At 30.0% G+C, this 72089-nt stretch overlaps 2 protein-coding genes, 1 long non-coding RNA gene and 1 pseudogene across 4 annotated transcripts; 2 read left to right on the top strand and 2 right to left on the bottom strand.

Annotated features, from left to right (window-relative positions):
• Window positions 1-5455: 5455 nt before the first annotated feature.
• Window positions 5456-7213, bottom strand: LOC112792439 (isoflavone 2'-hydroxylase-like). The gene is made up of 2 exons (XM_025835682.3): window positions 6272-7213; window positions 5456-6183 (listed from the first exon to the last, which is right to left on the bottom strand). The coding sequence occupies exons 1-2, from the start codon at window positions 7160-7162 to the stop codon at window positions 5575-5577; spliced, it is 1500 nt and encodes a 499-aa protein (XP_025691467.1). The 5' UTR covers window positions 7163-7213; the 3' UTR covers window positions 5456-5574.
• A 13118-nt stretch (window positions 7214-20331) lies between these two features.
• Window positions 20332-22273, top strand: LOC112792438 (F-box protein At5g49610). 2 transcript variants are annotated; one of them, XM_025835681.3, is made up of 2 exons: window positions 20332-20454; window positions 21053-22273. In XM_025835681.3, the coding sequence occupies exon 2, from the start codon at window positions 21080-21082 to the stop codon at window positions 22184-22186; it is 1107 nt and encodes a 368-aa protein (XP_025691466.1). In that variant the 5' UTR covers window positions 20332-20454; window positions 21053-21079; the 3' UTR covers window positions 22187-22273. The 2 variants fall into 2 exon arrangements, with proteins under 2 accessions (XP_025691466.1, XP_072069539.1); XM_072213438.1 differs by lacking the exon at window positions 20332-20454 and adding an exon at window positions 20465-20805.
• Window positions 22274-62153: 39880 nt separating this feature from the next.
• Window positions 62154-64003, top strand: LOC112792437 (isoflavone 3'-hydroxylase-like; annotated as a pseudogene).
• Window positions 64004-66679: 2676 nt separating this feature from the next.
• Window positions 66680-68971, bottom strand: LOC112771711 (uncharacterized). Its single transcript, XR_003187177.3, has 4 exons — window positions 68801-68971; window positions 68655-68709; window positions 68437-68566; window positions 66680-66961 (listed from the first exon to the last, which is right to left on the bottom strand). It is a non-coding gene; the product is annotated as an uncharacterized lncRNA (long non-coding RNA).
• Between the last annotated feature and the right edge of the window lie 3118 nt (window positions 68972-72089).

Genomic DNA, 72089 nt, shown 5'->3' with positions numbered 1-72089 from the left:
TAGTGGAAAGTAATTAGTTGAAGTTGCTTGTTTTTTGTTAAAAAGTGGTAGTTAGTTACTATAATCATCTAACTATATCAGCTTATAATTTTTGAGAACTAAAATATCTATATAAAGATATTGATGCTTTATTTGATAACGTATTGATTTTCGTTTATTTATATAAAGACTTGTTTGAGAAGTGCATGGAAATTACTTAAAAATATTTTGATGATGTACATAATGTTATCCTTGATAGTGATTCAAATGATTGTTATTAAGAAAGTTTAGGAAATTTTCTTTTTGGCATGCATCAACTTCAGCTTGCTCTTTATGTTTGTTATGCCTCTGTTTTGTTAATAGTTTAAGGATCAAGAAAGACATGACAGTAATTAATGAATGTGAGTGGTGCTACATTTTACCAAAATTTCTCTCATTTTAAATTTTTGTATCTCAAAGATGTCAATATAAATAAGTATTACCAATATAATACATACATAATATTGTGCTCAGGTATAAGAAAAGTAGAAAATGTCAACAAAACATAATTGGATTGGGATTTAGGAACTTTGTTTGTTTTTCATTTAATTTTTTAGTTCTTAAAGCTTTGCAAGTTAAATTTTTTAATTGCTACCTACAACCTAAATGCTTACATAGTTAATTATATATTTGCTCATTAGTTTATTTATTTTAGTGTAGTGAATTTGATATAGACTGCACAATTTTCTTTTAAAAATAATATGAATTTGTTTCTACTGTGTTCTCATTTTAGATTCCATAGTTCAAAAATTAATTATGTACTTCTATTTGTTTAGATTTGATATAGTTTCAAATGCGGATAATGGTAAAAATAATATTGGAGTTGAAACTGATTGTGGTTGTGCGTCCAAGAATATCGCTAAAAATACTGAAGGAAATAAGAGTGACAAATCTTGGAAGCATGAAATTTCGGTTGATGGAGATGCTAAAAAAAATAAAATGCAAGTATTGCGATAAGGTGGTGATAGGAGGAGTGTAAGGTGGAAAAAACATTGAAAATATTATTTTGGATAAAACATTTTAGGGAAACATTATCCATTACTTGAGAGGTGCTTATCTTCTTCTTCATGTGCTCCGTATAGTGGATTTAGAGGAAAAGACAGCTATGGGATATATGTATTCTGAAATTGATCGTGCTAAAGAAAAAATTATTAAAGATGCTTTTTAAAGTGTTGAAGTAAGGTAATAAAATTAGTAATCAATAAACATTTTCTTTCAATTTTATCATTTAATTATTTACTAATTAGCTAATTGCTGTCTAATTCACTATTTTTATGTTTTTTTTAGTTATAAACCTTTGTAGAATATTATTGATGCAAGATGGGACAAACAACTCTTTAGACTTTTGCATGCTGCAGGCTATTATTTGAATCCACAAATTCATTATAGTCCTAATTTTAAGGTTGATCTGAGTATGATATTAAGAAAGGACTTTATGATTATTTGGATATACTTGTGGGAGATCCTGCACTCGTTACAATTATTGATAGTCAACTTGAAGATTTTAAGAGTAAAGCTAAATTTTTTGGTAGAGATGTAGCAAAAAATGCTCTCAAAACTTAAACACCCTCACAATGGTGGGATTGTTACGGGGATAAACATCCAAAACTTCAAAAGTTTGCTATCTATGTCTTGAGTTTGACTTTAGTTCATCAGGATGTAAGCGTAATTAGAGTGCTTTTGAGATGGTAAACTTTTAATTTGATATTAGTTTAGAAATTTATTTTCTAAATTATAGAATTAGTTAATTATTCAATTCTATTAATTTTTAATTAGCATATGTTAATATATTAAATAAATACTTGTAAAATTTGATATTATTAGGTTCACATAAAAATTAAAGGAGAAATCGTTTGAAGACAAGCACAATGAATGACGTTGTTTTTGTGATGATCAATTTAAGATTGGCAAGGAAGAAGCCATCAAGAAATACTATAGCCTTGAAGACTTGGATTCGGATGAAGAATGAATTGTGGAAGATGAAAATATGATGAAAAGTTTGGAAGAATTTGACACACAAAATGATGTAAATTTAACCCCTCAAGAAAATAGAAGTAAAGATGGGTCCTTTGATTGATTTGGAAGCTCCTCTTCTTGATGATGGTGCTTTCAATGAATTTCTCAACTTTCCTCCTAATGAAAATCAAAATGTTAGAGAACATGATGATTATGACGTTAATAAATTGCTTTAGTCTTTATATTTTTTAGTATGATGTTATGTTATCTATTTTATATTTGTGATGTTACACATTGTTATTTTGAGTTTTAGACTTGTGGTTAGTTTATATTTTTATCTTTGAACTTTACAAATGTTACATTATATTATATCTTTATGCTATTTTATCTTTATTCTATCATTATGTTATTATTTATGATACTTCTGTCAAATTTAATTTTATCATATTATATTACTCTTATAATTGATATTGATAAATTTATATAATTAGTAGAATCTTATATTCCATTTTACGATTTTATGTTTTACGATTTTTAATTATTTTTTCGATTTTACGTAAAATTTCGATTTTTGCTACCTTGGTAGTAATATTTTGTAAGGAGAAGAGTTATTTGCTATTTAGGAAGGATATCTTCTAGTCTAAGACTTAGAAAAAAAGATGTTATTTGAAAAACAGAGTGTGGATACTTTACTTTACTCTTGTCAATTTTAATTTTTAAGATAACTCTGATTTTGTTAATCTTTTGGTGCTAAAAATTTAGAATATTATGTTTTAAAAATTACGTGTTGACCTCTAATTGATCTTTAAAGATGTAAACAAAGTGGTATATATCATGATAAAGACGACGATGAGAATTCATATTCATCAAGTGAAGTTTTCGCTATTTTAAAAGGAATTTAAAAGTAACATTTAATAAAACTGTCTAATTTTTTAAGTAGTTATTTATTTTTTGTTTTCTCTTTTTTCTTTGTATTGTTGTTATTTTTCAGTTATCCAACCAAAATATATATATATATATATATATATATATATATATATATATATATATATATATATATATATATATAGAATTAACGTAATAAGTAATAACCAAGAGTAAATTTGATATTTGAATGTTATTAACTTATTATCGTGAATCTACAATCAAGAGTGTCTATTTTCATATGTCAATAATACAATTTAAGCATATCAACAAAATCAACTTAATATCAAACTAATAAATGGTGCTTATGTTATAACTGTTATTATAGTAATAATTATGGTATCTTAAAGTGTTATTGAAATTAAAATAATATTTTTTTATTATTTAACAATATTTTAAAATAAAAAAGTGTTAATATAATATAAAAAAATAAAATTTTAATTTTAACAATATTTATATAATTATTAATTATAACATAATCATAAGTATTATAGACTCTACCAACTAATAAATGTAAAATAAATAGATATTATATATTAATTAATATCCCAAATATATTATAAATAAAGTGGCAGACTTAGACTTTTTGTTAGATTATTGATTATTCTCCTTCGTTTATCTTTTTTGTTATTTTTTTTTAGGTACATATAATCATGAATGGGACACATTTCTCAACTGTAGATATTCAATTCGTACCCTTTTTCAGACCTTTTGAAAAACAGGAATAGCAAAATTAAGCTGAATTTGATGGAAAACAAAATGCCAATGACGAAAACGAAGTGAGAATTTATAATGAAAACTTAGAGAATAACTATTTTTATTATCTTAGAAAATAATAATTTACTTTGTTTTATTCGGTAGTGCAGTGCATGTTGCCTTTGACATAATCCATCCGGACCAGTTTTGTGGGAAACTAGCTAGTGGGTCAGAATACGTTACTGATAAAATATTATAAGAGCAAGACAATAAGTGAATAATGAATAATAATATTATATTTGTAATTAGTCAATGAAGGGAATTGGCTATTTAAAAACGTATTGGATATGATTCTCTTTGAGAAATATTTAAAAAAACTAGCAGAATTTATTATTTATTATTATTATTTTTAGTTATTAATTTAATTTTTTTAGTTTAATAATTTAATAATATGTTTTTATTTAATATTTTTAAATGTTAATAATTATTTATTGATTAAAAATAATAAAATTTATTGACCCACTAACATTTTTTATTTTTTTCATTGAATTGCATTCATCAATTAATATATAATCAGGCATATTATCGGATTATTAAAAAGTGTGACTTATTAACCGGAGAGCAATTATTTATTCTGTAATTTTTTGAGTAATATGAGAAAATTCATTTTTTTTAGTCAATATTAAAAGTGACAAAGTATGTAACTTGTTCAGTCCCGCTTTATATAATCGGTTGGTGGGTCAGTGGATTAGTTTTCTTAATTTTTTTATATTAATAAAATTTATTAAAATCAATTAAAAAATATAATTAAAATTAAATTATATACAGATAATAAATAATAAAATTATGATACGATTTTTTTACTATCTTATAAATTTTTAATTATAATAAAATTATTCACAAAAATATTTATCAATAAAATTATCTTTATCTTAAAAAATAAGTCATATAATTAAACACATAATAAAATATAAAATAAAATAATGAAATTAATAAAAAAATAAAAAATATATTTAAAAATTATATAATTATTAATTTTTATAATATTAATTATAATCAATGTTTTATTAATTAAAAAAATTCGACGCCGTGCCGCCAAAATCCAAAGATTTGGGATGAGGGCTTAGCAGTTATTTTTTATTTGACGGGTTTTAAATTCTAATTCTTTTTTTTTTTCGGCGGATTCAGTAGATTAATCCAGCATAATCATTCCGTTTTGCTATTCTTAATCAATATTATTTAATTATTTTAAAATTATATTATTTATCTTAAATTTTAAATTATAAATTATAAATTATTTAATTTTAAATTTTAAATTATAAATTTAAATCTTAAAATTAGCTAATATTAGCTACTTAAAAGTTAGTTCACGGTATTTTTTCTTAAATTAACTATAAGAAAAACTTAATTCATAATTAGAGTATTCATAGTCAATCCATTTATATTAGAAAGATAATAATTTAAAATTATTTTATTTAATTTAATATTTATAATTTTATATATATAATATTTATAATTATATATTTATTATATTTAATATTATTTAATTATTTTAATAATAAGATAACTTTAATATTTTATTGTCCAAAAGTTTTTAAATAAAAATATTATTTATATACTAAAATTAATCACTCAAAATAATTTATATATATTTATATATAAATATATATATATTATTTAATTTATATTAATATATATTTTATATTAATTATTAATATACACATAATATAATTAAATTAAACAAATATTATTTATATAATAAAATTAATAATAATATATTTATATAATTTAATTTATTTTTAATATATATTTTATATTATATTTTATTTTAATTGTTAATTTGAATGTATATCTAATAATATGGTTGTAAAGACCACGACCCTTTATACATTCACTTATTTGAGATATGAGAACAAATAGGTAGCTGGTACGAGGTCGTATACAGGGGCATAGAAAAAGAAAACTTTCTATGCATAAAATTTAGGGCTTAATAAGCTGGTTGATAACTGGTCGTGTTTTACACAAAGCCACCAATGGAACCTTCTTAGTTAAAGTGAAGCCATCGGTCTCAGTCATATCAATTTTTTCATCACCAACGCACTTCCAATCAAAACACTGAACCAAAAGAGCAATGGTCAAGCTTATTGCCCTAAGAGCCAACCCTTCACCGGGGCACGCCCTTCTCCCCAACCCAAACGCAATCAACTTTTCCAACTCCCCTTTTCTTTCGAACCTTTCCGGCTTGAAGCTCGTTGCTTCATCCCAGTTCTTGGGGTCCCGGTGAATGGCCCAACCGTTGATGAGGACTATGGTGTCTTTTGGGATCTTGTAGCCTCCTATAGTACACTTTTCGGCAGAGGAGTGGGGTAGCAGCAAGGGTGCTGGTGTGTATAAACGAAGCGTCTCGTTGATAACATTTCTAAGGTAAGTGAATTTTGGAATGTCGGATTCGTCTACTATGCGATCTTGACCAACGTGAGTGTCCAATTCTTCTCTTACTCTGTTCAACGCCTCCGGATGGTTTAACAAGTTGCACATACTCCATTCCAGAGTCACAGCAGAGGAGTCCGTTCCAGCCAGAAGCATGGCCTGATTAGTTCAGTCAAATATATTAAATTATTTAACCGTTTTACTATAATTAAATTTTCGTATCAGCTAATTATTATTACGTACGTACCAAGCCAAGGCCCTTGATGATTTGATCGGTATAGTAGTCAGGCTGGGAGTCTTGGAGGCTAAGAAGATGGTCAATCATGGTGTTTTGGTGCTGATTCTTGGTGCGATGCTCCTGAAGAAGACCGTTCAAGAACTTATCAGTCCTACCACTAATGGTCACCAGCCTCTTCTTCAAGTTGTCAACGTCAAGCATCCCAAGCAGCGGAATGAAATCGGTTTTGTTGTTAGCCCCGGACAGTTGCAGAACCTCCGAAATCATCTGCCTGAAATGCTTCGCCTCCTCCACGTCCGCCATATCACAGTCCTCGCCATAGTACCTCTTCCCAGAGATCATCCTCATGATGTTGTTAAACGTCATGTCGTAGAACTTGGACGACAGTTCCACTTTGGCGAAGTTCTCGGTAGAGTCCTCAGAGAGTTTCCGGATGAGTCTGGTGGTTTCGTCCCTTCGGATCGGGGAGAACGAGTTGAGGCGGTGGTTGGAGAGGACGTCGAGGGAGGTGATGCGGCGGAGGTTGCGCCAGTGCTCTCCGTATTCGCTGGATCCAACGGTGGTGTAATTGTAGAAGATGTATTTTCCGGAGAGGAAGCGAGGGCGGTTTGCTAAAACGACGTCGTTTTTGGTGAAGCACTCTTGGACGACGGTTGGGGAGGAAACGACGACAACGAGACGGGATCCAAACCAGAGGGAGAAGACGTCACCGTATTTCTCAGAGAGGCCTCGGAAGTGGCGGTGGAGGGGTTTCTTGAGGTGGTGGAGGTTTCCTATTATGGGAAGAGAGGGTGGACCCGGTGGGAGGTTCTTGAAGCTTCTAGATTGAATGAGAAGGGTGAATATGAAGAATATGGCTACGGACAGAACTGAGTAACCAAGCATGGCAATAATCTCCATGGTTCGCTCTTCTTGATTCTTATGAATGAATGATATGAGAGCTTAGTTTGCTATGCATTTGAGTATGGTGTATTTATAGAGTGAGTGGACTAGTGGAGACTGTAGTGTGAGGCTGTTTTTCAAGTGCCACATGCATCAGCTTAGAAAAATCAACGCACGAGTTATACCACCATGTGACTGGTCCAAAAATCTTACGTCTACATCTGCGTGCATTTGGGTTTGCATGTATCTATCTATGTTCATATCTGTGATCTATCCCACTCTAAGCTTTTCAAATTTTGCCAATATTTTATTATATCTTCCTAGGAAACTATACTATTATAATGGTATTTATGACAACCAGCTTATTTGATATATTGTGATCATCGTTGATTAGCAAGGAGAGCATACCAATTACCAGCTACTCTTGTTAGAGAATCTATTTTTTTTTGTGAATTCCCAAGATTTGTTTGGTCGATAAAAGTTGTGATCCTAATCTTAAGGATGTCAGGATATATTATTTTTAACAAATAAATTTTATTAATTTATGTGTATAAATTTTAAAAAATATAAATATAAATTATATTAATTTATTTGTATAAAATCTAATAAATATAAATTATATATTTATTATGTATAAAATTTTTATACATATAAATATAAATTATTATATGTGAGATATTTGTCAAAAATAATAAAATAATATTAGATAGTTAAAATATTATAAATAATAAATAAAAATACACCATCAATAATATTTGTATTTATAAGAGAGTGTAAATTTATCTCTAAATTTAAGTGCCTTTTTTTGGATAAGGGTTTAAGTTACCTTATGCGTGTATGCTTTTCTGTTTGATCTTTTCTCTGAAAACCTTTTCTTTGGCTTGTCTTGCTTTTTCGAGCCTTTTAGCTTGAGGGCTTTTATGCAGCCTTCAACCCTAGGTTTTTCAATCTCTTTTTGTTACCCTTTTATACTCAACTTTGCTTTAGTGAGTTTTTATGACTTAGGTTATTTTTGCGATGCGTTTTTCTTCTACTCGGAGCACTACCGAGTTCGTTTTACTCGGATTCTCATTTTGACTTAAGAGTCGGATTGTTCCCGAGTTTTTACGATCAACTCATATAACCTCTTTCGCCGACTTGTACCTCGTCGTTTTATCCTGACGACCATCTAGGTCGGTTCATGGGATTTTCACGTTTTGTCGAGCTTAAGTCGGCGCGTTTCGTAGAAAGACTTAGAAAAATAAAGAAGGATATTATAAGAGATATTGTAAAGTAAAAAGATCTTTATTAATTGCGGAGGTACCTTCTTGCTACTAAGGGTCTTGATAGCCTTTTTCCCTTAGCCTCTACTATGATGCCTCGTTAAAAACCCTTCTCCAGAAAAAACCCTTTTGGGAAAAAATAATGAAGTTGGGAAAAGAGTACATCAGGGAGTAGAGTTCGCTTTTAACTGTAGTACCTTTTCATATTACAAGCATGCCACGACCTTGGTAGCTCAGAGCCGTTCAGGTCGGTTATTTTATAATAACCTTTCCCTAATACTTCTTTGATTTTGTATGGTCCCTTCCAATTTGCCGCGAGCTTTCCTTTTCCTGATTTGTTGACTCCAATGTCGTTTCTGATTAGGATCAAGTCATCCGGGGCAAATGTTCTTCGAATGACTTTCTTGTTGTACCTGGTAGTCATCCTTTGTTTCAATGCTGCTTCTCTTATCTGAGCGTCTTCTCGGATTTCGGGGAGCAAGTCGAGCTCCTCTTTGTGTCCCCGTACATTTCCGACCTCGTCGTGGAGAATTACCCTTGGGCTTTGCTCATTGATTTCTATTGGAATCATGGCTTCTACGCCATAGACTAGTCGGAAGGGTGTTTCTCCTGTGGCGGATTGGGGGGTTGTCCTATAAGCCCATAGCACCTGAGGGAGCTCTTCAGCCCAAGCTCCCTTTGCTTCCTGCAGTCTCTTTTTTAGTCTTGCCAGTATGACTTTGTTGGCTGCCTCGGCTTGCCCATTATTAACTCGTTATATTAAAATCAATAAATAAACATACATATAAATATTAAATAAAAAATATTAAAATAATTAAAATTATATCCCATTAATGTACATATGAGATAATAATTTAAAAAATACAATAAGGTATATAGTTTGAACTTTAGTAATATTAATTGTAAAACTTTATTAATTATGAATATCATATGTATAAAATTATGAACTCATCAGTATAAAATTGTGAATGTTATATTAATATAAAAGTATGGATGTTATGTGTATAAACTTATAGATGTTATGAATAAATTTGTTAATTGAATAAATTAATTTAAATATTTGATATTTTTTTAAAATTAACTATGATAAAATTTTAAAACATTTTTGTTAAAAAATCAGAATAAATTATTATTTCACTTTGAAAAACATAAAACAAATATCACGTAAGTGAAACAATAAATTAGTGATTACAAAAAAATAATTAAAAAAATTAATGACAATTAAAATTTAGTTACTCCAACCTCTACAATATTATATAGGTGTGAAATAATAATAAAAAATAATTAATATTAATGAAATTTAAAGTATATTATTATGATTAGTCTTTAATGCAATAGTATATATGAAAATCATTTTATAAAAAATTTCATTAATATATGATATGTTAGATTTTAATAGTTACGGATATAATATGATAAATGAGTGATAAGAGAGTGAGATAAAAAATCAAAATATAAAAAAAAATTATATAAATAAGTCAAATTAAAAAAATTTTGACTAATTATAACTGAATTATTTTAATTTTTAATTTTTTTAAAATAATAATATTTGGTAACCATATAAGATGGCTCATATTTCAATTCTAATTTGATAATGCAAAACTTGTTAGGATGCTCGTATCCTGTCTAAATTAGATCGAGTTGATCATATTACTGACAAATGTAGACAACTAGTATTTCTAAATTGGGGAGTGCTAGGAGAACAATGAAAATTTTGAACAACATAAACAACTACCAATCAAATAAAAATACACTATATCTTAATTTAATGCTATTAATTAAATTTATTCTTTTAACCCTATTAATTCATATTGTTTACACATTGTTCAAAAATTTTGTTGGTCACCTATATTTTTCCTTCTAAATTTTCAAGTTCATTCACTATCAAACAATTACCATTCCAGGAGGGCCCTTGAAATGGTAAATTAAATGAAAGAATTATCGTGGATCTGGTAGTTAACAGTCGTAATGAAATTAAAGAATTTCATTCATGGCTATCTTTTTATTATAATGATATCGTTGTTGTTTGTAACATTCTATTTTTTGTTGGATTCCAATTTTCTACGTTGTCATGATGCAAATCCCATAATAATCAGCCATCAGCTACCAACACACACATAATGCCCCTGTAATAAAGTTGGATTTGATGGGGGTATAGTTTTTACAGTAATTAAGAGTAGTTTTTCTGATTTCCAGCGATTTCATTTTAAAGAATCTCTCTTCTCTATGCTTTGCTTTCTTTTTAATATTATAAATAAAAACAAGTTGTTATAGAAAATACAACAGTCACAATATATACATGGTGTATATATAATGTGCTACTTGTTGAAATTTCTGATACAACGTAATAATTGGAATTTTTTAAATAAATAAATTAAATATTTTATGTATAGATATAGATAATTTGTAGTCTATTTACAAATTTGTGTTTTTTTTAATTTATCTTGTTTATTGTGTAAACAAAATAAAATTATGTATATTTTGATTACAGTATTTACATAAATGTATTTTTATTAGATTATCTTAATTATAATTTTAATCATACGCTAAAATATTAGATTATTTTAATCGTAATTTTTTTAAAATAATACATATATCTTGTTTACAGTGTAAAGGAGATATTTGTATTTTTCAAATTCTATATATCTCGTTTGCAAATGTGATATGTGCTCAAATTATATCTTATTTTGTTTACCGTGTAGACAAGATATACACAACTTTATTTCGTTTATACTTAAATGAGATAAATAAATAAATACAAATTCGTAAATATAGGTTACAAATTATTTATATCCGTAAATAAAATATTTAATTTATTTATTAAAAGATTTCCGTAATAATTTGGCTAATAAAAGAAAAAGTTTGAGACTAACAGTTTTATTAAAATATGACCAGCACTTAATTAGTAAAAAGAAAATAAATAATTTTATACCATTAAACATAATCTCGTACCATTAAAAACACTAATAATAATTAATTAATAATTTATAAATTATAAAACTTACTTGGACAAGCACTCGTCACTAATAAAATATGTTTGCTGAAACGTCGTCATTCTCGTCCTGTCATCCATGTATACTTATCAAATTAGTACAACACACATGCATGGACTCTTGGACTCTTCACGATCCCGCACGAGTAAAATAAAGAATAAAGATAAGTCTTTGAATTAATAAATGTAGTGGTAAAAAGGTTGAAAAAAATGAATAATAGTCCAGATTATTGACTGGCTCTTATTTTAAATATGGCTAATTATATAATGTCTTTTGTTTAGTGTGTAATTTTTTTAAATTATTTTTTATAATAATTTAAAATATTTAAAATTTTTTAATTTTTATATTTTTAAATTTAAAATTAATTATTTTACTTATTTTAGCAATTAGCAATTAGATAATATCTTTTAAACTCTATAACAAACACCTTTAAATAATTCCCTTACAATATAAGTCTTTTATTGTTAAAATCATGGAGTCATAACAATAATATAAATACAGGAAAACTGTATTGATAGTTGCTTCTTCTCTTCAGCTAACAAAGAGGAGTTAGGGGAATTGATTCCCAGCTACCCACGCTGTTCTTTTCTCTACTGCAAAGATCGATGAAGAAACTGAAAAAAAAAAAAGGTATGCATTTGTGATCATTTGAAATAATAATATGGGAAATTCTATCCAATATTTTTTAAAATAAAAAATAAAAAATCTTTTTTGATATGTCTAATAATTATTAGATAAAATAGATTAAATTATTACCGTTAATATTAACTCTTAATTTAACGTAAGTTATTATAATAATCTAATTAGCTAATAAAAAATCAGTTAAAATAATTTAAATTTATTTTATTTAATATTTATTAATTATTATTATAATTAATAAATATTAAATAAGATAAATTTAAACTATTTTTTATCTTTTTAATATTAGCGTAAAATTATATTCATTATTCTTAGATTAAATAAGATGTCTTTTGAAGATGTTTTCAGCGGCACTATATTTTATCCTTGCATTAGTCAATTAAGGTTCATTTATTTTAAATAAAATAATTGTAATTGATATTAGGAACTAAAATATATAAATGCTTACTTTGATACGATAATAAATTATTAAAAAATTAATACGTACTGATACGATAAAAAAATTAAACGGATAAAAAAATTTCACATAAATTATATAATCTCGATCACATTTGTTTTTAATTTTTTAAATTATATCATTATTAGATATGCTAAAATATTGTTCTAAATAATTACAAAAAAATAAGTTGATTGTTTTTATTGAAAGACTACATAATTCTTTTTTACTATTATAACAAAAATATTTTTATATAATAAAAAAATTAAAATAAAATAATCAACCAACACAAGTTGGCACAAATGAATGAGGATCTGTGTCCTTTAGTCATTGAGTTTTCAGCCTAATGAATACTCTGATACAAAAAAAGAAAATAATCTTAATATAATCTAAAAAAATCAAAACTAAATAAGCAGAAAAGAAATCCTAACTGTTCATTTGAGAAAACAAATTTTCAATTGTTCATTTAAATTTATCTTCCCGTTTTCATCCTTATTCTGTAGACGATTATTTGTTTGTTGTTAGTTTAGTCAATAGTCAAGCTAAGCAAGCTTTTTCCTTTTAGCTTCCCCCTTAAAACAAAACAAACTCCTTCATACGCAATAAGTTGAACATATAGTGATGATATATAGTCATACAAACACAAATTTTTAGAATTGTTTAAGATTAGTTGATTAAAGAAGCCAGTATATATGTATAAGAAACGGTGAAAGAAGTATATATTAAGATAAATGAAGGAGACACAAGTATTGTTTGTATATCACCATTCACCAGCAATAAAGTCGTCTTGACTCTTGACATGCTTGTTAGCACTTAGCAGCCCATAGCTTATGTTTGTGTCACCCACATGAAATGAACACAAAAAGACAAATTATGAAGCTCTTTTCTTTCGATTGTTCCATTTTTTGTTATCTTAGGGGCAGAGAAACTACACCAATTCAGCTCGAATTTAGTGGGTAAATTCTATTATGATGACGATATTATAGAAGAGGTCTTAGCAGTGACGGACCCAGAAAAATTTAAGAATGAGGGCAAAAATATATCTTAAAATAAATTTCATTGAACATTGTTAATTATATTAAAAATATAATAGAGATATAAAATTTAAAAAAAGTTAGTGAACACTTTTATTTTTAAAATACTATTTATTATATATAATTTATAAAAAAATATGTTTTTGTTCCTAAAATTTAAAATTAAAACATTTTAATTAAATTATAAATAATTTTTCATCATACCTAATTTTATTTCTATGTATTTTTATATACATTTAATAATAAAAGACTGAATCAATTGGCATGTTAGCGTCTATTAATACACTAGCATTTATAATTTGAAACTATAATTGTATATAAATACCATAAAAAAAATAAACCTATATATGAAAAATATGTTTATATCAAATAATAAAAACTTAATTTACAATTATTTTTCTTTATTTCTTTTTGAAATAATTAATTTTTTATATATTTTTTAATTTAATTTTAATATACTGTTAGATTAAAACATTTATAAATCTATTTAATTATGTATTGTAATTTAAATATATTTTTTATATTTATCATGTAAATAATTATTTAAAAAATAAATATAATCAAATAACTATATAAAAAAAGATACATATTTTAATATATCAAAATTAACTTTCATACTGTTAAACAATTGTTCTACTACTTATTATAATTTTCAAATATTAATGACCTCTCATTGAATTAGAAAATTTATTTTTTATAATATTTATGACATAAGATACTTTTTAATCTAAAATAGTTATTATAAGCAAGATTATTTAAAAGATAAAATTAAAAAATATTATATCATTTTAAAATAAAGGATATTAACTAATAGATAAATACTATTTTTTTTATCTCAACTAATTTTTTAAGACAAAAAAATACTGATAATTTTACTTATATTAAAAAAACAAAGATTTAATTTGATAATTAACGAGTTGATTGAATTTAAAAAATTATATTATTACTGTTTATTAATTTTTTTATTGATTTAATTCATTTACTTATTTTTAATTTTGATATTAAATCAAATTTAATAAAATAAATATTATTAGATTATTGTACGTTAAATTTAATAAAAAAATTATTTTTAACATGAATCTCAAAATAAAATTTTATAATTTTTTGTGGAACAAAAATAAATTACATTAAAACAAATATATTAATTTTTATATATATATTTTTTTCTAAAACCTAGTGGGGGCAAGTGCCCCTCCTCTAATGCCTGGGTCCGTCCCTGGGTCTAGAAAGAATAGTTCGGGTTAAGGAGATGCTTTCATAAAGATGCGTAAAATATTTTTTTGTAAATGGCATTATATTATTGACGGGAAGTCTTCTAGGCTAACAATTTTTTAAAAAGTTAATCAGTATTTAATCATAAAAAAAATTGAATGATTCGACACCATTAGATTTAATTTTACACAATTAAAAATACTATTCATAGCTAATTGATTATTACAAAACACAAAAGTTGCTGACTCCCTAATACTCCTCTTATTATTGGACATATTAATGAATTGGTTATTTTTTAATTTGTTAACAAACTAAAATAAAATCGATTTTTTTATAATAATAACAATAAACCCAATTGTTATCAAATCCGGTCGAACCGACCAATTTACATAACTTATTGAATTATAATTTTTTTTTAAAACAAAAATAAAAAATATATTTATCTTTTTATCAAAAAATTTAAACATGATTTAGTTTAGATTGTGTAAATCGATCGAATCAAATCGAGTCTAATAATTATAGTAAGGACAATTGGATTTATTATTATTACTATAATAAACCAATTTTATTCTGATTTATTAAAAAATAAATTATTAACCGATTTAATAAAAATATCTAATAATATTATGTCACATATAGAGGTCTTAAAAAAAAAGATATTTTCAATATTTTTATCGAAGTCTCCTCCGCTTAAAGATGATAAAAACCTTACTATTAAGAATGGCAATTAATATTTATGGGGTGAGATTTTTTTTGGTTCTCGTCCCCATTTAAAAAATTATCTCCCGTCTTTGTTTCATTTTTGTTATAGGTTTTCATTTATTTTTTTCAGAAGAGGCGGGTATCCGGGGATATTATACTTAAAAAAAATCCTTAGCCATGATAAAATTTCATACTATTTAATTTAAATGTATTAAATTAAATCCAATTCAAATATAGTTAATATTACTAAATTCAATTTAACGTTATTCAACTAAATTTTCAATATACAAACTAAAATAGAATAAAATAAATTTTTTTATCATAACAACATAACAAATTTTGGTCGACGATTATAATTCGGTGATAGTACTTTTTTTTTGCAATAATACCAATTTAAATAATTAGTTAGCACAAATTTAAATATTATACACATTATTATTTTGTCTCTGAATAAAATTAAAAAAATTAAACATATACTTACATCATATATAAAGAATATTTAAATAATTTCACGGTCTATGTCCCGTTAAAATTTAATGGGTCTCCATTTTTTTATCCGTCGTAGGTAATTTCTGTAGATTCGGATTTTTTTTGTCATTCCTATTTAGGATTGGCAATGGGTAGGGTAGGGTAGGATTTGGGCTCTACCCTAACCCTACCCACGGATTAAAATTTTTTTTAAAATTCTATCCTACCCTATTCGCAGGTTAAAAATTTCTTAATTCTAATTCTACCCCGCATCTTAAGGTTCTAAACCTTATCTACAGAAAATCAAATTTTTTTAAGCAAATATAAAAGTCCACTATTTCAAATTTTATATATATTAATAAAAAACTGAGTGAATCTAATTTTAAAAACAATGTTAAGATTTCTGAATTCACTTGGTGTAATATGTGATATTTTAATCTGAAATTTATTTCTAAATTTCATTTTTATTTTAGGCTAATTTTATAAAAAAAAAACAAATGTACTAAATTAGTAAATTAAACCGCTAGCTTAATTATTATTACAAATTTTTATAAGGGAGAGGTTGTGTGTTCAACACCCACTTTTTTCGCTACATACATAAATTCGCACCGCTTTCAGATAGGGTATCCTATCCGCAGCAAGTCGGATATGCTACCCTATCTGGTATCTGTAAATAAGGTATATTTTACCAGCCGTATTCCTACTTAAGACCTCTTTGATTTCTTTTTTTTTAATATAAAAAATAATAAAAATTTAAAATAAAAAATGTGATCTTATTGAAAAATTAAATTTCAATTATAAAATCTCTTTTGTGTTTGGATGGAATTAAATTGAATTTTAAAAAAATTGAGTTGTAATTTAATTCTTACACTAATTTTTAAATTTGAAATAAAAAAATTGAATTAAAAGTGAGTGTTGAGAGTAAATTTTTAAATATTCGTTTTTCTTATGTTTCTCTCCCTCTATGGTTATGAACATAGCTGACATTGACAAGCATCGAAATGAATATATATTCAGAAGAAATATAATATAAAAAGAAAGCCAAGCACATACACATGACTACACAAATCAGATGCAATATACACAACAAATGATGTGAATTACAAAAAACTGAACATTGAAACATTAACACTATGTTTGTTTGAGAAGAAAATAGAAGGAAAGAAAAAAAAGAAAAAAATAAAAGAAAAATGATTATTTTTTTTTGTTTGATTGAGAAGAAAAATTAGAAAAAAAAATAGATGGACCCATCAATTTTTTTTTTCAATATTAAAAAGAAAATGAAAAAAAATTAATGTTTATCTCTCTACTTTTAATACTATCCATTCACTTTTTTAATATATTTTATAATATAAGAATAAAATTATCTTTTTATAATGTTTTTTTTCTTCTTATTTTTTTTCTGTCTAAATACATCTCAAAAAAATAAAAATCTACTCAATTTCTTTTTTTTTTCTTTCTTTTCTTTCTATTTCCTTCCTTTCTATTTTTTTCCTTTCAACCAAATATAGCCTAAAAGTCAATGCCTTGTACTGAACATTAACCACAGTTTCACAAGTATTACATCTTCTCTTGACTCCTCTAGGTGATTTCCATACATCATAATCATAAATTACAACACATTTGTAATTTCAGAAGATCAAGAAGAAAATAAACCACCAACAAAGAAAAACATTAGACTCAGAATTAAAATATGTATAATTAGTTAATTACCTGCCAGAGACAGTATATAATTCAATTCCTCAAACGAATAACCATATAAAAAAAGGAAGCTATATAACAATAACCAAAATGGAGAAAGGAGGTAGAAAAATGAGTATATTTAAAATATCAAATTATGACCGGAATAATTTGAATATTTTAATTTTAAATATAAATTTTATGAGATTGGATTTATAAATCAAATCTATTTTAATTGGATTTATTCTTTGCTTGAAAATGAGAATTGAAATTCTAAAAAATAATAATAATTAAAATTTGTATATTTTTTATGTTCTAAAATAAAAAATATAATTCTAAATTATTTTTATTCTAAATTTTCTAAACACACTTTATAGTCTTTTTTTTTCTTTTTTTAGATGAATTGGAGTCCTTAATTTTAAACATCACAAACTTACACACATTTCACACTCACACATATATTTAAAAATTTTATCAACATTACTTGACTATTACCAAAATTCAAACGGAGGTACAGCATATTAAACCTTATCATGTCCATCCAATCAAAGTCTATAGTCTGTACCTTGTGAGTTGTGATTTGTGAATCAACAAGATGGAAAGAGACAAAGAGTTATTTCTTTCGCTTCTGTTTTTCAGGTATAGATTTATTGTTACTTTAACTTGCAAGAAGACCCGATTTAGTGAAACTTGGCCTGTCTTTAGTTTTGCAGGATTTTGGGCTCTGGGCTTTGTTTGTTCTAGCCCTGTGGGCTTCTTGTCTCCTAGAAAAATAATAAAGCCAACAGTATTATGTCTAAATGAATATTTGTAACTTATTATATATGACCAGTTATTAATTAAACTTGTTTATTTTACTCATTTAGCAAATTGAAGATTAATAAAATAAAAAGATAAACTATTATTTTGGTCCATAATATTTGAATTAAATCTTAATTAAATTTTAGTATTTCAAACGTCTTATTTTATTCTTACAAAATTTTAAATATCTTATTTTAATTCTAAAAAGTTCAAAAGGGTTTAATGTATATTGTCCCATATGTTAAATTTAAATGAATAATTAGCATTTTGAAGAGTCAATAACATTCAATTTCTATATGTAAGTAAAATTGACTTACTAAAGATCACTAATATAAATTTTTTCTTTAATTCTAGAGCATTGATAATAATTATTGATTGGTAAGATTTGAAATTTTGTATAAGAAGGAGATCGAAAAGAATAAGTGTTATAATAAATTTTTGGTTATATTTTTTAACACATAGAAAAAGATATGCCTTAACTGATAAAGTTGTTAATAGTTACATCACACATTAGTGTATTAATTATTCGTGTCAAATTTACCGTAGCACAATATTAATCCTATTTAAATTTTTTTATGACAGAAATAATAAAGCGTTTGAAATATTAAAGACCAAATTAAAATTTGATCTAAATATTGGAGATCAAAATAATATTTTAGTCTAAAAAAATAAGAGAGATATATGAAAATGCCTATAATTTTTAAATTAAGAGAAGAGCCAATCACCCATAAATGGCAATTTTACATCTCTATGTATTAAAACTCAAAATAAATACGTATATTATCAACGTAACTAATTAAAGTAGGGTTTAATTTAGATAATTTAATTTGTTCTCTAAAGCAAGTATTAAGATTATAAATTAAATTATTTTTAATGTATTTATTTTTTATTAATAATAGTCTTATTACGTATTTTTACGGTATATATTAGCAACACCTTTAATAGTATTAGTCAATTGTCAGCAGCTAGCTTGTTATGACAGTTAGTTACTAGATTGTTAACCAATACGTTTTATTCTCAGGGGAAAAAAAAATTATTAAGAGCGTTAGGTGCAGATTATAATTTTTATACTGATGTATTAATTAAATAATAAATTATTGATAAATTTTTATAACAAAATTACTTTAACATATGTGATATAAATTAATTAAAAAATAAATTCTTTTATTTTATTTTCAAAACACCTAATAATAACCGGTAAAGTAGAGTATTTCTCTTTACCATGTCGAATAATATATAATTCCACTTATGCATGTGGATAAAAATTAATGCAATTAGAATAATTTATAATTCCACTTATGCATGTGATCACTTTCGGCTATCACATGCCTCGCTCATATATACAACTTGGCTCTTCTTTTTCTTTTTTAACAACACTCTAAAAATTAAAGTATTTCTCTTTACCCTTCATCTCTCATCTTTTGTTATATAAATTAGGAACATTTTCTTTCTTCATGTATTGTTTTAAGTTTCGTACGTATAGAATCTTAGTTTTTCATTTTTTATTTTTTCCTAATTTTTCAGAAATTTCCGTGTTACTTCGTAAAAGGCAGTGCTAATTAATAACTAACAAGTAATAACAATATTGGAAAAGTATAGAAGTGGAGCACACAAATCTTTGTAGTCGTTTCACTTTCCAATTAAGTCATTAAGTGCATGTAACTGCATTTCTTTAATATATATTTTGCTGAAATGTGAATTGTTAGATGTTGCCTTTTACACCCCCACTATCATTACTTGATGATGAAGGTTCAAGGTTATTGAAGGCTTGATGCTCTTGTATTATATGATTATGCTAATTCTTTACCTTTTAATATATATAGCTGCCAAATTTTGCCCTCATCAGAATCTCACTAACCTCCTTTTTTCCTTAAAGTACATCTTAAAGCACCAACATGTGAAGCAAAGCAACATTCTAATTGCATTTGTTTTCTTTATAAATCTTGAATTGCTTCCAAAACAAAAATTAACATTCTTAAGCAGGTCCTAATTCTGAGCTTTAGTTACTGTCCAAAAATTTATGCCTCAATAGCAGAATGTAACTATTTATATGTAATACATCATCTATTTGTATATGCATTTGGTAAGTAGAAGTGTAAGAACTCTCAATAGATAATTATTACAACAGTAATATTGATTATCTCGCTTATCATTAAATAAAAGTATGTTTTAGATTCAATTGATGATTTGACTTTAGGTGGCTGCAGAATATATTCTGTATTCATCAATAGTAATACGCTTGATTTCATACTCAATATATATTCCAATGCAACTAGGAACGTGCTAGAAGGGCAAAGAAATTATTATTACTTGACTTGGAGGAAAATACATTAACATGTTCAACGTTTGATTATATTTAGAAGCATACTTTGAACATGTACCCTCATTCTTAGCTTGTGTCAGATTCTCACTGCTTTAAGAGTGAGTAAAGAAGGTAAAGGAACAAAAGTAGGAAAGTCAAAAGGATTCTCCGAGTTACTTGTAGCCATGGTTTTTGTTGTATGTTCTGTGCATTGTAGCAAATCACACACACACACACACACATATATATAGTTAGAACTCTTGCCAGAAAATCAAGAAAACTTGAACTAGTTGATGCTATATCTTAATTCTTGAGTTTATTTTCAGGGTGAGAATTAATAATTAAGTGTATTCATTATTAATTGTTAATATTTTTGAAGGCTTCAAGCATATTTGTTTGAGAGGACATGGCTCAAAGTAGAATCTCAGCAATAGTTTCTTCTTGTTCTGAAAATGGAGAGGATTCATCATCTCTTGATTCTCTTCCCAACGACGTAGTGGCCGGCATTCTTCTGCGGCTGCCGGCGCAGTTTCTGCACAATTCTGCAAGCAATGTTAGCAGAAAATGGGGTGAAATATCAGAATCACAATGTTTCATCAACTCACACCTACTCACTCATCTCTCTGAGTGTGAATTCCTCATCCAAGACACTAACAAGGTGCAATCCATTAATGCAAGGGACTTGAAACTTGAAGAAACAGATTTAGGTACCAAATTTCATGGAAGGATAAGTGGCAGTTCAGATGGTGTGTTATTGTTCAACAAATCATCAGGTTCTGTTATGGATTTTTATGTTGCAAACCCTGTAACAATGCAGATATTGAAACTCCCAAGTCTCAAATCAACATGCATGATTAGTAGCCATTGCAGCAACATTGCAAGAGTTTCATCCACTGGCGAGATCAAAGTTATTAGACTTGGAAGAGACTCATTAATTGGAATGTATAAATGGTATGTTCTAACATTAGGCAAGGAAATGCATTGGAGGAAAATCAGTAACAATGCACCCAAAGAATGTGACCCTGCATCATATTTATCATTTGTACAATCTTTATCTGTTAATGGTGTTGTTTACTGGACTAACTCGTCTTGGATTACGGACCCTTCCGTTTTCGCCATGGATCTCTGTCATGAAACTGCTTATCATTTAAAGGTTCCTGGAGAATGTCATGGCCAGTATTGGACACTTGTGCAGATGGGGAAGGAAATTTGTTGTATGAATTGTGGTAAGGATGTGGAAATGAAGGTTTGGAAGCTCAATGATTTGCATATAAATGAATGGATTTTGATCAAGAGTATAAGGTTTTCTAGTGAAATTTCATTATTAAGGGGAAATTTTTGTGTTCCTCTAACTTGGTTGGATTTAGAAGTTTTGGTGCTAAGTGTGTATGTTGGTGCTAGGAATGTGGTTGTGGCTTACAATGTGAACAAAGGAGAGTGCAGAATGTTAAAGATAGATGATGTTGCTCGTCATACAATTTTCTTGCACACAAATAGTCTCATCCGGTTTTAGTTAATTATTTTCCTTTTGCATTGCTAGTTTGATTCTATTTGGTGTTACCAAACAAATTTTAGTTAATGTATTATTGTTTAAGGATTAGCTTTTGGTATGTTATAAATACAAAATGTTATTTAATTTAAATATAATATCAAAATGACAATAAAATAAAATTATTTAATTTAATTTAATATTAATATTAATAATTATATATATATATAATATAATATTTATAGTTACATATTTATTATTTTTAATATTATTCAATTATTCCCATACTAATTAAGTAAAATTTACGAAGCATGGATATTGACGAATAAGAAATATAAAATAAGACACACAAACAATCTAATTTCAATTTTTTTAAGACAAGAAGACATACATGATATATATATATTAAATATAAAGTTTTTTGTAAAAAATTATTGATACGACCGTTACAAATCCGATGTCATAATTCGGCATTATATACAATAACTCGACGTTATGCACCATAACTCGTCACTTTACGTTATAACTCGGCACTTTACGTTACAATCAGACATTATCACTTGTTAAAACCTATTAATTGCTCTTCAATTCAGATGATCAATAGAAACGTAACCGACCTATTTTATCTTACATATAAAGGTATGATATTTTATCTTCAAAGGAGACATTGAATTCTCAATACTGACTTAATCTTCGGAGTGCCTTTGCAGGTACACTCCTCCCTTGTTCCTTACTCACGCTCTGCGCAATTGGACATCTCCTTGGAGAAAAGCTCGGACTTCCACAAAAGCTCAAAGGTCGGCACCGAAGATAACAACTCGGCGTCGACTCCCAGGGACCGAGCTCTCCCTTCAAGTATCCATACAAGAACATTTGGCGCCCACCGTGGGACCTCGAAATAAACACCATTCTTTCTATAGGCCCCATTTCCTTCCAATGGCTTCAAACTTACCTGCACCTTTGTAAACAAAGGTCATATAGTAAATCATTAAGGTCCGAAAAAGGCCAATCTATATCTGTTTTTCCGATCATTATCTGTCATCTCTCTATTTTTCAATTCATCTCTCGTATATCTATTTGCCTATCTATATCTGTTTTTCCGATCTATATCTATTTTTTCGATCATTATCTGTCATCACTAATTTCAATTCATCTCTGGTTTATCTATTTGTCGATCTATATCTGTTTTGCCGATCTATATCTATTTTTCTTATCTATATCTGCTTTTTCGATCAATATCTGTCATCTTTATTTTTTGATTCATCTATAGTATATCTATTTGCCGATCTTTATCTGTTTTTTTTGATCTATATTATATTTATTATTTAATTTATATTTATTGTAAATCTTATAGCAAAATGTTAAAATAAAAAAATTTCAGAATAAATAAATATAATTCACTACAAGCATTTTGCTAAAAAAATATTTAAATATTTATTTAACAAAGAAGTGAAATAATCACTGAACTTAAGCATAATCAAACTTTGCAGTAAAATATAGAACTAAATTTCAAATTAATCAAACAACGGATTTATCTATAATCAAACTGTTTTATATTTTCATTTTTTTATTTAATTTATATTTATTTAAAGTCTTACATAAAAATATTAAAATAAAAAAACTTCAGAATAAAGAAATATAATTCACTACAAGCATTTTGCTAAAAAAATATTTAAATAGTTATTTAACAAAGAAGTGAAATAATCACTGAACTTAAGCATAATCAAACATAGCAGTTAAATATAGAACTGAATCTAAAAATAATCAAACACGTGATGCATTTATAATCAAACTGTTTTATATTATCATATTTATTATTTAATTTATATTTATTGTAAATCTTATATTTATTATTTAATTTATATTTATTGTAAATCTTATAGCAAAATGTTATAATAAAAAATTTCAGAATAAATAAATATAATTCACTACAAGCATTTTGCTAAAAAAATATTTAAATATTTATTTAACAAAGAAGTGAAATAATCACTGAACTTAAGCATAATCAAACTTAGCGTTAAATATAGAACTGAATCTAAAAATAATCAAACACGGGATGCATTTATAATCAAACTGTTTTATATTATCATATTTATTATTTAATTTATATTTATTGTAAATCTTATAGAAAAATGTTAAAATAAAAAAATTTCAGAATAAATGAATATAATTCACTACAAGCATTTTTGCTAAAAAAATATTTAAATATTTATTTAACAAAGAAGTGAAATAATCACTGAACTTAAGCATAATCAAACATAGCAGTTAAATATAGAACTGAATCTAAAAATAATCAAACACGGGATACATTTATAATCAAACTGTTTTATATTATCATATTTATTATTTAATTTATATTTATTGTAAATCTTATATTTATTATTTAATTTATATTTATTGTAAATCTTATAGCAAAATGTTAAAATAAAAAAATTTCAGAATAAATGAATATAATTCACTACAAGCATTTTGCTAAAAAAAATTTAAATATTTATTTAACAAAGAAGTGAAATAATCACTGAACTTAAGCATAATCAAAGTTAGCAGTTAAATATAGAACTAAATTTCAAATTAATCAAACAACAGATTTATTTATAATCAAACTGTTTTATATTTTTATTTTTATTATTTAATTTATATTTATTTAAAGTTTTATATAAAAATATTAAAATAAAAAATTTCAGAATAAATAAATATAATTCACTACAAGCATTTTGCTAAAAAAATATTTAAATATTTATTTGACAAAGAAGTGAAATAATCACAGAACTTAAGCATAATCAAACTTAGCAGTTAAATATAGAACTGAATCTAAAAATAATCAAACAGGGAATGCATTTATAATCAAACTGTTTTATATTATCATATTTATTATTTAATTTATATTTATTGTAAATCTTATATCAAAATGTTAAAATAAAAAAATTTCAGAATAAATGAATATAATTCACTACAATCATTATGCTAAAAAAAATTTAAATATTTATTTATCAAAGAAGTGAAATAATCACTGAACTTAAGCATAATCAAATTTAGCGTTAAATATAGAACTGAATCAAAAAATAATCAAACAAAGGATGCATTTATAACCAAACTGTTTTATATTATCATATTTATTATTTAATTAATATTTATTGTAAATCTTATATTTATTGTTTAATTTATATCTATTGTAAATCTTATAGCAAAATGTTAAAATAAAATTTTTTTAGAATAAATGAATATAATTCACTACAAGCATTTTGCTAAAAAAATATTTAAATATTTATTTAACAAAGAAGTGAAATAATCACTGAACTTAAGCATAATCAAACTTAGCAGTTAAATATAGAACTGAATCTAAAAATAATCAAATACGGGATGCATTTATAATCAAACTATTTTATATTATCATATTTATTATTTAATTAATATTTATTGTAAATCTTATATTTATTATTTAATTTATATTTATTGCAAATCTTATATCAAAATGTTAAAATAAAAAAATTTCAGAATAAATGAATATAATTCACTACAAGCATTTTGCTAAAAAAATATTTAAATATTTATTTAACAAAGAAGTGAAATAATCACTGAACTTAAGCATAATCAAACTTAGCGTTAAATATAGAACTGAATCTAAAATTAATCAAACACGGGATAAATTTATAATCAAACTGTTTTATATTATCATATTTATTATTTAATTTATATTTATTGTAAATCTTATATTTATTATTTAATTTATATTTATTGTAAATCTTATAGCAAAATGTTAAAATATATCAACATGTTAAAATAAAAAAATTTCAGAATAAATGAATATAATTCACTACAAGCATTTTGCTAAAAAAATATTTAAATATTTATTTAACAAAGAAGTGAAATAATCACTGAACTTAAGCATAATCAAACTTAGCGTTAAATATAGAACTGAATCTAAAATTAATCAAACACGGGATAAATTTATAATCAAACTGTTTTATATTATCATATTTATTATTTAATTTATATTTATTGTAAATCTTATATTTATTATTTAATTTATATTTATTGTAAATCTTATAGCAAAATGTTAAAATAAAAAAATTTCAGAATAAATGAATATAATTCACTACAAGCATTTTGCTAAAAAAATATTTAAATATTTATTTAACAAAGAAGTGAAATAATCACTGAACTTAAGCATAATCAAACTTAGCAGTTAAATATAGAACTGAATCTAACAATAATCAAACACGGGATGCATTTATAATCAAACTGTTTTATATTATCATATTTATTATTTAATTAATATTTATTGTAAATCTTATATTTATTATTTAATTTATATTTATTGTAAATCTTATATCAAAATGTTAAAATAAAAAAATTTCAGAATAAATGAATATAATTCACTACAAGCATTTTGCTAAAAAAATATTTAAATATTTATTTAACAAAGAAATGAAATAATCACTGAACTTAAGCATAATCAAACTTAGCGTTAAATATAGAACTGAATCTAAAAATAATCAAGCACGGGATACATTTATAATCAAACTGTTTTATATTATCATATTTATTATTTAATTTATATTTATTGTAAATCTTATATTTATTATTTAATTTATATTTATTGTAAATCTTATAGCAAAATGTTAAAATAAAAAAATTTCAGAATAAATGAATATAATTCACTACAAGAATTTTGCTAAAAAAATATTTAAATATTTATTTAACAAAGAAGTGAAATAATCACTGAACTTAAGCATAATCAAACTTAGCAGTTAAATATAGAACTGAATCTAAACATAATCAAACACGGGATGCATTTATAATCAAACTGTTTTATATTATCATATTTATTATTTAATTTATATTTATTGTAAATCTTATATTTATTATTTAATTTATATTTATTGTAAATCTTATAGCAAAATGTTAAAATAAAAAAATTTCAGAATAAATAAATATAATTCACTACAAGCATTTTGCTAAAAAAATATTTAAATATTTATTTAACAAAGAAGTGAAATAATCACTGAACTTAAGCATAATCAAACTTAGCAGTAAAATATAGAACTAAATTTCAAATTAATCAAACAACGGATGTATTTATAATCAAACTGTTTTATATTTTCATTTTTTTATTTAATTTATATTTATTTAAAGTCTTATATAAAAATATTAAAATAAAAAAATTTCAGAATAAAGAAATATAATTCACTACAAGCATTTTGCTAAAAAAATATTTAAATATTTATTTAACAAAGAAGTGAAATAATCACTGAACTTAAACATAATCAAACTTAGCAGTTAAATATAGAACTGAATCTAAAAATAATCAAACACGGGATGCATTTATAATCAAACTGTTTTATTTTATAATATTTATTATTTAATTTATATTTATTCTAAATCTTATATCAAAATGTTAAAATAAAAAATTTTCAGAATAAATGAATATAATTCACTACAAGCATTTTGCTAAAAAATATTTAAATATTTATTTAATAAAGAAGTGAAATAATCACTGAACCTAAGCATAATCAAACTTAGCAGTTAAATATAGAACTGAATTTCAAAATAATCAAACATGGGATACATTTATAATCAAACTGTTTTATATTATCATTTTTATTATTTAATTTATATTTATTTTAAATCTTATAGAAAAATATTAAAATAAAAAAATTTCAGAATAAATGAATATAATTCACTACAAGAATTTTGCTAAAAAATATTTAACAGTTAAATATAGAACTGAATCTAAAAATAATCAAACAAATGATGCATTTATAATCAAACTGTTTTATATTTTCATTTTTATTATTTAATTTATATTTATTGAAAGTCTTATATCAAAATATTAAAATAAAAAAATTTTAGAATAAATGAATATAATTCACTACAAGCATTTTGCTAAAAAAATATTTAAATAAGTGGTAAATGAATATAAATGAATATTATTTAATTTTATAAGTGGTAAATGATTTATCTATGATCTAAATTTTTGTGTAAATATTTAAAAAACTATTTAAGAAGTATATACAAAAAATCAAAATAAAATTTAATTTTTAAGGTTTTAAAAAACATTTAAATTTTTTTTTATTTCACAAAAATAATTAAAAATATTCACTTAGCATAAATTATCAAATTTTAAGAATAAAAATATTTAATTTTTAAAATTACTTGTAAATAATTGTATTAAAATTTGAATTTAAAAATCTGTTTTTAAAATGTATATATAATATCTTATTATTTTTATTACATTTTAAAATATTTTAAAAATTTATTTATTATTTGTATTTTTTGAAATTATTTTTTTTATACCATTTAAATTTGAATAGTTTACCTTGGAACTATCATATTAGATAAGGATTAACCGGATTTCCTCATTTAAATTGTAAAGTGGTGATTTCAAGGTCTATCTTTTTAATTAGTATTAGTATTGAGATATTGGTGCTATATAAAATTAGACAAATACGTCGAAGGTCGGAAAGCCAGAGGAATAAGCTCGGACGAGAACGATCATAAACAAATAGTGACAGATAAGAACAAAAAAGAACAGACAACCCTAGATCCGCCCAGAGGAATCATCAATCACATATCAAGAGGATATGCAGGTGGAGGCAAAACAAGCTCGGCCAGGAAGCGGAGCTACAGGGCAATGCTGGCAATCGAGGGAGCATTGCAGCCAAGAAGGAGGAAGGCCCAGACATTACAATATCTTTCGGTCAGTCAGACTTCAGATCGACAAGCCCTAACCTCGACGACCCAGTATTGATCTCTATCCAGGCCGGAGAGCTGTTGGTAAGGAAAACACTGCTGGACCCAGATAGTAGTGCCGATGTTTTATTTTATTCTACATTTAAAAAGATGAGGTTATCAGAAAAACTAATACAGCCCTCCTCGGGAGAGCTAATTGGGTTCTCCGGAGAAAGGGTCCCCATCATGGGGCACATATGGCTAACGACCACAATGGGAGAGATTCTTATGTCGAAATCCATCGATATTCAATACCTAATAGTAGACTGTTATAGCCCTTATAATGTTATAATTGGGAGACCCACCTTGAACATATTCAAAGTGGTAGTGTCCACATTACACCTGTGCGTTAAGTTCCCAGTGCAGAAAAACAGAATAGCAACAGTGTATGCTGATCACCAGGAAGCCCGACAGTGCTACAATGCTAGTCTAAAGCAGATCCAAACAAAACAAGAAGCTCGGCCTCAGGTCCAAGCAATCCACAATTTTTCCGTCACAGCGACACTAGCCGACCTTGACCCAAGAGAAGACCTCGACGAAAAACCTCGGCCAATGGACAACCTTCAACAAGTAACGCTAACGGCAGATGACAAATAATACACATACATTGGAGAAGCACTAGAAGGAGAAGACCGAGCAAGACTTATACACATACTACGCCAGAACGCCGACCTATTCGCATGGACACCAAATGACATGCTCAGAATTAGTCCAGAGGTCATCTGCCACAAGTTAGAAATCGACAAAACAGTCCGACCAATAGCACAGAAAAAAAGGAACCTCGGAGAAGAGAAAAGACAAGCAGCACTTGAAGAGACCAAGAAGCTCCTCAACGCAGGTTTCATCAGAGAAATTCGCTTCACCACGTGGTTGTCCAACGTGGTAATGGTAAGGAAGAACTCAGGTAAATGGCGCATGTGCGTCGACTTTACAAACTTAAACAAAGCTTGCCCTAAAGATGCATATCCATTACCTTGCATTGATAAATTAGTTGATAACGCTTCTGGTTTCAAAGCCTTGAGTTTTATCGATACATTAGAGATTCATGCTGCTAAGATGTGGTGGCATGTGAAAGAGGGTGATAACCTGTATGAAGGAGATTTCGCACAAGAAAATAAGTTAGTTGGTTATGTTTCTGCTAACCATAGACTTGATCTAATGCGCGATTATCAATGTGAGAGGGAGTGTAAGATTGGCTTTCATGTTTTACCCTTATTGTCTATTACTGAGTTCTTATTCTCCAATGTTGATTTTGTTAACGACCTTGTGAAGTGGTCACCATCTCTGTATACAGTAGGAGACGGATGGATGGGGTTTGTGTATGCACTTGAAGGAATTTACAATAATCGAGTTGCATTGGAGAAGATTAGAAGCTTAAAGCATTTTGATGCTGGCAACACATTGTTTCTCATGACAGGATCCCATTTTTCTATAATCATGCCTACTGTGAATCCACCACAAGAGATTGCTTGTTCCCATCAATGGATTATCAAGGTGACCCTCTCAAATTCTTCTCTTCAGATCTTCTTTCATCGCCTTTACCCACACATTCTTTCTTCCAGAACTTTGTTGAAGCAGATGGCCACAACTCAGTGTACATTCACCCTTACCTCATCAAATCATCAGCTTCTTCTGTTTCTCTCTATTATGCATCTCGTAGTGTTGATTCTGCTTCCATAACCCAGGTATTCAAAGCTGATCTCACTATCTCTTCCTCAACTCAACAAACTCAACGAGGTTCCCATTCTCATCATCATGTCATATTTTCCTTCAGTGATCTTAGTGTCACTTTGCATACTCCTTCTTTTGATCTTACTTTCTTTCTTGTTAGGGGATGCCCTTATGCTACTTTCTCTATCTCTCATCAAACACCATTATTTTCAATAACCACTGTTCACAAATTCTCTTTCTTTACTTCAAATTCTTCACTCACCAAGTATGCCTTCAAGCTTGACAATGGCCAAGCATGGCTTTTGTTGGAAGAGGGGTTTCATTTATGTGGCCGAAAGTATTCATTTTTGGCCTTCTCTTCCAATCATCTGCGGGATTGTTCTGCTTGGTTTTTTGCTAATGCAAGCAACGAAACTTGTGATACCATAAGAAATTGGATGGGAAAGTTCAAAATATACAATATTGCAAAATGTGCTGCTCGGATGGGTCAGTGTTTTTCATCCACTTATGCAACTGTTCAAGTTGCAGATGGTTTCTTTTTTAATAATATCAATCTAAATAAATATTTAAATATTTTTTTAGAAAAATGCTTGTAGTGAATTATATTCATTTATTCTAAAAATTTTTTATTTTAATATTTTGCTATAAGATTTAGAATAAATATAAATTAAATAATAAAAATGATAATACTTAAAATCTTGCTATAAAACAGTTTGATTATAGATAGCTTGTAGTGAATTATATTCATTTATTCTGAAATTTTTTTATTTTAGTATATTTTTTTTATTTTAGTATTTTGATATAAGATTTTCGATAAATATAAATAAAATAATAATATAAAACAGTTTGATTATAAACGTAAGCGGTGTTTGATTATTTTTAGATTCAGTTCTATGTTTAACTCTTGAGTTTGATTATGCTCAATTTCAGTGATTTTTTAGACAGTTTTGTCCTTGTAGCCGTTAGTGTCTATTGCAGCTTTTAATGAATAAAATAAATTTATTTGTTTATTTATATATTTTTATTAAATCGTGGTTTGGGGAGGGTTGGGTTGGGATTAAATCAGAGCTGTAATCCCTAACCAAAGAAGCAGAGCAGGAGATAGGGCTTGCGGAGGTGAGTGTAGCCATGGCTGCCGAGAGCTCGCGGTCGTGTCAAAGTAGGTCGTCTGCGCAGAAAAGGGAGCTTGTGTGTCGGCATGGGGAGAGACCCGTGCTTAGAGTTTCTGGAACGAGGAACAACCCTGAGCGACGATTTTGGGGGTGTGTCTACTATGAGGTCAGTGATTTAAGTTTCTGTAGGTGGGTGATGGCAATGTGTTGTTCGTTCTGGGCACTGACTCTAGTGGGTTGCTGCAGATCCAAGAGGAGTGTGATTTCTTCCGATGGGCAGACCCAGAAGCAGACAGTGACGATCCTCATGTTGCAAGGATGAAGAGGAAACTTGCGGCGATGAAAGCAAAAGTGAGGGACATTGAGTGAAAATTCAAGGTTGCTGCAGTGTTAGGGATTTTTGGGTGGGCAGTCCTATTTTGCTTCTTGTGGCAGATTTGGTTTAGTCAGAGACAGAGACAGGAGGTAGCATGTGTGATGCCATTGAAGTATGGTTAATGAAATTAGGGGAGAATTTATGGTGCAGTTTGGATTTGTTTGATTGGTGTAGAATGAACATGTGGGTTTGGTTGAGGGTTTTGGTGATTAATTATGTGAGTGAAATGATGTCGTTATAATTTGACAATGAATTGGAGAAAATTTGTTTATTTGAAGGTTATGCAAAGAGACTACAAATTAAGTTCTTATTCTTTGAATTCTGTTTCAGCACACTTTCTTTCTGAGCAGGTAAGGCAATGTTTTTTTATTTCATTCCATGTAATTATTTCCTTACTCCATTCTATTTTTAATACATCTTGGAACTGTTCATAAGACATGAATTGTTGAATTGTTGGTAGAAGAAACAATTGACAGATCTTTTTTTGCCTTGGCTTTTTGCTATTGTAAATGTGACATCATGGACTAAATGAGTTATAATAATTTAGCAAAATAAATCTTGATTAGTATGTGTTAGTTACTATTTTCGTATATTTGTGCATGTGTTTCTATTTGCTTTTTTGCTTTGTGTGGTAAGAGGGATAAGAATTTGTGATATGTACGTTTATAAGTAATTGTTATGTATATATAAAATATTAAAGTATTGTATCGGGGTGTATATATATATATATATATATATATATATATATATATATATATGTTTCCCACGATAAAGTGTTTTTGTAAAGTTATGTGGTTTTTAAGTTTTTAAATTGGCTCCTATTTTAGTATTAAATATGTTCAGAGTCGTCGTAATACCCAAACTATCAGAGGGGCGCAGTTGAAAGTGTGACATTTTGATAGTGAAGGTGTTACATTATACATTTGCAAAAAATAGCAAATGAATTGCCTGATACATTTTTTATTACAAAAAGGATAACTAAATCCTATAAGCCAACTGAAAATGCTCCAATTTGAATTGATGTTCCAGTTGGACAAATGGCCATCGAAACAAATTCACGTCAGAAGCGTGGTAGGCCTATCAATTCTAAAGCAAAAAAGTCTCAAAAAAGAAAAGAGGTAAATACCATTTCTATTGAAAAAAAATGAAGACACAGAAAAGATACCAGCAAGTGTCCAAAATTCTAAAATAGTTTTGATGTTAGAAGACGTTCAGGTATTTGAAAATTCTGAAAATTATGAAAATGATGAGATCTCGATAAATTATGCCTTTATAGGAGAACAATAGAACCAAAATAAAATAATTGTCAATGAAATATTTGAATATAATTTGGTATTACACATCATGCATGAATGTAAGGATCTTGAGCCAAGAACAGTCGAAAAATGTCGACAAAGAAATGATTGGCCAAAATAGGAAGAAGCTATCAAGGCTGTGTCAGACTCACTTGCAAAGAGTGAAGTGTTTAGACCTGTAATCCGTACACCAGAAGATGTAAAACCTGTTGGATACAGATGGGTATTTTTGAGAAAACGAATGAGAAAAATCAAGTTGTACGCTACAAAGCTCGACTTGTGGCACAAGGTTTTTCATAAAGACCCGGTTACGATTATGAAGAAACATATTCCTTTGTAGTAGATGCAATAACATTGCATTATTTGGTCAATTTATTCGCATACCATAAACTACATATGCATCTAATGGATATGGTGACAACCTATTTATACAGATCATTCAAGATATCTATATGAAAATTCTTGAAGGACTAAAGATATCTAAACCATCCAATGAATATTCACAGGGGTTATACTCAGTTAAATTGCAAAGATCTTTATATAGTCTAAAGCAATCTAGACGAATGTGGTATAATCATCTTATTGAGTATCTGGCCAAAAAGGGATTCAAGAATGATGATATCTGTCCATGTATTTTCATAAAGAAATCTGTATCTGAATTCATTATAATTATTGTGCACGTTGATGATTTAAATATCATTGGAACTCTTGAAGAGATTCCAATAATTATAAAAGCTCTAAAAGAAGAGTTTGAGATGAAAGATCTTGAAAGATTAAATTTTGTCTCGTCCTGCAGATTGAGCATACAAAAAATGGAATATTTATTCATCAAACAACATATACAGAAAAAATCTTGAAAAAATTTTATATGGATGAGTCACATCCATTAAGTACCCCAATAATCGTAAGGTCTTTAGATGTGAAAAAGATCAATTTCGTCCTAAAAAAGAAAATGAAGATATCATTGGTACTGAAATACCATATCTCAGTGCTATTGGAGCACTAATGTATCTTGCTAATAATACATGACTTAATATATCATTTGCTGTGAATTTACTAGTAAGGTATAGTTCTTCTCCAAGCAGAAGACATTGGAATGGAATCAAACAAATTTTTTGATATTTTCATGGAACAGTTAATATGAAACTATTTTATCCGTATGAAGCCAAGTCATAATTAGTTGGCTATGCAAATATAGAATACTTGTCTGATCCACACAAAGAAAGATCTCAAATAGGATATCTATTCACATATGGTGATACAGCTATATCATAGAGGTCTATGAAAAAGATGATAGCAGCAACATCCTCTAATCATATACTGAAATACTAGCGATACATGAAGCAAGTCACGAGTATTTTTAGCTCAAGAGTTTAATCCAATATATTCTAACATTATGTGGACGGACTAATAGAAAAATAGCTCCAATTGTTCTGTCTGAAAATAATACAGCATGCATTGCTTAACTTAAGGGTGGATACATCAAAGGTGATAGAACAAAACATATTTCTTCCAAATTCTTCTTCACTCATAACCTTCAAAATCAAGGAACAGTTGATATCCAACAAATCCGCTCAAGCGACAATTTGGCAGATTTATTTCCAAAGTAACTTTCAAAATTTTTCTTTGAAAGATTGGTACATCAGATTGGAATGTCCCGATTTTGAGATATTAAATAATATCGATAAAAAGGGGATGCTATACTCTTTTTTCTTGGTCAGATTTTTCTCCCTATTGAATTTTTCTTGACAAAATTTTTAATGAGGCACTCCTCATTACAATGAATATTGTAATATTTTTTATTCACTAAAATATTTTTTATTAGGTTTTTCTTTAATAAAGTTTGAATGATACATAATTTTAAATAAACATTTAAAGAAGAATATTGTGATATAGATGTCCATTAATAATTTGGATAGCTCAATTTCTCAAGAAGAAGAAAGGTTCAAATTTTTAAATAGATCAAATTAATGAAGTTTAAAAATATGAGTTTAGTACGTATATAAATAGGAGTAAGACCTCTGACATTTCACACAACAACAATACTAATATAAAATACTTCTCTCTTTCTCTCTTTATATATGCACTGTTATGTATATTAATAAATATTAATACTAAAAATTTTTATTTTTATTTTTTATTTTATATTTATTTATTTATTTTACAACAAAAATATATATGTATATCATAATTATTTTTATATATAGGAGTAGGCGAGTAGTCATTAGGGGTAAAAAAAAGTTAGGCGGTCTGGTAGGGACTTGTAGTCTGGCCTGTGTTTGGCCTGACCTGGGTTAGCCTGTTATAAAATAGGCACAGGTTCAAGCTCTTATAAAAGTCTTATTATGTTAATAGGCCATGCCCAAGCACATTAATTAGTCTTATTGGCCTATCAGATCTATCTGGACCTTTTAATACATAATTACATATATAAATAATTTTTTTATTATTAACAAAATTATGAGATATTTTAAATTTATTATATTTAATTATAAATAGTTTTGTATATTTTAAATATTTTAAAATTTAAAAATTCTTATAAATATTAAATATGACATTTTACATATAAATATGTTTATTAAAAATATTTTTTAAATAATATTTTTATTTTTGTAAAAAAAAATAGCAAACTTTTTAAAAAATTTCGGACTAAATCAAACTGAATAACAAATCAGATTTAGTACTTTAAAAAAAATCTATAACAAACTACAAACTAAATTCAAATCAATTAACTACATCACAAATAAAACCTACTAAAAACAAAACCTGATCTACCTAGCCTGTTTTCACCCCCCTAATACCCATCCTAATATACCCTATTTAGCACAAATATGTCTTCTTCTATGTGGAAGAAAAATACGATGATGGGGTGTATATGCTAGTGAGGCTCAGACCATATAAATTCATTACAATAATGCTGCCCATATTTAAAGTAACCTGATCTATGTTCCTTGTATCACATGTCGTATGCTATATGTAAAATATTATAAAATTATCAGAATTATTATTTATTATTATTTTTAATTATTAATTTAATTTTTAATATAATAATTTAATAATATATTTTAATTCATATTTTTAAATATTAATAACTAAATAATAATAAAAAATAATAAATTTTAATAATTCTTTAATATTTCTACTCAATTTGGTGTAATTAAAAAGGGTTAAATACGATTTTGGTTCGTAAAATAGAGGCTGAAATTTTTTTTCATTTTTAACTTTTTTTTTACATTCAAATTCGTTCTTAAAATTTAACTTGATTTTAAAATTATCTTTCGAATTAAAATATCCTTCCTCTTCTTCTTCTCTTTTCCCTTTCTCCTCTTCTCCATAAGAACATCATCTCTTCTTTTTTTTTCTTCTTTTTTGTCAAAGCATGGGCAACAACAACAATAAAACAATGTAATAAACATAAAAAAAATCAAAAGCAAAATAAATAAAAGAAACAGAATAAAAAACAGAAGCATCAACCAAAACAAAAACAACAAAAGAACCACAGAAACAAAAGCAAAAGCATCATTTCTTCTTCTTTTTAGATACACATGATATTGTTGTTTCAAACGGTTGGGTATATTAGTATGAGAAGATGACAAAATCTTATATTTGTGTAGTGGTTTCAAGGCACGATTAGATTGCTTTTTTTAGAGAGATATTTGTCCCCACACTTAGTTGCTATAAGGTTGATGACAATATTCTCCCATGATACAATGAAACCTAAGAATTTCTTAATTAGCAATAGTAAGAAATTCTCAACTGTCTTGAACAAAAAAAATTTTCTTAATAGTTGATTAAAATGTACACTTAGTACTTGTATTTCTGAAATAGTGGATAAGGACTTATTTATACATATTGCACGTAGCAATTATGATTAGTTACATATACAAATGGTTGTGTCTTTTCTATTGCCAATAGATACAATGTTTTGAACATACACAATTCTTAAAGAGTTGTGTTCTTTTAGCCAATAGACACAATATTTTGAACATACACAATCCTTAAAAGGTTGTGTCTTTTCAACCAAATGGTACTAAACGGTTAGTAACCGTTTATTAATATTAATAATAATATTAATAATAATATCAATAATATTAATAATATTAATTAATCAAATTTCTAAATACTCTTTAATCCCCCACTATTTATAAAATTTAAATGTCATACAAGTATATGCATAAAGAATGTGTCACTAAGATTAAACATTTTTTTAGTGTAAATTTTAAAGTTCTAACGAAGTAATAGGTGTCTAATCGATTAAACCTATACTCCATATGCTAGTACCAAAAATCACACACATTACTTATACCCTCCAAGTTCAAGAGTTTACAATTTTAAGCACTTGTATGGCCTTGTGCTCATCATGGTTTCATGAATATTTATGAGAATAAAACCTTTAAAATTCTCGATTAGAGCGGCACCACTCTTATATTCATATAGGTGGAATCTTTTGATAGATAATATTATCATTCCATTAAGAGTTTAAACTCATCACCCTCCTAATTTATTGTAAATAGCACTAAATTCTATACCTTAGTACTCCAATTGCTAAATAACTTGTTATTACCCATTAAACCTTGAAACTAGTGGCCTACTAGAATAAGGTCGGGTTCCCATCATTTAGCAATAATAGGTTTTAATCCTATTTTAGCAGTAATTTCTTTAATTTTATCCCTTGACAAACCTTTAGTCAAAGGGTCTGCTAAATTTTCTTGAGATCTTATATCATATAACAAATTTTTTAACCATTTCCCTTCTTTATCTGCGACTGATAAAGCTAAAAACTCAACCTCCATAGTAGAATGTGTAATACATGTTTGTTTCTTTGAGGCCTAACTTATTGCTCCACCACCTATGGTGAAAATTCATCTTAAAGTGGGTTTGTTGTCACTAAGATTTGTAATCCAACTTGCCTCAGAATAACCTTCTAAAACTGCGGGATAATCACTATAATGTAATCCTAAGTTTATGATTTTCTTGAGATAACCAAGAACTCTTGTTATAGTTTTCCAATGTTGATTGGTAGGCTTTCCTGTAAACCTTGATAATTTACACACAGCAAATGCTATATCAGGTCTAGTACAATGCACTGCATACATTAAACTTTCTATAACACTAGCATATTCTAATTGTGCTATAGGTCTTCCCATGTTTCCTTCTAATTTAAGATTAGGATCATACAGCATATTTGATTCTTTAATTGTGAGATAATCAAACTTTTTCAATACCTTTTTGATATAATGAAATTGACTTAAAGTAAAGCCAACTTTATTTTTATGCACCTTTATGTCTAATATTGTATCAACTTCATTCAAATCCTTCATCTTGAATTTAGAAGTTAGATACTCCTTCGTTATACGAATTCCTTCTAAATTTTTTCCGATGATTAACATATCATCAACATATAAACAAATGATTACTCCATAATCTTTAGTAAATTTTGAGTAAATACATTTATCCGCACTATTATGTGAAAAGCCATTTGATAACATCACTGAATCAAACTTCTCATGCCATTGTTTAGGCGCTTGTTTTAGCCCATACAAAGACTTAATTAATTTGCAAATTTTCTTTTCATTTCCGGGTAGCACATAGCCTTCCAATTGCTCCATATAAATTTCTTCATTAAGATCTCCATTTAGAAAAGCCGTTTTAATATCCATTTGATGTATACAAAACTTATGTATGGATGCTAATGCTATAAGAGCCCTAATAGAAGTCATTCTTGCCACATGTGCATAGGTATCAAAATAGTCTAGACCTTCTTGTTGTCTAAACCCCTTGGCCACTAACCTTGCTTTAAAGGTTTGTAATGAACCATCAGTATTATAATTTCTTCTAAATACCAACTTACATCCTATAGGCTTTGATCATGGAGGCAAATCAACCAAGACCCAAGTATTGTTAGATAATATTGAGTCCATTTCATCATTTATTGCTTCTTTCCAAAAAGCAGAATCCCTTGAAGTCATAGCCTCTTTGAATGTTTGAGGATCACCCTCTATGTTCATAACAATAGAAATCTTGTTTGTTACAGAATTCCTAGTTCCTTCTACCAAAAAGGTGATAGCCTGAGAAGAAATAAAATATGGACCCAAGTCCTTTTCTTTTCTTACTTTCAAGCTCTTCCTTGGTTCAATCAACTTTTTTGTCGCTTAGATGTTTATTATTTTGATTATTTATTTCTTGTGAAATATTAGCATCATTTTGGGGATACTTTGAATTATAAGTTGAATCATTGATAAATTTATTTTCAATAAATTCTACTTCTCTTGATTCAACAACTACATTAGACACTAAGTTTAATATTTTATATGGTTTAGAATTTTGAGCATATCCTATAAAAGTGCCTTTTATGGCTCTTGGCCCCAATTTGGTTCTATTTTGATCATGAACTCGATAAAAGGCTAAACACCCCACACTTTAAGATAATTTAAATTAGGTTTTCTTGCTTTCCAAATTTCATAAGGAGAAACCTTTCTATATCTTGATGGTATCCTAGCTATTATAGAAATGACATGATGTCAATAATGCTTCACCCCACAAATTGTAAGGCAATTTTGCATTTAGTAATATTGAATTAACCATATCCACTAAGGTACGATTTTTCCTTTCCGCCAAACCATTTTGTTGCGGAGTATATGGAGCAGAAGATTCATGCACAATACCATGTAATTCACAAAAGTGATCAAATTCATTAGAAAAATATTCTCCACCTCAATCACTATGAAGAACTTTTATTTTCTTATTATGCATATTTTCTGCTTTCATTTTATATTTCTTAAACATTTTAAAAGCTTCATCTTTATTTCTAAGCAAATATACATAAGTAAATCTAGAATAATCATCAATAAAAATTATAAAATATCTTTTTCCTCCTCTAGTAATATTGCCATTTAGTTCACAAATATCACTATGAATCAACTCCAATAAATGTGTATTTCTTTCAACTTTAGGAAAAGGTTTCTTAGTAATTTTGGATTGTATGCAAATATCACATTTCTTATTAAAATCCTTGTTACTAAGATCAATATAGTTTTTCTTTTACATATATTCAATTGATTTGTAATTTAAGTGTGCTAATCTACTATGCCATAAATCACAAGAATCAACAACATACAATGAACATTCACTTTATTAATACTAAGTTTAAACATGCCTTTAGTACAATATCCTTTTCCTACGAATACATCATTTTTAAGCAAGATCACTTTATTGGATTCCATTACAACTTTGAATCCTTTCTTACACAAGAGACTAACAGAAACTAATTTTTTTCTCAAATCTGGAATATGAAGTACATTTATTAAACTTAATTTCTTTCCAGATGTAAAATTCAATTCCACAGTTCCTTGACCACAAACTTTGGCTAAGTTGTCATTGCCCATTAAGACCTCTCTATTGTTCACTTCTTCATATGTTTTGAATTGGTTGCGATCATTGCAAACGTGAACAGTAGCCCATGAATCTAACCACCATTCAAGTGATTTTCCTTGTGTTACTATGTTAACTTCTGTAACCATGCTAATATGCATGTTTTGTACTTTTTCTACAACCATAGCAATTAGATCCTTCTCTTCCACTAAGTTGATTTTTGGTGCTTCCTTTTTCAGAAGTCTACATTCTTTGATATAGTTTCCTTTCTTGTGACAATGATAACACTCTCTTTGTCTCTTCTTACCTTTCTTTGAATCTTTAGAGAACTTTCTTTTCTTTTTATTGGTGTTGTTTTCACCAATATGATTCACTTTAGAACTTTGAGAAAGATATACAGCATCACGTTTTCGAGTTTCCTCCTCTATACGTATATACCTTAGTAATTTCTCAATTGTGAAGTCCTCACTAAGATGTAAAAGTTTCTTCCTATAACCATTCCAAGATGAAGGCAATTTGAAATAATTGCTCCAATTTGTAATGATTCAGGGATCACCACTTGTAGATCACGAAGTCTACTTACAAGGATTTGTAATTCATGAATTTGATCCATGACAGGCATAGTATCATTCATAATAAATTCAAAATATTTCATCATAATAAGCTTATATGTTCCTTGTTGTTCGGTATTGTACTTTTCTTCCAAAGATTTCCAAATCTCTAGTGGTGATTGAAATGACATGTAGAGATCATAGAGTCGGTCGGATAAAGTATTGAGAATATGACCTCGACATGCAAAAGTATCTTCATCATGTTTCTTTTTCAATTGAACAATCTTTTCTTTCTCTTCTGGTGTGGAATTTTCAGCGGTATCGACAATTGGTGTAGTCTTTGGGTCAATCACATATGCAAGATTGAGAACTGAAAGAAGAAACATCATATTGTCTTTCCAACGGTTGAAGTTCGTTCCATCAAAGCGATCTAATTTGACAAACTCTTGATTCATGACCTTGAACGTAGTGTTTTGATCTTGTGCCATCTTCAAGAAATATCTCTCTAAAATTGTTGGGTATATTAGTATGAGAATGTGACAAAATCTTATATTTATGTAGTGGTTTCAAGGCACGATTAGATCGCTTTCTTTAGAGATATATTTGTCCCCACACTTGGTTGCTATAGGGTTGATGACAATATTCTCCCATGATACAATGAAACCTAAGAATTTCTTAATTAGCAATAGTAAGAAATTCTCAACTCTCTTGAACGAAGAAAATTTCTTAATAGTTGATTAAAATGTACACTTAGTACTTGTATATTTGAAATAGTGGACAAGGACTTATTTATATATATTGCATGTAGCAATTATGATTAGTTATGTATACAAATGGTTGTGTCTTTTCTATTGCCAATAGATATAATATTTTGAACATACACAATTCTTAAAGAGTTGTGTCCTTTTAGCCAATAGACACAATGTTTTGAACATACACAATCTTTAAAAAATTAGATCCCTTCAACCAAATAGTATTAAACGGTTAGTAACCATTTATTAATATTAATAATATTAATTAATCAAATTTGTAAATATCCTTCACAAACTTCATAGATAGAAATTTGAAAAAGAAAAACACAATGCACATCAATTAGCTAGATAAAAAACCAATCCAATCAAATGCATAACTAAACTAGCAATTGCGATTCAAATCATGATCTATTGAAAAACAAAAATGAGGATTTGCTTAATTTTCACCTGATATGATTCCACGAAATCGAGGCCAAGAACAACGTCAGACAACTCCCCTTTTCACACAAAAAATAACACAACTCAATTTCTATCTTTGATAATTTACGAGAAAAAATGCATGCAACATCAAATTAGTTTAATTCATGAAGATTTTGAATAAAGATTAGAGGAATTGAGAAGGACAAAGGGAGAGAGGAAAAACCATCTTTGCCGGGAACGAAGAGGGAGATGATGTTACATTCGAGGTTGGTAACTTTGACGTCCATGGTGCCATTGTTGAGCTTGAAGATCTCAGGTTTCTGGTTCTAATCGGCCATATGTAAGGGATGGTGATTGAATCACTGGTCTCACTCACCGAGTCACTGAGTTGCTAGGTGGATATAACGACTAGGAAGAACGGCAAGCGGCGAAAAGTAGCGGTGAAGAATTCTCTTTTCCTTCCTTTCCCCCTCTTGTTTCCTAAAACCCCTCCAGCGTGATTCCCTTTCCCCTTTTCCTTTAATCGGTTTTCTGCTTTATATATATATTCTTTTAATTAGGAATAATTTGGTAATAAAAATTAAAATTTTAGTAAAAATAATAATTTTAAAATTAAGTTAAACCTTAAGAACGATTTTATAAGCGAAACAAAATTGGGAACAATAAAAATTTGCAGTCCCTACTTCAAAAACCAAAATTGTACTTAACCCAACTAAAAACCATATATCAATAGAATGAAATTTATCAATCCCATCATTTTCTTTAATTATATAAACATATTGTCCCATGACATCTGATCATTCATTTAAGGTGGAAATTCAGGTGCAGTCGATTTCACGTAAAGTTGATAACTGAGAATCGTCAGATGATTTAATTGATTTGACTAAATTTTTATCCAACGGCTCTCATCAGCTATTAACTTCACGTGAAATCAACTGTACCTAAGTTTTCATCTTCATTTAATCACCAGTTTAATTCAGCCGATTGAAATTTATACGCAAGCTTCAATGGCTAATTTTATTTTATTTTTCATAAAATTTAACTAATTAAGTGAAAAATTTTATAAAATAACAACAAAAAAAGAAAGAATATGATTTACTATATAAATAATTTCATTGCAACTTTTATCACCTCATGAGATCTAAAGTTGTGTTTCTGAATTCTGACTTTAGTAATAGATATTGTCCCAATCAAACTATAGACTACCGAATTCTTTTAATAACATTGAATAACTATTATTTATATCTACAAATATTTAAAATATTAATAAATTTATAAAAAAAAATTTAATATTATATCAATAAAAAATTAATTTTAATTGATAAAATTATTCAAACATGAATAAAATTTACTCAAAATTTGTTAGATATCTTTAAAAAAAAGACACAATAGACTTTACGATATAAAAAAATTAGTTAAAATAACATAGATATTATGGGAGTTTTTTTTATTGTAGCGGGTTAAAACCGCCACTATCATTATCTTTATTTTAAAAAAACTTAAATATGAGTGAGTGTATTGCGAGTTAGAAAGAGCAAGCTAAGAGAGAGAGACGTGAAGGAGAACCCTAATTTTTTGTTGTTGTCGTTCATCTCCCACCACCGTACACAATGTCATTGTTGTTGCCTTCCGCAGAGCGCTCTTCTTCGATTAGGTTCTCCTTGCTGCTGTACATTTAAGGGTTCATTGCCGCCGCTCATCACCTCGCTACTGCTAGTCTCCTCATCTTCTCCATCTTCAATCACACTTCTGGGGTTTTATATGAAATTTTCATCCCCATCTTCTTTTGATTTATGATTTGTTAATTTCTCTGTGTTAATATTCTTTTGATTTCTTATTCTATGCGTTAAGTCTTTTCTCTTAATTTTCTACGATTTACAATATAGGGCCTTGTTCTACTTTTGCTTTGAGGCTTTATAGCTTTCTATAGAATATAGATCCTATAAGGTTTACCGTGATTTCTCCTGGAACATTCTTTCTACCTACTTCTTTAATTTTTCTTAATTCTTTCTGTATCTTGCTTTTTTCGTGTTAAATGAAGTTCTATGTGTCACTTGTTTTGTGATTTTTACGTAATTAGGACAGTTTTTTAAAAATTGCCGTAATAATCAAAACGGCGGGATAATGGCATTTTTTGGAGGTACTGTTTTTAGTACTAATCGCAGTTCAAACCATCGTAATTATTAAAAAGATCGTTATTTTAACTAATTTTTTTGTAATGTTAGTAATATTTTAATATTTAGGCAATTTTGTTGATATGAACCTATTTTTATAGAATAAATAGTTAAATTAGTCCCTGAAAAATCACTCATTTTTCAAATTGGTCCCTAAAAAATTTTTTAATCAAATTCATCCTTTAAAGATTTTAAATTAGTTATATTAGTCATTTCGTCACTTTATTTATTGATGGTGTCAAAATTTGTTAATGTGACACATTAAGTGACACCCCAACACACACCTAGAAGTCTTAATTAACTATTAACATGATTAGTTTATAAAATTAGATAAAATCAATCCCGAATTGAGGGATTCTAATGCCTCAAGTTTGTCTCCCATTAGGTTTTAATTTAAATTAATTTCATAAAATTATGTTAATAGTCAATCAAGACTCATATGTATGTGTTGGAGTGTCACTTAATATGTGACATTAGCAAATTTTGACACTATCAACAAACAAAGTGACAGAAAGACTAACATGACTAATTTTAAATTTTTAAATGGCGAATTTGATTAAAAAAAAATTTTTAAAGACCAATTTGAAGAACAAGTGATTTTTCAATGACTAATTTGACCATTTACTCTATTTTTACAGGACAAATTTTACCTAATTTAGCTTTGACCTAATTACACCCCCTTCTAACCCAAACCCCCTTTCCACCGCAGCTAGCCTACTATCACCTACAGACCTACCCCAGCACATAGTCTGCTTTACCGGGCGAGAAAGCTCCTAAGCACTGCGGTCCCCCACTGTCACCAACCCCATGTGCAGGTGAGTCGTTTCGTATTAAGAACAAACATCTCATTCGCATTAAAAACAAACATCTCATTAGCATGAAAGATAAACATTTGCATGCATGATGGAGGACAAAATTGGGCTGCTTGCAACGACTTTTATTCATTGGCACCAATAAGCAAATCAACAATCATGGCTTTGGAAGAACCCCTTCAGCTTCACTTTGTCATGTTTCCATTAATGGCGCAAGGCCCCATGATCCCTATGATGGACATTGCAAAGCTATTGTTGCAGCACAAAAATGTTACCATTACAGTTGTGACAACACCAGGAAATGCATCACGTGTGACGAGGTTGGACTGCGTGTGGCGATCACCGCGGCATGATGGAGGACGAAGCTGGGCTGTTTGTAGTGGCGCGATGGAGGCGCGACGAGGTTGGGCTGCCTACTACGACGGGTGGGATGGAGGCGCAACGAGATTGGGCAGTGTGCAGCAGTTGAGGAGGCGTGACGAAACACAGATGCGTGTGGTGGTTGTGGATGCACGAGGAAACCGGAACGCTTCCGGTGGTTCACGAGAGACGGCGGGAGGTTGTAGGGAGTAGGGATGGGGCTCGGTGTGGGTGTGGGAAAGGGTTTATAGTTGTTGAAAGATAAATTCAAAACAAGGATTATATATAATTAATTCAAAATTTAAATTTTAAAATTAAAATTAACTTTTCTTTTTTAACATATTATTTAAGTTGTTGAAAAAAAATGTTATTCTCTATACTTTTTCAACATCTTTTTTTTTGGACGTGGTTCGGGCCAAAAAAACTACCCAAACCGAGACCCAACCCCGACACTAATACAATTCCTATCACTACCTAGTTTGACTCCCCCAAAGCGTGTTCCCTCCTCTGTAACGCCATTTGAATTAAATCCCATTAACAATATTACACATGGGTGATGAAGATTTGATGGAGATTTGAAATTGAGAGAGAGATCTTGGAAGGCGTTCTACATAGTGGCCATACCCGATTATGAAAGGAAACGCTGCTACACCAGACTAAGTGACGCTGCGAGTTTGAAGCTGAAAACTTCCTTTGTTGGTGATGGCAGACTGAATGAAGAGAGAGATGCATATAGAGCTACTGCCGGCGAAGGTTGCAGTTATGGCTGTCGTCAGAACCATAGTCGCTACTTGTGGAGATGAAGAGGTATGCCCAATTTTTCTTTTCTGATGATTTGTGCAATCTAGCTGGGTGGGTATGTTGGCCAATTGCTGACAAGTTGGTTCTTTGACTTTAGGATGACAAGATTGTGAGCCAGCTCATTCCCCTCTCAAGGAATTTAGGTAAATCCACAGTTCGAGAGTCTCTTCTGGATTGTTCTTATGTATTGAATAATTGGATCCACTTCCCATAAATTTTTCCTGATTTGAGAATTTGAACTAAATGGAGGCAGTTTGATTCAATTATTGCATTTTCAATATTGAGATTTTCTGCTAGAATGACTGCTTCTCTAATTGCAATTGCTTCTGCAATGAGACTACAGTTTGTATGGATCTCAGCTGTGGTCATTCCCTAAGTGATCCATTACAATCCCTTATGACGATTGTTATTGCTCCAGAATTTGATCTGTTGAGGAAGGTTGCATCCATGTTTAATTTGAGCTAGTTGGAAGGAGGTGCTCTCTGACAGGTACTGAACTTTTCATGATTTATTCTTTGATTTCATTGTTGCTCTCTTTTGCTAAATTGAGATAGTTAAGTTCAAGTACTCTATCATAGTTGATGGTTGACTCTGGATTTGGTTCTAAATTTTGATAGACTTTCTCGTTCCTCGCTTTCCAAATTGCCCACAATATGATGTCGATTTTACTCCAATTTTGGATTGCTTCTGATTTGTTTCCTTGATTGCATTTTCTAAGCATCTCTTGTAACCAAACTCTTATCAATTTGACGTTCTGTTTGTTTGGTGTGCACTGTATTTGTGAGCCAAACCATACAGTTTTTGTCCAGTCGCATAGTAGTAATGCATGCTCATTTGTCTCTTCCTCCTACAAACAAATAGGACATAAATTACAATTAGTTATCTTCTTTTTATTAAATTGGCTTTAACCAGCAAAATATTGTGAGTAGCTTTCCATATAAACATCTTGATCTTTTGGGGAGTTTTCATGTTCCACATTCCAATCCTATCCAAATATCTTCTAGTGAGGAGCTTGTTAAGGAGTTGTTCGTTGCACATTTTTCCTCTTCTTCTTTCTTTGCGATGTGATACCCGATTTTGACTATGTAGTTTCCATCTTATCTATACGGCCAAATCAGTTTGCCCTACTCTACTATTCTGATGATTAGTGTTCAGATGATCTTTTCAGCAATGACCGGGGGAAAAATTTTTTCGATCTTAGGTCTGTCCCACTCCCTTGATGGTAGGATCAGCTTCTCCACTCTTTAGTCTTCATTCCTATCCTTATTTAATGGGTGGTTGATGCCATATATCTAGTTGTCCTGCCATACTCTGATGGTCCTTCCTTGACCTATGATCCATTTTGCTTTGTTCTTTAAAAGCTTCCTCCCCATGTAATATACTGTTCCAAATCCAAGATCCTCCTCAATTTTTTTTGGCATTCCAAAAGTCGCAATCTGAAAAATATATAGCTTTAAGTATCTGTACCCATACAACGTTTGGATGTTTGATGATTCTCCAAGCTTGCTTTGCTAGATAGGTAATGTTTTGGTGGTGAAACTCCTTAAATCCTAGTCCTCCTTCTTTTTTGCTTGCGCAGAGCTTTGTCCAAGCCTTCCAATGGATATCCCGTTCTTTTCCTTAATTCTTCCACCAAAATTTGCCACTTTTACGCTTAACTTGTTGCAAAAGGACTTAGAAAATTTTAAGATACTCATGCCATATGCTGGAATTGCTTGAATGACTGATTTAATGAAGACCACTTTTTCTGCTTGATTTAACAGGCTTTTCTTCCACCCCACCTTTTTCAATATCCAGTCTAGTGATCTGCTCTTTGATCTACCCCATTGTGATGGTAAGCCTAAGTATTTTCTCGGGTTGTCTCAAGTTGGAATGTTAAGAATTTTCTCTATGTTGACTCTGACTTGAATTGAAATATGGTTACCATAAATTATCCTGGATTTCTCTAAATTGATAACTTGGCTAGATGCTGAGGTGTACTGGTTTAGAATTTAAACAAGTTGGTATATTTCTTCTTCCTTTGCTCCTGAAAAAATAATACAGTCATCAATAAATAATAAATGGGTAATCACTAGTGCTGAAAGCGCTAACTTAACCTCAGCAATAAGATTTTCGTTTTGTGCATTATCCATTAAAATTGAAAACACTTCTTATGCAATAATAAAGAGATAGGGTGAAAGAGGATCTCCCTATCTTAACCCTCTCTGAGGCATAATCTCTTTGGTAAGAGTTCCGTTTATTTTGAACTTATATGTCACGCTCCTGATGCACTCCATGATAAGTTTTACCCACTTCTGATGGAATCTAAAAGCCCTGAGCACTTCCTCTATAAAATTCCATTCCATCCTGTCATAAGCTTTATTCATGTTCAACTTGATAGCTAGGTCTTGTAATGCTTGCTTTCCTGTTCTGGTAATCTTGTGGAAAGCCTCTTGAATAATGACAATATTGTCTTGGATCAATCTTCCACTCATGAACGCACTCTGGATAGGAGGTACAATATTTTTCATGATGTCTCGAAGCCTAGCCACCATCACCTTTGATATAATTTTGTACACGTAATTGCAGCAGCTTTTGGGCCTCAGGTGATTGAGGGTTTCTGCCTGCCTAATTTTTGGAATAAGAACAACTTGAGTCTCATTAATCTCTTTGGGAATGTGGCCTTCTTCAAAAAAAATTTTGACAACCGCACATAAGTCTTCTTTGATGGTACCCCAATGCTTTTGATAAAATTGACCACTAAGACCGTTGGGCCCAGGAGCTCTAGTACAATCTATGCTAAAGGTAGCCTGTTTAATTTTCTCTTTAGTGACTTCTTTCAAAAGATCATTATTCATTGCTTCGGTCACTTTACAAGGGATAACTTTGATGCACTCATTTATGTTTGTGGTACTCTTTGACGTATATAATCCCGAATAATACTCTTCAATCAATCTCAAGATGTCTTCCTGGTTTTGAACCCAATTGCCTTTGTTATTTTTCAATTTGTCAATGCGATTTCTATCCCTCCTCTATATAGTTGATGCATGAAAAAAGCTCGTATTGCGATCTCCCCCATTTAAGCCATTTGATTCTTTCCCTTTGCGCCCATAACTTTTCTTCCTAACTCCAAAGCTCTTTGATTTTTTTCCTTTGCCTCGTTGATTTGGTTTTGTTGAGTAACAGTGAGGGAGAATTTTGGAGTTGTTGAATCTTGTGTTGTCATCTCGCTATCTCCTTGTCAGCTCTTTTGAAACTTGATCTGTTCCATTCCTTCAGCTTCTTGATGCAATTTTTTGTTTTGTTTATCAATCTGTTCCAGCTGCCTCCATTGCTATCTTTCTCAGACCATCCTTCCTTGATTACCCGCTTGTATTCCTCTTTGTCATCCCAATATGCTTCATATCTGAATAGCCTTGGGGCTTTCTGACTTGGTTTAAGATTAAGGAGAATGGGGCAGTGGTATGATGAAATAGCTGGTAAGGCAATGAGCATGGCATGAACTGAAAATTTGCCTCCATTTCCAATTGACCATGGCTCTATCGATTCTTTCTTTGGTCACAAAGCCATCTCTTGGATTGCTGAGCCATGTAAATTTACTTCATTTAAGCTCCATGTTAATGAGATTCTTCTTGTTCACTAATGCTTTGAACACTTCTATTTGGATAGGTGGTTTTGGTTGTTTGCCAATCTTTTCATCTTGGTTGAGGATGTCGTTGAAGTCCCCAATAAAACAACTTGGCTCATCCACCAAGTCCTTTGACTCGGCTAATGCTTGCCATGTTCTTTTTCTTTGCTTGCATAGGGGGTTTGCATAGGTAAAGCAGCATTTCCAATCTGAATTATTGTTACTCTTAATATCAGCAATGATAAAATTTTAGCATCATGAATAAATTGAAACATTAACTTTTTCATTCCATAAAAGGCATAGACCACCGGACATGCCCCAAGATTCTACACAAAAAATATTTCTAAATTGGAGCTTTCTACCAATTTTTCTAATTTTATCCTCCTTAGCCCCAGTTTCCATTAGATATACTATGGTCGGCTTGTGCTTCAAGCACAGATTTTTAAACTCAGAAGTTGTTGCGGCCGCCACCACTCCGCGGCAGTTCCATGTTAAGACGATCATGGCTGGGGAGGGGCATGGTTAGGCCGGCCTCCTCAGCCTTAGTTGTGTTGTGTCCTTGTTGTTGGTTTACATTCTTGCTCCTTTTGCTGTTCCCTGATTCTTGATCCTTCTTTCAGTTGGATACAGTCAATCTCATAGCTTCTGTTCCATCTCTTTTTCTTTTGATTTTCAGATTGTGTTGCATTCTTATGCTTAGGGCCTCTTCCCAAATCTTCATGTTGCTATTAAATTGGTTACTTGCCTTTGATTCCTCATCCTCCTCATCTGATGCCATTTTCACATAGTAGTAGATTTCTCCCTTTTCATTTCTAAAAGGTTGTATCTCCTTGTGCCTGCTGACATTCATCCACTTCTCTACTTCCTCTCTTGTAGTCCACTTTACTTTTTGTTATTTTTCCTTTTTTTCAGTCTCTGATCATTGCCTCTATAGGCCTGGTTGATATTACTCGAGGTCTAGAGCCTGAGGTAAATGGCCTTGAGAATCCTTTTGTTGACAGAGGCCTACTTTGTGGTTTACTGAAGAGGCTTGAAGTCCACTTGGATGGTAATTGATTTGGCCCGAATTATTCAAATCATGAAAGCTGTTTATTTCTTGTTGGGCTTACTCCCCTATCTTCATAGCTTCATTTGTGTGCAAGCCTTTGGGATTGGCCCAATTGGATGACCCAACTATACCTTTTGCCTCTGTATCCTTTTTCTTCACCTTGTAACATTTTCTCCTTTTGCTTGCTTTCTTTTGTATTTTTCACGCCCTTTTCTTTTGCTGCCCTCAAGTTTTCCAATGCTATTTCTACGAGATTGAGAAGGCGCTCTTCTCGATCATCCGATTGCAGTTAGTAGCAAATATGGAAAAAAAACTAAGAAGCTTTTGGATAAAATTTGTCATCTCAGTGCCATGTCACTCTTAGCGGCAGTTAAATTGCCCGGAGATGTGGTGTGGGACTAATTTGGTATATTTTTTACAAATTCGAAAACATAAACAATGCAATTGATAAGGTAGGGACTAAATCGGTGCAACCCGTAAATCTCATTGAAGTGCTTTACCTGATACGTCTTCTATTGTAACAAGTTTTACTAAAATGTCTGGTAGTCTTTTTCATTTTTCAAACTTTTTGGTAAGAAAGGATGTGTGCAATTTTGTTCAACGAGGGATTATGAAACATTTGTCATACGCTAAGTCACTTTCTACCATGTTAGTAAAACTTGGCTTGAAAAAAATGGGTAAATGATCAAATTCGTCCCAGTTTACTCGTTGTCTAAATTAGTTTTCGAAAGATTTTTTTAATCAACTTCATCATTCAAAGATTTTAAATTAATCGCGTTAGTCCTTTTGTCATTTTCTTTATTGACGGTGCCAAAATTTATTAATGTGACACGTTAAGTGATACTACAACAACACACACATATAATTTAATTGACTATTAGTATGATAAGTTTATGAAATTATATTAAATCAAAACCTAATTGAGAGGAGAACTTGAGCCATTGAAATTCTTCAATTTGAAATTTATTTGATCTAATTTCATAAACTTATCATGTTAACCGCCAATTAAGACTACTATATGTGTGTTGTAGTATCACTTAACGTGTCACATCAACAAATTTTGACGTCATTAGCAACGGAAGTGATAGAAAAACTAAAATGACTAATTTAAAATCTTTGAAGGATGACTTTGATTAAAAAAAAATTGAAAACTAATTTGAAGAATAAATGATCTTTCGAAAACAAATTTGACCATTTACTCTGAAAAAATATTGAATCTATATGCTATCAAAATCACTAGTATATCGTTTTGTGGTAGTTTAAAACTTTCGCAATTCTCCAAAAAAACTGCCATTATTTTTTAGTTCCCTTATAGCGTGATTATATTGATAATGAAAAAATTATTCAATTTTTTTAAAAAATATAAGATTTAGAAGAACAAAATTTTAAATTATATACTATTTTTTAAATAATTATTTAAGTCTTTTAATTTATTAGTGAGATGATTTAAAAATTAATCATATTTTATGATAACAAATAAATTATTATCATATTATATATATTTTGTCTTTACTATTAAAATTTTTTAGATTTATCACTAACTAAGTAAAATAGTACTATTGTATTTCTTAATATTTATGTTAAATTATAGTTTGATTTCTAATATTTAAAATGTTCAAAGTTATTTTTGTTACAATTTTTTTTATTTTATTCTATTTTTATTCTTTGACTAAAATTAAATTTTAATTTTTTAAAATACGATAGAAATGGAATTACAGTAGTTGTTAATATGCAAGATGTAATAGATAGTTAGTTGTGTGTATAAATTAGTTAAAGATTTAGGATGTGTTTGGCAAACTATTAGAAGAAAAGAAGCATGTTTAATCTTTTTAAAAGTTTTAATTTTTAGTTTAGCAAATTTTTTATTTATGAAAGCAACGTTTACCAGAAGCAACAATTTTTAGTTTTTATGTACTAATGAGTTTTTGGCCATAAACTTAGGTGCAGTCGACTTCACATGAAGTTGATATCTGAGAACCGTTAGATGATTTGACTAATTTGATTAAATTTTCTTCTAACGGCTCTCAGGTATCAACTTCACGTGAAGTCAACTGCACCTGAGTTTTTACCTAACACTAAACTTTTATTCATCTTTTATCAACTTTATTCTTTATACATGTTATTGTATTATTTATGAAATTCTTATTATTTCTGTTTATATGAACTCTCTTTTTCTATTATTTATTATTTTTATTTTTTGTTAACTATTTTTTGATATTATACACTTTTATAATTGTTATTTTTGTGTATTATTTTTTTAAAATATGATTTATTGATCTCATTAAGTAAAATAAATTAAAAAAAGTAATCGTAAATAATAATAGTAAAAAATTATAGTATACTAAAAAAGAGTACTAAAAGTACTAAAAATATACTATATAAAAAATATCATAAAAATTTTTTTGATTTATTTCAATCACTACCAATATAAATATTTAATTTTTTTATTATTTTTAGTACTCTCTAAAATTTATATTTTTTTAGTTTTAATTAAAAATATATTTTGCCAATTTTATGTTATTTTTATTTTAGTAAATAAATATTAATTTTATTATAAAATTAATTAATAAGATCTATTTAAATATCTAAATTAAAATGATAAGATAATATACAAAAATTATTTAAGTTGATGTCTATTTTAGTAATTTTGTATCTAAAAATAATTTTAAGTAGTATAATCCAAACAATATTTATTTTACTATAATTCATTTTGATATAAAAATTACCAAACATAAATCATCTTAACACAAACTAACTTTTCATTAAAATCAAATTTACAAAATCAATTTTGTACAAACTCCCATTTATAAATTATAATCCGAAAACGTACTTAATAATTGCTGTAAATTGTATTGAGAAATTTGATATAAGAAAACTAAGCTCTGTAAATTGTATTGAGAAATTTGATATAAGAAAACTAAGCTCTCATTCTCTACGTACACACTCTACATTCACATCTAATCCCAATATAATTCAAATGAAAAGGAAAGAACGGTTGGCTTTTAAATGCGTTTACGTGTTTATCCACGTAACCACAGAAAAATTTTAAGGTGCTGTCATTCATTTAATACTGATGTTAGCACAAATCAAACTCGTTTTTTATATGATAAAAAAATTTATATATAGTACAATAACAACAACAATAACAAAGCTTTTTTCCATTAAATTAGATCGAATATATGGATTAAATGACGCCATTTAGTTCTATTATGTATTATATTTATAGATAAACCATTTATATGCAGATCTCGTTTGACCACTTTATAGATGGTCTTTTTAGGTCTTCCTCTACCTTTCACCCATTGTCCATCTGCCATCTCATCCATCCTCATGATTGGGTGCTCTGTCGATCTTCTTCTCACATGTCCAAACTACTTAAGACGCGATTCTACCATCTTTTCCACAATAGGTATTATTCCAACTCCCTTTCTTATATTTTCATTCCTTATTCTATCCAATCGCATATGATCACTCATTCATCTCAACATCTTCATCTCTATCACACTTAACTTATGTTCGTACTTCCTTTTAGCCGTCCAACCCTCTATACCATAAAGTATAGTCGGTCTGATAGCAGTGTGATGGAATTCAACTTTAAGTTTTAAAGGCACTTTTTTGTCATATATAAAATTAGACGAACTCTGCTATTTTGACTAATCTACTTGTATCTAATAATTTACATAATGTTCAATCTCTCCATTATCCTGAATGTTGCACTCAAAATACTTAAAATTTTTAATTTTTTATAAGATATTTTTCTCAATCTTCATCTCTGTATTAAGATGTTTTTTTCAATCTTCTATCTTTGTATACAATAAAAATAATATAAATATTATTAAAAAAAAGTTTTGAGAGTCAATGGAATTGACTATGGGTTTTGGCTCCTAATAACTTCTAATGTGAATTATTGGTTACCTCAGTTAACGTTTTTATTCTTATTTTGTACTACCTCACATTTCATCTTCTTCTTTTTCATGAATTTGCATCTGTATATCATCTTTACATTGTACAAGCACTTCATTTCATTTACCCTACTAATACCAACACTTAGAAAACACATACACAGATGCAAATCACAAAATAAAACACGTCTTCAACAGTCAACATGATGCCATAGTAAGTACTAGTTAAGTGGTTTTGCATAAAATAAAAACAAGAATTGCGCTAGGTACTTTTATTGATTAATTAACTAATGAGGTATATAGTGCTATAAGCATGGTGAAAATTAGGTAGGAGTGACAAAATGGGTTGAACTCGTCGGACTAATTCGCTAAATTCGTTAAAAAAGGTGGGTCGAACTCAGATTTAGAATTCATTAAATAAAAAAAATTCGTCAAATCCTCACCGTCAAATTAACGATTTTTAGCAGGGCGAGGCGGGTCAGTCTGCCGGGCCAAAGACTATTTTTTTATTAAATAAAAGAGTAATTACTGCTACAAAATTAATAATTATATAATTTTTAAATATTTTTTATTTTTTATTTTTATTCTTCTTTTAGTTATTAAATTTATTTATTTTATTTTATAATTTCGTATATATGTTCAATTTGTATGATAAAGAAATAAAAGATAAATAAGATAAGGATTCAAACTGAATAAAAAAATATATTAAAATTGAAATAGAAACAAATATGATAGATTGAAATTGAGTACAAAGAAAATCACTCTACTTTCTACCCAATTTTTTGACGCAATAAGAAAGAGACTTCTCAACCCTAACTTGTCAACGCCATAGTTTGAGATTTGAATTGAAGGGACTGCTCAACCTTCTACTCAATTCCTCGATGCAACAAGAGATGAACTCTTCAACCTCAATTGTTCACACCATGGTTTTATCACGAAACCAAAAAGGAGTTTTGAAACCTTTAAATCATTCTACACTACGATTACCCTAGTTTATGAGGTATTTATAACCTCTTATTAGATTAAAATATAGAAAACCCTAAGTCCATAAACATAAGGTCCAATCTAATAATTAAATAAACAAAATCAAAATACATCAAATTAAATTAAAATATTATAAAAATATAAACTAATATCTTCTAAATAATACTTGAACTCTTCATATCTCGAACATTTGAAGCACGTATCATTCTCCTCCTCTTCAAAAAAGATTCATCCTTGAATCTTGTAGGTAGAAAAATAGCATATGAAAAGTACAATAATTACAGGAAATATAATTTCTTTTTTATATATATATTTCTTTTTTTATTTTTTTAAACAATTAAAATCAACAATGATGACAAAACAATAATGAAACACAAACGAAAAATAAAAACACAATAATTTAAAGAAAGACGCGACAGGCACTGGACTCTATTTTTAATGATAAAAGAAGAACAAATATAGATTAATAAGAATTAATCTAATACACCAAATGATAAAGAAATAAAAGATAAATAAGAAGATAAGGATTCAAAATGAATAAAAAAAGATATATTGAAATTGAAATAGAAAAAAATAGGATAAATTGAAATTCAGTACAAAGAGAATCACTCTACTTTCTACCCAATTTCTTGATACAACAAGAAAGAGACTCCCCAACCTAACTTGTCAACACCATAGTTTGAGAATTGAATTGAAGGGACTCCTCAACCTTCTACTCAATTCCCCGATGCAATAAGAGAGGGACTCCTCAACCTTAATTGTTCACACCATGGTTTCATTACGAAACCAAAAAAGGATTTTGAAACCTCTAAATTATGACTACCCTAGTTTATGAGGTATTTATAACCTCTTATTAGATTAAAATATAGAAAATCTTAAACCCATAAACATAAGGTCCAATCTAGTAATTAAATTAACAAAATCAAATACATCAAATAATTAAAGTAAAATATTCTAAAATTGTAAGCTAATATCTTCTAAATAATACTTGAACTCTTCATATCTCGAACATCTGAAACATGTATCATTATGTGACTTATTTTTCAAAATAAAGATGATTCTATTGACAAATATTATTTTAAATATATAATTTTATTGAAGTTAAAAATTAAAAAAATAGATAATAAAAATATTATAATTTAATTATTTTTTATTTGTATTTAAGTTTTTAATTTTTTTTATTAATTTTAGTGAATTTTATTTAAAAAAAAAAGAGTCAAATAGGTTGTAATGAAATCATTCATCCCAAAAATTTAAGCTGATAAGAGAAGATAACAGTAATGGTTATATCTTTAATATTCTCCTTCAAGTAATAGCCTCTCTTTTGGATTTATTTTATTTGCTCTTTTTTTACATTTTGGGATTTACCAAGAATCGAATTCTTGACCTTTTGAACATAGAAAGCTTTTGGGGTGAGTGATTTCATAACAAGTTTTTATTATATGGTATCAGAGCTCTATGTCCAAAAGGTCCAAAATTTAATTTTTGGTGAATCTCAAAAATAAAAAAATAGCATAAGACAAATAAAAAAAAGTCTATACAAAATTAAATAAACCTAAAAAAAATTCTGATACCATGTTATGAAATCATTCATTTCAAAAATTTAATTTTTTGGGATGAATAATTTCATTATACACTGGCAAACCTATCAATTCACCATAAAAGAGAACAAACTAACATTTTAAATTTATTTTAATTAACGGGACGGGTGGACCGTTTGTAGCGCATGCTTAGACAGATTGGAGTGGGCCGCGCGCTTTGCCACCTATCATAACTTCATATACATCATTGCTTTCTATTAAGAGCACGAAGAAATAAATTAGTTAGTTGTGACTTGTGAGTTGTTTCGAGTCACATGGGTTTGCTTTTTCATTTTTATTTTTAAAGAATATCACTAGGAAAATTGACAGAATTTTAACGTGGAATTATCTAATTAACAGGCCTGCATGGCATGAACGACATATATATGTACATTTATACCAGAAAATCAGTTACCATCCGGGCCGCTATTACAATTGTCAGAAATGATATGTTGATCAAATTATTTTTGCAATTAAATTTAACCAATTAACATATCTCTTAACCATTTTCTTTTTCTTTTTCTTCACATACGTGTCTCTGTGTCTTCTCCTTCTTCTGCCCCCTCCCTCTTTTTTTTTCTTCTTCTCTTCTTCATCATTATTTCTTCATTCCTTCCTTTCTTTCTTTTTGTTCTTTTGACAATTTTATGAAAAAAATCAAAAGAAACAATTATAAGAATAAAAATGTCATAAAAAACAAAAAAAAAAAAAACAGAATTTTTTCATGATAGGCAAATAATTTTATGTTTAATTTAGGTAAGACATATATTAGATTGAGTTTTTTTTAAGCAAACTTTATTTGTTTGTGTAGTAAAATTTTTGTCCTTTATAATTAAGAATATATATGTTTTTTTTTTCGCCTATAATATAACTATTCTACTTTTAGCTTCAATGTTTTTCATGTTCTTTTTCTAATTTTTGGAACAATTTCTTATAACAAACATCTAAAAAAACACAAATTTTGTTTTTTTAAAAAATTGTTAATGAATATGTGTTTTCTCTTCTTTTCCCTTTTTTTTTCTTTATAGAAATCTTGGTAGGGTTAAGATAAGTATAGAAATTTTGAAAGAAAAAAACAATAAAAAACACAAATTTTTTAAATTTTTATATTTATGAAAATATAATTTTATGTTTAATTTAGAGTGGGCATATATCAGGTTGAATTTTTCTTATTTACAAAATTTTTGTGTTTGTATTGCAAAAAATTATGTGAATTTATTTAAAAAATCTTTGTGTTTTTTATTTTGTACATGTAACTATTATGTATTCAATTTCACATATTTTTGTTTTCAACTCTACAAATCTCTATATCTACTTTCACGTTTATTTCTGTTTTTCTTGTCAATTTTTTTTCTTATTCTGTTTTTTTTTTCAGTTTCTCCGTTTTAATTAAAAAGACAAATAAGAACAAAAAAAAAATGTCATTAAAAAGAAGAAGAAATAAGAACAATCGTCAAAAAGAAGAATGGAAAGAAGGATAATGATACTGAATTAGTGATTAGTCACAGTGCGGAAGTTAGAGTGAGAGTGAGACGGAGAGGAAATCGAAAATATTTAGTGATTAAAGAAAATTAGTTAAAAACAATCTTAATTTATTTTATTTCATATTTATTAATTGTTGTGATAATTAATAAATATTAAATAAGATAAATTTTGATTTTTTTTCTTTAATATTATCCAAAAAAATATTATTTTAAAAATATAAGTAATTTTGGATATAAGTAATTTTGGTTAATATATATTTTTAGACCAATCAATTAGACAATAAAAAGGTATAAGTAGACAATTACTATTAATCCAACTTAATTACAAAAAGAACTACACGTGTTTGGTACAGTAAAGAGATATATACAAAAACGATAATATTTAGTAACAAAATAAATTAATAAAAAATAAGAATTTTATAATTAATAAATATTAAATAAAATAAAACTTTAACTATTTTTTATTTTTTGTCTTTTTACGGTTAGAAAAAGAGGCAAAGTGGGATGGAAATGGAAGTGCGGAAGAGATGTGGAGGGAGATGGCAGAAGTTATTAGAAGAACAGCAAAAAAAAGTTTTGGAGAATCTAAAGGAATAGGACCAAGAGACAAGGAGTTCTGGTGGTGGAATGCGAGTATACAAGAAAAGATAAAGATAAAAAGGAAATGCTTTAAAGAGTGGTCTTTATGCCGCAATGCAGATAACTGGGAAAAATATAAGGCGGCTAAGAAAGAGACAAAAGTGGCTGTAAGTGAAGCAAAAACAAGAGCATATGAGGGTCTCTACCAGTCTTTGGGCACGAAATAATGAGAAAAAGGTATATATAGAATCGCAAAGAGTCGGGAAAGAAGAACGAGAGATTTGGATCAGGTTAAGTGCATAAAGGATAAGGATGGAGAGGTGTTGGCTCAAAAGGAGAAGATTAATGAAAGGTGGAAGAGCTACTTCTACGAGTTATTTAATGAGGGACAGAAGACTCTTCCGAGCCTTGGTCGATTATGCACAAGGGAAGAAGATCAAAACTTTGACTACTATCGAAGGATTCGAGACTTCGAGGTAAAAGAGGCTCTAAAGCAGATGAAAAATGGCAGGGTAGTAGGACCTGATAATATCCCGATTGAGGTTTGGAAGGGTCTTGGAGAAAAAGGCATCAACTGGTTAACCAAGCTTTTTAATGAGATTTTAAGGTCAAAGAAGATGTCTGATGAGTGGAGAAAGAGCACATTGGTACCTATCTACAAGAATAAGGGGGATATACAAAGTTGCGAAAACTATAGAGAGATTAGGCTTATGAGTCATATTATGAAGTTATGGGAAAAGGTGATAGAACGGAGGTTGAGAAAAGAGACACAAGTAACACAGAACTAATTTGGATTTATGCCAGGAAGATCTACCACTGAAGCGATATACCTATTAAGAAGGATGATGGAGAGGTATCGTAGTAATAAAAGGGATCTACATATGGTGTTTATTGATTTGGAAAAAGCGTATGATAGGGTACCAAGGGAGGTCTTATGGAAAGTTTTAGAAAAGAGGAGAGTAAGGATCGCATATATTCGGGCAATTAAAGACATGTATGATGGGGTCACAACTAGTGTGAAGACTCAAGGTGGTGTGACGGAGGAATTTCCTATTGGTATAGGATTACACAAAGGATCATCCTTAAGTCCATACCTTTTCACATTAGTCTTGGAAGTACTCACAGAGCACATCCAAGAACCTGTGCCATGGTGCATGCTTTTTGCCGATAATATTGTCCTTATGAGAGAGTCAAGGGAAGACCTAAATAAGAAGTTGAAGTTATGGAGAGAAGCTTTAGAAGTGTATGGTCTGCGTATAAACCGTAGCAAGACGGAATATATGGAATGTAAGTTCAGTCTGAGAAGGGAAAACTCCAATATAGAGGTGAAGATTGGAGAAAACATCCTAGGAAAAGTTAAAAGTTTTAAGTATCTTGGGTGCATCATACAGGATAATGGAGAGATTGAATAGGATGTAAATCATAGGATCCAAGCAGGTTGGTCAAAATGGCGGAGTGTATCTGGTTTTATATGCGACAAAAAAGTGCCTTTAAAACTTAAAGGTAAATTCTATTGCACCGCTATAAGACCGGCTATGCTGTATAGTACGGAGTGTTGGGCGGCTAAAGGGGAGCACGAACATAAGCTGAGTGTGGCAGAGATGAAGATGTTGAGATGGATGAGTGGTCATACGCGATTAGATAAAATAAGGAATGAAGATATAAGGAAAAGAGTTGGAGTAGCACCAATTGTGGAAAAGATGGTTGAATCGCGTCTCAGGTGGTTTGGACATGTGAGAAGAAGACCGATAGAACATCCAGTCAGGAGGGTGGATGAGATGGAAGATGGACAAAGGGCGAAAAGCAGAGGAAGACCTAAGAAGACCATCCATGAGGTGGTCAAACGAGATCTACATGTAAACGATCTCTTTGTAGACATGATACATGACAGAGTACAATATCGTCATTTGATTCATGTAGCCGATCCCACTTAGTGGGATAAGGCTTTGTTGTTGTTGTTGTCGTCGTCGTCTTTTTACTATTACTAAATACAACATTCTCTATCCACCACATATTTTTTCACATTTTTTTTGTAATTTCTTCCTCACGTCAGCAGGCTGAGAAACAAGCCCTAATAATTTGGTGATACTATCATATAGATTTTATTATTGTCTTTATATGAAGATGTTTTTTTTTTTATCATTAGATGATGAAATGTATGATTTGATTGTGATGTGTTATAAAAGTGTTATTTCTTTTAAAATGTGGTTAAACAAACAAAATACACTTTTAACATAAAAATCTTTATAAAAAGATAATTTTAGCATCTTCATTTGAATAATTCCCTAATAATTTTATGACAATTGAAAAACAAACAGTAATAATTTCAACTATAAAAGCACCTCAAAATATTGTTACTTGCAGATGCCTTTGAGCAAAGCATAGAAGCACTCATATATACCTCTACACCTAGCCTCTCTAATGGAACCTTTTTTGTATTACTCCCTTTTCACAATTATTGTTGCCTTCATCATTATCATCACTCTCACCAAGGCAAACACAAGCCTCAGTAATAAGAAGAACCTTCCACCATGTCCACCAACACTTCCCATAATAGGCAACCTACACCACTTGAAGCCCCGTCTCCACCGAACTCTTTACGCTCTTTCCCAAACCTACGGCCACATTTTCTCTCTCTGGTTCGGCTCTCGCCTCGTCGTCGTTGTGTCCTGTCCAACCCTAGCCCAACAATGCCTCACCAAATACGACACCGTTTTGGCAAACCGCCCTCGTTTTCTCACCGGAAAGTACCTCTTTTATAACCATACCAGCTTGGTGTTCTCTTCCAACAACGACCACTGGCGCAACCTTCGTCGTATAGCCACCATGGACGTCCTCTCGATGCCCCGTCTCAACTCCTTCTTCGAAACTCGAAGGGACGAGGTCACCAGGTTCATAAGAAACCTGGTGGCAGACACGTCCATGGGGTTCGCTAGGGTGCAACTGAGGCCCAGGATAACGGAGAAGTCACTCAACAATATGATGAGGATGCATGGTCTCCGGAAAGAGGAATGAATATGGCGAAGACGACTGCAGCGACAGGGATGACAACAGAGCAGGACGGTTCAGAGAGATCATCAGAGAGATCCTGTCGTTGGTGGATGCGAACAACAAGAGTGACTTCTTGCCTTTGCTTAGGTGGTTTGATTTTGATGGATTTGTGAAGAGATTGAAGAGAGTTGGTGAAGAAGCTGACGTGTTTTGGCAAGGACTCCTTGAAGAGCATCGCAACGGGGAGCATGGTAATAACGATACCATGATACAACATCTCTTGCTTCTTCAAAAATTGCAACCTAACTACTACACGGATCATATTATCAAAGGCCTTATTCAGGTGTACATATGTATAACTTAGTAAATTAAATTTTCATGGCTAATATTTCCAACTATTTTTTACCGTAAAAACTCATCTGAAGTTGTGAAGTTAATAGTTAAAAATTGTTAGATAATTTAACTAAATTGTTATTTAATCATTCTTAATTATTAACTTTACGTAAAAGCAGCTGCATATGAGTTTTTACTATTATTTTTTAGACGGCATTTGTTCATTTAAACCAATATGTTGGACATTACTAATTAAATAAATTAAACTTAGGATATGTTGCTTGCTGGAACAAACACAACGGTTCTAACTATGGAGTGGACGTTATCCGCTTTGTTGAATCACCCAGAGATATTGAGGAAAGCAAAGGAGGAAATTGACAATCACATAGGCAAAGATCGTTTAGTAGATGAATCAGACATTCCAAATCTTCCTTATCTTCAAAATATTATCCATGAGACACTTAGATTGTACTCTCCAAGTCCATTGTTACTGCCTCATTTTTCTTCAGATGAGGTGAATATTGGAGGATTCACTATTCCACGTGACACTATAGTGTTAATTAATTCATGGGCTATGAGAAGAGATCCTAAACTTTGGGGTGATGACGTTGAGTGTTTTAAGCCTGAAAGGTTTGAGAAAGAAGGGGAAGCAAACAAGTTAATGGCATTTGGATTGGGAAGAAGAGCTTGCCCTGGATCTGGATTGGCAAATCGTATAATGGGTTTGACTTTGGGATTATTGGTTCAATGTTTTGAATGGGAACGACTCAATCGTGAAGAAATTGATATGAGGGAGGACAAAGGTTTCACCTTTGCAAAACTAGTTCCATTAGAGGCTATGTGCAAAGCAAGACCAATCAGCAAGAAATTAGTTAAACATGAAATATGATATTAATTGGAAATAAATATTGTAACTTTTATTTTTTAATAATTTCAGTATGCTACTTTTATTTTATAAATTCGTGCAAATGTATTGAAAAAAATTATATATAATAATATTATAAAAAATAAAATAAATTCTTACCATGATATCTGAAAAAAAAAATTATAATCTTGATAAAATTATCTCCAAACGATACAAAAGTCATATAAATCCTTGAATGATTTGAAAATGCGATAAAAATAATAAAAAAATATCATTTTTTATAAATGACAAAAATTTTTTGTATCTAGTAAATAATTTATTTATCTATTTAATTCAATTTTTTTGGAGATATTTAAATAACTATTTCGAAAGGGCATACAAAAAATTAGAGAAAAATCTGTTTTTAAAATTTTTTTGTCATTTATAAAATTTTTTATAAAAAAATTACTTGACATAAAATTATTAAATTTTAAAGATAAAAATATTTTATTTTTTTAATAATATTCACAAAAAAATTGTATAAAAAATCTAATCTTAAAAGTTTTTTTTTAGAATATATAAGTCATGCTACACATCTATATAATTTTTCATCTAAGTCTATCCAAGCTGACCCAATACAAAAAAAATCCAATCTCATTAAATGAAACGTTACTCCACGTGTCCAAACGCACGAAATGTTAACATATTTATTCGCGCCTTGAATATGAAACAACATTCCTTCTTTAATATTGAAACCGCTACTGAAAAAGTTGGAATCTCTCTCAAAATCTCTCAAACTTCATTCGTGTTCTCTTCGAAAACCGTTACTGGAGAAAAAATGCGAGAAGATTTTGAAAGGAAGAAGAAAACACGAACAAAAACAAGAACAGAGACTGCGAAAGGTATGATAAAAACCACTGTTCATTTAAAATCTTGCAATCTCGAATTTCTCTTAGTTGCAATTTAGGTTTACTAGATTGAGTTACTTCATTTAGTAGATTGACTTAATCTGATTCTATTTTTTTGGCATAACTAGGGCATATGAATGTAAATGTGTTCTTATTTTCTTTCTGTTCAGTGGAGTTACTCATTTCATTCATTTGATTGTTAGTGTGTTTAGTTGAGTCCTTTTGCATGTAGAAATTATTTACTTGATGATTGAATATTTATCACGTTATATTTAGCACATGATTGGTGTTCGGTTCATAGGTGTTTGTCATTTGATTCACCTGATTGTTAGTGCATTCAGTTGAGTTCTTTTGCATGTAGAAATATTTTTCTTGCTGATTGAATGTTTATCAAGTTTTATTCAGAACATCAATCAAATTCAGTTTAGTAGAGTTGGTTATTTTAATTCATTTGATTATTAGTGTGTTTAGTTGAGTCCTTTTGCATGCAGAAATGATTTACTTAGCTTGATGATTGAATGTTTATCACGTTTTATTCAGCACATGATTGGTGTTCGGTTCACTCGTATTTGTCATTTTTTTGGTGATCTAAGGGGGGTTCAAACACCCCAGCAAAGGAAAAGGAAAACAAACAGAAAAGCAAAAGAACTAAGTTCCCCTAAGTCTAAGGTCCCTATGCAGTCGCATAACAGAGTGAATTTGATGTCCGGAGGGGCTGTATCGAAGAGGTGTAGTCCAAGAGATAGTTCTTGTCCCTTCTTGGCTAATTGATCAGCCACCATGTTTGCTTCACGAGGGACGTGTATCCACGAGACTTGTTGAAGGCGTGCAGCTAGGATTCAGATATCTTGGATCAAAGGGGCACAATGATGTCCTGGGGAGCATCCGTGGTTAATGAAACTGATAGCAGTTGCTAAGTCAGACTCAACCACCAGATTGTGGTAGCCGTTTAGTGTAGCAATGGTCATCCCATGATTGATTGCTCATAACTCTGCGTGCATAATCGAGCAGCTGCCCAAATTAGCCGAGAAGCCTTTCAAGAATCTCCCGGCCGAGTCTCTGAACACTCCTCCACAGGCAGCGTTCCTTCTTTGAGCATACCAAGACTCGTCCACATTCAGCTTAATGCACTCACCATCCGGTCTCGACCAGCTAACAAGACATCCACTAGTAGTTTGACTATTTCTTGGATTCAGGTTGCTTTTCACTATCTTCAGGAATTCCTCAGTCCGCGCTCTAATTTGGATGCTAACACTACCCGCATTGGCATTCTCTCCATTGAAGACAGGTTTATTCCGGAAGAACCATAAGGACGAAATTGTAACACCAAAGAGGCAAGACCAATTGTTATTCGCGGTAAGGTTTAGAGCTAGCCAATCCTGGAAGCTAGTGTTGAAGAAAGAATTAATGCCATTGGGTGGGATAAGCCTTTGCCAAACACTTCTAGCATAGAAGCAGTCCCTAAGGAGATGGATGATTGATTCTTCTTCCTGTCTACATCGAGGGCAAGCATCGTCCGTGGTTAAGTGTCTACGTCTTCTTTTCCACATTGGTGAGGATAGCATTGTGAGCCACTAACCAGAGAAAGTGTAACACCCTACCACACTAAGCTTTACGCTTAAGCCGTAAAACAGAGGTGGTGTGGTATTACGACCTCTAAAATAAAATGAGTACACATAATAGCAGAAAAATTATAATATGCTAGGAGCCTTGAAGAATAGAGGAAATAAAAAAATCGCGAATATAAAAGCGCAACGCTCGAGAAATAAGTTAACTGGCGTGCTAAGAAAGCTACAGCTGTCAAGTGTAAAGTAACCCAAAACAGGAACAGAGAGTCAAAGATACAAAATAACGAGCTCCTGACTCAGCCTGCGAAGTCAAGACTGGCCGGAGAATATACACACATATATACATATATATATACATATCCAAAACCCAAATGTACATAAACAAAATCCTGCCTCTCCATACACCTCTAGGAGGATCAAAAAGAATAAGTTATGTGGAGAGATAGCTAAGTACATATATATACATCATAGCATAACAAAATAACCCAATAACCACTCCGCTTCAAGAGTCCAGACGCCTAACGAGATGCCTCTCGACCTGCATCTGAAAAACAACAACATAGTATGGAATGAGAACCGGAGGTTCTCAGTATGGTAAAGGTGCCACACACATAATATATAAGGTCCTGGGAATGCCAGAGGCAATCTTAGAACGCCGACACTCAAATTGTAGAGCTTAAAGTATTAAACAGAAGCCATAAAAGGTGGTTTACTAAGGATATTTAAACCTAACTTAACTTAACCTTAAATCTAAATTCCCATTCTGCCATACCTCCTTACCTCCAACTCCATCATGCATTTTCACAGACAACTAAACAGACAAAGGCAAGCACAAGAAGGTTACAAGTACTGCAGATAACAAATATACATTTAACATGGCAAGTACATTTAGGCACACCCAATTAATACACACGCAAGTAATTCAAGTAATATGCATATGATGCATGCCTGTCCTATGGCTGATGAGGCTCATCTGTCGGTTATCCAGCCAACCCGACAAGTCTGAATTGTCCTTAGACTGTCCCCCGACGTGCATCCCCAAGAGTCTATGCATAGCTTTATCTCAAATAATCAATATTGCTCAATGGGGGTAACATTCCCGAGAATTTATATAGTGCCCGGTCACACTTACGTCGTAGGGTCAACAGAGTATCGAGTTTTCAACCTGGTACACGTGGTGGCAAGCCACGGCATTTGATCCAGGGAATCTCGTATCTCAGATTCTTCAAATTCATAAGCCATATAAATAATTTAATTATAATTCATCAACATCCACATCGTTCTCAACCGCATTTCATTCATCATCATACATTAAACATAATCAATCCTTATCCTTCATTATCACAACTCTTATTCCGTCCATCAATAGTTCCAATTCAAAACATAATTCATTCTTTTCTAAGAATTAAACTTCAAACTGAAAACATACTCATTTTCTTAATAACTCTAAATCAAACTTTATAACCTTTGAATATAAAACTTTTTAGATAATCATATAAACAAAATCTCTAATTTTTATAAAATTTTGACAGCATCTCCTCTAAAACTCGGACTTTGCCACCCTTTTCGGGTCCAAACCTGCTTTCTTTTCAATTCAACATACCCTTCCTTATCATCATAACAGTCACCGTAATAAATCTACCTCAGATCCACAATTATACTCATACAATATTCAAATCCAACAACCAAAATTCAACTAAGGTTCATAGTTCACTAATCCTAGGCTTCTAACACAAAATACCTCAAATCAATAATTCACCAAATTATTAGTTAATCAACAAGTACCAAACCAACCATGTTCACCAATAATAACATTCAACCATAATTCTCTCCAAATTAACATAACAACATTCACCATCCAACATTAATAACTAATTATTCAATAAACTTCAACCAAATATATTCATCGACAAATTACTAAACATTAAGCATACACCTGCATTCCAACTTATCCTATGGTCGTCTAGCCTAAGTTTTCACAGAACATTATATATTAAATGCAAGAAACCTAAACCATACCTTGGCCGATTTCCACGTAACGACCAAAGCAAATTATTTAAAACCAAGGCAGCCCCTTCAAAATTCAACTAATCAGCTTCCTCCAAGTTCCAATATTCACAATTTCAAGCTCCAATTATTTATTCACAACCTAATACACATTCATAACACACATATATCCAATTTAATACTCAAAGCTCAAATTCAAAGAAAATAAAATAGAATTATCGTATCCTCACCTTACCCAAGCTTCACATAAGCAAGAGTGAACGTTTTCCTCAAGCTAATTGGATCCTAAAACATCAGAAATCAAAGAAATTCAATATTCCCACTTAAAATTTGAAAATTGGGAGAAGAGAAGGTTGAGAGTGATTAAACAAGTTACCAGTAAAATTGTTCCGGTAGAAACGTAGAGCTCGACGCGGTGAACGCGTGGCCACAAACGGTGCGGCGATTGGAGCTCGAACGGAGAAGTTATGGGATTTGGAAATTTATCGTAGGAGGTTCGGGAGTTTTTTCTTCTCCCTGGAGTTCATCGTGATGCAGCAGGAAAAATGAAGAAGAAAGGGGCTTTCGGCTCTTTTAATGTGTTGGTCCGGTTGAACCGACGGCCCGGTTCGAATCCGGTTCAACCGATTCGACCTGTTCGGTCCAATCTTGGACCGATTTCTTCGAAATCTCGGTGTCAAAATTTCTTTCCTTATCTAATTTGATTCTAATTCAACCTTTCTACTAATTTAACCGGGGTTTACAGAAAGGTTCTCACACTCTCAGGACCCTGTCACTTCCAAACTAGCTGAAAAATCTTGTTCGGAGCGATTTGGGTGTCGCTGAGGTTCTGATATGCTGACTTAATGCTGAATTGGCCATCTGAGGAGGGTTCCTAAGCTATGCAATCAGCTTCCTTCCAAGGCGACGGGGAGAGATACTTACAATCCTTTTAACAATATCCTCCGGCAGTATCTCCTGAAGCTTCCTAACATCCCACTGCCTGAAACATCGAGAAAGTCTATTAGCATATCTGAATAGTTAGTATTATTACTCACCTGGTTTGCATTCGCACTTAAATTGCCTACACCCGGAATCCAGTGGTGTTCCCAGAAGCAAATTTGGGAACCATTCCCAACTTTCCAAATGCAGTTTTGATGTACATTTTCCCAGGAGGAGCATATGCCCTTCCAAAGGTTCGAGCTGTTTCTCCTCCTTTCCACCTTGGGTATGATATCGGTGCCGCTACCATATTTGGATCTGAGTACTCTAGCCCAAAGCGCCTCCTTTCTTTCAATAAGTCCCCATCCCGCTTTCATCATGAAGGCTTGATTCATTTGGCTTGCATGTCTAATACCCAGACCTCCACAACCTTTAGGTTCACAAACTCTCTTCCAACTAAGAAGATGGATTTTCTTTGATTGCTCTGTATTTCCCCAGAGGAAGTTTCTACAAATACGGTCAATAGTATTACAAGTAGCTGAAGGTAAAACAGCAGATTGCATATTATATAAAGGCATAGATGAGAGGACAGATTTCACCAGAGTCACTCTTCCCGCAAGGGATAGGGATGAAGCTTCCAAAGTATTGAGCCTGGCATGAAGCTTGTTGATAATGCCCTCAAAGGTATGTTTGGAGACTTTTGAATGAAGAATAGGGACGCCTAAATACTTTCCCAAGTCATCTGTTCTGGCAAATTGCAAGGTATTACTCAACTCTGCTCGCACTGTGTGGTCCACATTTTTAGAGAAGAAGATCCTGGTTTTCTCTCTATTGACGCTTTGTCCCGAGCTTTCACAGAAGGCCTCAAGACACTTATTGATGACATTAGCTTGATCAATATTAGCCTCTTCAAATAGGATAATGTCATTTGCGAAGCACAAGTGTGAAATTGGGGGACCGTCCTTCTTGAGTCGAATCAGTTTCCAGAAGCCATGGTCCACTGCAGCACTAATGAGTTGGGAGAGCCGCTCAATACAGAGCACAAAGATGTATGGGGAGATGGGGTCCTCTTGTCTTATACCTCTGGAAGGTGTAAATTCTTCCAGTTCCTCCCCATTCCACAAAACCCTTATCCTGGGGGATGAGATGCAAGAGAGAATAATGTTAACAAAGTTTTGGGGAAAACCAATATCATCAAGGGTATCCTTGATAAAGCACCACTTCAGTTTGTCATACGCCTTTTCCAAGTCAATCTTGATAGCCATCCTGCCTTTCTTTCCTTTTTTTTGCCTCATGGAATGTATGACTTCCTGAGTTATGATGATGTTATCGGAGCTTTGCCTACCAGGGATGAAGCTGCACTGATTAGGCATAATTAATTTATCCATTACCTTTCTCAACCGGTTCGCGAGAATTTTAGTAACCACCTTGTAGGAGACATTGCAAAGGCTGATGGGTCTCAGCTGTTTTAAGTGCGAGACATGTTCCACTTTGGGAATGAGAGTGATTAGTGTCTCATTAACCTCTTTGATCTTGCTTGGGTCTTCGAAAAAATTCCTGGTCAGATCGTAGAGATCAGTACCGACTTTGTTCCACTGACTCTGGTAGAAAATGGCTTGGAGCCCATCCCTTCCAGGAGCCTTCCAACTCCCCATACCAAAAATAGCATCTCTTACTTCTTCATTAGTTACATTTTGGCCCAGGTTATTGCTGTCAGAGCTACTCAGTGCTGGGAAGCTATTATTAAGAATGAAGGGGGTATAGGTAGTGCTATCAGAGTAGAGATTCCAAAAGAAGGTAGTGGCCATGCTCTCCAGAGTAATCTTATCTGTTATCCAGTCACCATTGTCATTTTGCAAAGAGGTAATCTTGTTTCTATGCCTTCTGATCATTGTAGAGCTATGAAAAAATTTTGTATTACGGTCTCCAAATTCGATCCATTTGGTTCTAGCTTTTTGGAACCATAAGATTTCTTCCTAAATGAGGATGTTTTCATATTCCAACCATAGTTCTTTTTGCAAATTTTCCAGATAGTAGTTGTGGGAGAATCCCAAACTATTTGCAATGCCTTGGTGTCTTCTAAAGATTATGTGTTTCCGTTTGAATATATTGCCAAAAATCGAGCTGTTCCAATCATTAAGTTGATTCTTAAAGTCATCAATCCCCTTATCCCATGAGTTCCTGACATTCCATGAAGCAGCCACAAAATTCCCAAAATTCGGGTGGGTAATCCAGGCTGCAAGAAAATGAAAAGGTCGTTTACCTCTATTATGTGTCACAGCATTATAAAGTTGCAAGCAGATAGGCGAGTGGTCTGATTTAAGCATAGGAAGGTGCTTCACATAAGCCTCAGAGAAGCTAATTTGCCACTCCAGGCTGCTCAGCCCCCTATTAAGTCTCTCCGCAAGGTTCCCTCTCTTCCAAGTGAAAGGCCATCCAAAGTAACCCAAATCAACTAGGCCGCAATTTGAAATACATTCTTGAAATTCCCTACAGGCGCTTTGGTTATTGTTCATCGTCCCTCCACGCTTATCATAGTCATGCAGCATGGCATTGAAATCCCCTAACAGGCACCACAGAAGATTAAGATTCTTGGCATACCCTTCGAGAGAGTTCCACAAGGCTCTTCTGGTCACCCTTTGGGGGCTACCATAGATAGCAGTAAGTAGCCAGGGGCTCGAATTCTTACCAGAGACTTTAAGGTGGACATACTGCCTATCATGATCCAAAACATCCACGTTCTA

This window comes from Arachis hypogaea, chromosome 13 (assembly GCF_003086295.3).
Source record: "Arachis hypogaea cultivar Tifrunner chromosome 13, arahy.Tifrunner.gnm2.J5K5, whole genome shotgun sequence".
Lineage (NCBI taxonomy): Eukaryota > Viridiplantae > Streptophyta > Magnoliopsida > Fabales > Fabaceae > Arachis > Arachis hypogaea.
Note: the sequence above shows the minus strand (reverse complement) of the source record. Positions and strands in the feature narration are given on the sequence as shown.

Excerpts from the sequence above, each read along its gene's own strand:
- LOC112792439 (XM_025835682.3), bottom strand. The coding sequence starts at position 7,162 with ATGGAGATTATTGCCATGCTTGGTTACTCAGTTCTGTCCGTAGCCATA. Across the intron at positions 6,184-6,271 it reads TCATCAAGGGCCTTGGCTTG|GCCATGCTTCTGGCTGGAAC; the intron begins GTACGTACGTAA and ends TGAACTAATCAG.
- LOC112792438 (XM_025835681.3), top strand. The coding sequence starts at position 21,080 with ATGGCTCAAAGTAGAATCTCAGCAATAGTTTCTTCTTGTTCTGAAAAT.